At 41.1% G+C, this 71,270-nt stretch overlaps 3 protein-coding genes across 6 annotated transcripts; 2 read left to right on the forward strand and 1 right to left on the reverse strand.

Annotated features, from left to right (window-relative positions):
- Positions 1–3,264: 3,264 nt before the first annotated feature.
- DNAJB11 (DnaJ heat shock protein family (Hsp40) member B11) lies at positions 3,265–25,156 on the reverse strand. The gene is made up of 11 exons (XM_027538788.1): positions 24,999–25,156; positions 21,215–21,670; positions 17,272–17,428; positions 11,641–11,738; positions 9,200–9,332; positions 7,388–7,530; positions 6,553–6,635; positions 5,638–5,695; positions 4,549–4,660; positions 4,166–4,325; positions 3,265–3,709 (listed from the first exon to the last, which is right to left on the reverse strand). Exons 2-11 carry the CDS (start codon positions 21,280–21,282, stop codon positions 3,645–3,647), a joined length of 1,077 nt encoding a protein of 358 aa, XP_027394589.1. The 5' UTR covers positions 21,283–21,670; positions 24,999–25,156; the 3' UTR covers positions 3,265–3,644.
- On the forward strand, positions 21,891–48,611 carry TBCCD1 (TBCC domain containing 1). 3 transcript variants are annotated; one of them, XM_027538775.1, is made up of 8 exons: positions 21,891–22,082; positions 27,872–28,250; positions 32,941–33,096; positions 35,509–35,875; positions 37,650–37,836; positions 37,970–38,467; positions 44,398–44,548; positions 47,888–48,611. In XM_027538775.1, the coding sequence occupies exons 2-7, from the start codon at positions 27,915–27,917 to the stop codon at positions 44,525–44,527; spliced, it is 1,674 nt and encodes a 557-aa protein (XP_027394576.1). In that variant the 5' UTR covers positions 21,891–22,082; positions 27,872–27,914; the 3' UTR covers positions 44,528–44,548; positions 47,888–48,611. The 3 variants fall into 3 exon arrangements, with proteins under 3 accessions (XP_027394576.1, XP_027394558.1, XP_027394567.1); XM_027538757.1 differs by lacking the exon at positions 21,891–22,082 and adding an exon at positions 25,223–25,310 and having other exon boundaries at positions 47,888–48,498; XM_027538766.1 differs by lacking the exon at positions 21,891–22,082 and adding an exon at positions 25,916–26,051 and having other exon boundaries at positions 47,888–48,455.
- A 344-nt stretch (positions 48,612–48,955) lies between these two features.
- CRYGS (crystallin gamma S) lies at positions 48,956–56,052 on the forward strand. 2 transcript variants are annotated; one of them, XM_027538800.1, is made up of 3 exons: positions 48,956–50,316; positions 55,060–55,302; positions 55,706–56,052. In XM_027538800.1, the coding sequence occupies exons 1-3, from the start codon at positions 50,296–50,298 to the stop codon at positions 55,976–55,978; spliced, it is 537 nt and encodes a 178-aa protein (XP_027394601.1). In that variant the 5' UTR covers positions 48,956–50,295; the 3' UTR covers positions 55,979–56,052. The 2 variants fall into 2 exon arrangements, with proteins under 2 accessions (XP_027394601.1, XP_027394599.1); XM_027538798.1 differs by lacking the exon at positions 48,956–50,316 and adding an exon at positions 54,709–54,917.
- Positions 56,053–71,270: the final 15,218 nt, after the last annotated feature.

The following is a 71,270-nucleotide window of genomic DNA, read 5'->3' on the forward strand; positions in this document are numbered from 1 at the left end:
ATGCAAAACAGCTATTTTCATGGAGGCTGATATGACTATATGCTGATGTTTTGATGACAACCTGGAGCAAGGCTTTCAATGGCAAAATTCAAGAGCTGGCCTTCAATTCTTTTCTTCACTATTTGCATAAAAAATCTTGATGTCTCAGCCAATACAGAGGACAGATAACATCAAGTGGAGAAGCACAGAATATCGGATGACTGAGTTGAAATCCCAAAACATCTTAACCATCTGGACCACTGGACTGAATTGAATGAGATGTAATTGAATAACAGTGAACATGAGGCCCTTCATCCCAAAGTATTAAGTCAATTTGCCTCATATTGAGAAGTAACCTGGCAGCCTTGCTATCAGTAAAGTGAGCTACACACGTAATTTAAAATTTTCTAGAATCCACATTTTTAAAAGTAAAAAACCAAAACTAAGGTAAGGTGAATTTTATAATGTATTTTATTTATAATTTTAATAATATATTTTACCAAATATACCCAGAATACTATCATTTCAACATGTAACCAATATATAAAATTATTGCATTACTTTACATTCTTTTTTTGTACCAAGTCTTCAAAATCTACTGTGTACTTTACATGTATAGCATCTCTCAGTTTGCACCAGCCACATTTCAGGTGCTCAGAAGTGGACACATAGGACATATGTCCCATATTGGACTGAGCAGCTCTAGAGCGTTCTCACTGACACTTAGCTCTGTGATGACACTGCACTCTGATCATGGTGTTCTCAGGCTGGCTGCATCAGTAGAAATACCGCTGGCTGCATCAGTAGAGATACCATACTTAAAGTTGTACCACTCATAAGTATTGATTTCATTTAGTGGAAAGAGAAAGGGTCTGGGCTCTTTGACATAAATCATGGTGGAAGCTGTACCGGTGCCCACTATCTGTGACCTCTAGTCAACCCTTCATCATGAGTTCTGGTACCATGCCAGTGACTGGAAGTCTAGAATTTTAAAAAAGTAAACACTCCTCAAACTTTTTTCCTCTCTGCTTATCTCCTGGAGTCTTTGTTCAGGATAGATGTTTTTACTGAAGCTAATTGCAGCTTAACTTTTTTCAAAGACTACTGTAAAATCTTCCTTCCATTTTTAAGGCCAACCAATGCAACTTTTACAATTGGTTTTAAGTTTCCATATCCTGTTCCCTTTTCCAACAACAGTGATTTCTGAGCACTAACACCCATCTAGGATTCAGGAATCTGGCAATGTAACCAATAGTGAATGTAGCTGAAGAGCAGAAACTAAACTTACATAAATGTATAGCCAAAATATGTTAGAAATGTGCGAAAACTCTCCTTAAAATATATCACCCATCATCATTTCCAACTGGCTTGCCCAGTGTCACAGAACTGAGTCTGATCCCAGGCCAACCACCCTTTCTGCTGCAGGGACATTCTTCCCTGCAGGGCTGAAGACACTATTATTTATCCTCCCACCATCACTACCTAGAATATTTCTCCACACCACCTGTTTTGAGTGGAAATCATGAGTTCATGGTACTTGAAGATACATTGGAGCAGACTGCTTGGCTTCAAATGTTGGACCCATTGCTTGTAAGCTGTGAGATGTAATTCAATTTCCTCATCTGTAGGTTGAGGATAACAGTCTCTCTTCCATATAAACAACCTCATCCATAAAAACACTTGAACAGAAACTGGCCCATAGTAAGGACTCAATAAATATTTTCTACTCAATGAATAAGAGGACAAGTTTTCAGTTCTTCGCATGAAAACTCTGTAAGTCATAGAAACTTTTTTTTTTTGGTACACAGAAACTTTTGGCTTGAGGGGAGCTTACATATTGACCACTATGGCCTCCTAAGCTCATTTCGTAGGAAGCTTGCTGCCTTGGGGATTTCTGCTCCACTTCGGGGCAGCATTAACTTCTGGGAAGGCAGCTGTACCCTAGTGCAAAAAGCTTGTACTTTAAAGCCTGGTTTTACAATCTTCCTGTCATCTCCACCACATCATCCTGTTACTATGCTTTATTACAAGAAAACCTGTGGGGCTCTGATACAAGTCTTCCCATATTACATTGTGTTTCAGGGAAAGCACTTAAATAGTGACAAAGCCCCATGAACATTCTTATTTGCAGCAAAAGAATTATATCTGGGGTCTTCCTAGCTAAGAACAGTTCTAGATTAGTATGTGACTGATTCTTGCAAAAATCTTGGAAAAAATCAATAGGTACAAATCATGATCGAGAGCTCTCCTGGGCTAAGATACAGAAGATAAATGTTGATAATAATTTCTGAGGAATAAACTACAGAATCTTAGAACATAATGAATATTAAATGCACAAAAAGTCCATGAAACATACATATGTATCTATGTGGTGCATTTACTTTATAAGATTTTTAGCATTTTAAATATTCCTCAATTTTCTTTCTCTTTACAAGTAAATGCACAGTTGGATCACTCAAATCCAAATAGTGTCTGATCAAGGTTAAATGATGTGCTTGTTAACTGTTCTAAATGGATGAAATTTCTTCCCCTCTTCCCTTAATTTTTATAAAACAGGGCAAAATAAAAGAAAAGGCAACAGCAGCATTGGCTGTTATACAGACATAGACGGGAATGTTGCTGGAACCGTACTGATGGCTAGACAGCAGCTCCATAAACCCTCTGCAACAGTTGTTCAACATTGAAACATTCACTAGCTAAAGTAAAGAAGAGTAGAGTGTGATCCGACCATGTAATGAAGAAAAAGGAAAGAGGTTCCAAATTCATACACTGAAGTCACATACCACCTGAATTAGGTGCCACTGACAGAAGAAAATGTAAATTTGTTACTCTAGTACTTTAAATTTCATTTTCTAGGGACAACAACAATCCTAGTTCCCAACACAAGCCAAAGACTTGTTAAACACGTCAACTGAGATTGGACACATGAAAAGTGCTTTCTAAACAGTAAAGTTCCCATGTCAGATTTTACTATTCTCTAATTAAAATGAGAAGGAATATACTTTCTCAAGGATAATTAGGTCTTTGTTTCATCCACTCCCATCTCTAATTTCTTCAGGCTCCTCTCTAGGAAGTGCCATGCGTGTGTAACTGGGTATGGGGACTTGATCTTCACCACTCTCCCACAGGTTTGTGCGTTCATCTTGCTTCATGGGAGGAAAACCCAACTAGCACACAGGACCCAGGGAGGGAAATGAAGCTGATTAAGGAAAAACGACAAGGAAAAAAGATGGAGATGGGAGAGACAACAGGGGAGCTAAACCAACAAGAAACAAGAGTCAAGAAAAAAATTAACAACAGAATGTATTTAAAAACAGACTTCTCCAGTTGGCATTTCAAATGAAACAGCTAACAATTAACTCCAACCCTTTGTACAGTGTCTTCTGGAGTCCTCTTGCAGCTTTAATTCTTGAAACTTGGGCGGCAGCACCAGACATAAATCCCAAAGGGAGAGGTATTGTTAAACCTTTTGCTGGTCATTCTTTTCTCAACACAAATGGACAAATTCTTAAGCCTGCTTACTCATTTCATGACTGTCATTAGAAGAAAAAAAACCAAACTTGCATATTGAAAATGAAAACAAATACACACACAAAAAAAACCCCTGCAGATAATAAATATCGCTGATTCACTTATTTTAAAACAAAGTCCAATTTTATTCATTCTTAATATCCTTGCAGTCCATTGTAAACCTTCTGCACTGATCCTTGTTTCAGTAGCTGTTTGATACCTGGGGAAAGAATGAACAAATGACTCCATTAACAAAAATGCAGCTTAAAGAGCATGTTTCACAGAGAGGCTCCACAAAAGGCCCTAGGACAAGCAAGGATTGGAATTAAACAAGTAACTACCCTTGTCCAACTTCATCACATGTGGATACCCATACACGCACGTCCAAGGTGAGCCCTTGTCTTTGTGTCTCAGGCAGACACACAACACACACATCGCACAAAATCCCATGAGAAGAGGCAACTGGAATGGACAGAAAGTTCTTCAGCTGTCTTCCATCCCTTCTTCTTTGTCCTCTTTCCACTTTTGACCTCTTTCCTTTACCTTTTCCTTTTTACTTACAACCCACCACCTGGGCCCTCTTCTCAAGCAACCATTGCAGCCTTCACCCTCCAAGCCTCTGATCCTTCTAAAGCAGATCTCATCTTTCCCTGAACAGTAAACATTATACCCTCACCTTCTCTTGCTTCCTCTGACAACTGTTCTTTTGGAAAATCCACATCGAAAGTGATTATTAAAGAGCCCTTGATGTTGTTGTTGTCAAAGTTGGGGAGCCCTTCCCCTTTCTTCCATAGCTTGGCTCCGGGTCTGGTGATCTTATCGCGGGAAATATGTACCTGAAAAGCAAAAGGGGATGCTAGAGAAGGACTGTACTCTCGGAGCACAACACAGCTTCTGGTGAGCACTGATACCCAGAGCTCATGTCACAGCTCAGCAGAGCATCAGGATGAAGGGGCGAGCAAAACATGTCTCTGTGGCTGCAAAGGACTAAAGTAACCTCAACATCAGCCACAAGAAGGCTTTAAAAGGACAGACTTTTAAAAGAACTAGTTTGCTTACCTTGTGACCATCCAAGTGAGTAATGTCCATATCAAAGCCCACCAGGGACTCTACGAGGGAGATTGTCACATTTGTGTATAAGTCATCTCCTCGCCTTTCAAATATTGAGTGCCTGGAAGGGAACAAGGTAAACATCAGTAACTTTCAAAGCCTTTTTTTGGGAGAGTTCAAAAAGGTTTTAGACAAGTCATGGAAAAGGATGGATACCACTCTTTCAAACAATAAGCATCTCTTAAGACACTCCTTTGTGTACAGTATTAATAGAGACTATAAAGTTAGTAGGATTTATTAAACCCTCATCTTCAGGAGCTTATGATCAGCAACAGCAAAAGCATATAATTAAAATACAAGTAATCAGATTATGGAAAAAAGAGAAGGACAACTTCTGGCCGTGGAATTGGGGGAGAAGGGCATCAGAGATCAGCGGGAATCCCAGAGCTGGGTTTATAAGGCCCAGTCAGCTCTGAAGCTATAGATAAGGAGGGTGCATGGGAGGCTGGGGACAGGACAAGAGGGAATTCTGGCAGATATGGACTTGAGAAGGGACTAGGTTTATTCATGGAACAGAACATATCCCAGTTTCCCGGGAAGTGATCAGAAAGACAAGGCAGATGAAGAACACTGGGGAAAGATCACTGAGATTAAGGAGTGCTATGAGAGAGATAAAAGTCTTTGGCACTGGGGGCCCATTTCTCCATATTTGGGTGGGAATCCTGTTTCAATGAATCCTTAGAAGTAGAGGCATCACTGGTCTCCAAGATGGTAAACAAGAAAGCCTGAGTTCCAGGCAAAATTCTTATGTAAGGGGCACTGCATGTTGAAGAGAGGCAACCAGGGAAGCTGCCCAGCAGCTGCAGATGACGTCACAGTAGGTCGTTTCTATGGAAAAGTCTCCCATTATTGCATAGGGCGCATTTCCTCAGTTAATATCTCTGACCTCCTTGTCTGCTTCTCTTTCACAGCTCCTTACTTGTCTTGTCAATGCTCTCCTCCCAACATCTTTCAGAATCTTAAGTCCTGAGTAAATAAATATTTAGACTCAATAAGAGGCTCCAACCCAAAGAAGGCTTCCAAACTGAGATGACTTACTTGACAACTTTGATTCGGAACCGCAGGTCTCCTGGCTCTCCATCCACGTGAGGCTCACCTACTCAGAAGAGATTACCACACATTGTAAGCGGAACACTGCAAATCTGTTTGGTAGCTGAAAAAAGTTTTTAAAGCCACTAACTTGGGCTTTGACCGTTAAGCCTATCTGTGAGCGCAGTCTCTCTACCTGGTTATATCAAATTTCAGATTAGTGAGGCTCACCTGTGCCTCAGGCACAGAAGTAAATAAGTTGACCTATTTCCTAAACAAAGAATGATTCACTGATTTCTGAACCTTATAAAGCTATTTTTTCTTCTAGAGTTTTAAATTTAACCCCAAAATGAGGTCTGAGAGCATCTTATTAATGCCAATTAGAGTTACATCTCTTCTTTTATTGCAGAGTTCACATTACTCCATTAAGTTCTGAACATCTTAAACTTTGATATAATTCAGGCTGTGTGTGCATGCTAGGTCGCTCAGTCGTGTCTGATTCTTTGCAACCCCATGGACCATAGTCCTCCAGGCTCCTCTGTCCATGGGATTCTCTAGGCAAGAATACTGAAGGGGGTTGCTATGCGTTCCTCCAGGGGATCTTCCTGATCTAGGGATCAAACCCACGTTTCTTATGCCCCCTGCACTGGCAAGCAGGTTCTTTATCACCAGTGCCACCTGGGAAGCCCAATTTAGGCTACTGGACAGTAACTTTTGGCCATTGTATTCAGAGGATAAACAGTAATGCTAGAGCTTAAAGATGGTCACAAAAGGCTTCCTGTGTCCTAAAAAACGATGGAAGTGTGTTGGAAATGATGCATGCATTTACTATGTGGCCATGAAGTGTGGGGTGAGGTGGGAGGTTTCATAAGCAATCAGAGAGCAGAAAGTTACGGTAATAAAACATCAATGTCAATATTTCACCTTCTCCAATGAAGGGGTACTCCATGCCGTCTCTCACCCCAGGTTCAATTTCTACCTCCAGTGTTCGTTCTTCATTCACTAGTCTGAGACAAAGAGAATTTAAAAGGAAAAACAAATGAAAATATAAACCAAATCCCAGACACAGATAATTCAAATTTTATCTACTCAATCTACTTTTTCTTGGAAGACTAGTCTGTATCTCTAGATGACAAAGCCACTTGATATCCACTTACACCTTCCACCTGCCAAATGCCAGGGCAAAGCTTCTATATATCAAGTAATCACACAACCACTGGTTCCAAAAGGGCCTACAGTGGGCTGGCTGCTTTAACACGAGGATCAGTAGCAGAGAAAACCACTTACACTTACATAAATGTCCACCTGAAAGGACAGTGTCATGTTTATCAGAAAATCTAACAGGTGAGTTTATCCTATTTGATTTTTTCCCCTGATCCCACAAATAGCTAGATTTAATATATACAACTGAAGGTTCAATTATATAGTTGTGTTCATAATATAATCAGCAAACAGTATGTCTCTAATCTGAAATTTAGCTGGACATGTAAGATTGCTCTAAATATTCCAAGTAGAAAAAAATGGAATACCAACAGCCTTAAGAATATTCAGAAATAAAGCTGATTAGTTTATAGACATAAAAGAAGATATTCAGAAGAGATACTTTAAGAAGAAACAAAAATGTTAATTTCTTTCCTCTGGCAGGACATGAGGAAGAGAGGGAAGGAAAAAAATCTAGGTATGGACCATTGGCATTTTATTAGACCAATGAGATGATTAAAGTGTCCCTTGGCAGAGCAAACAAGGTGCTTCTACTCACTTGACATTCGGGCACTCGTCGCAGACCACCTCCTGGGTCATCTGGAAGCGCCCGGGGCCCAGCTGGGTGGTCCGCATCTCCTGCCTGCAGTTGCACTTCCGTTTGCCAGGGGCCTGCCTCGCCACGGGTTTGTTTCTAACCACCTAGGAAGTGCACACACAGCATAAGCTTCTCTTTTGCATCCCCCAGATTTCAGTTTCCTCACTGGATGTGGGCTGGAACCTTCCCTTCTCTCCCAAGCCATCCTTCAGAGAGACCCACAGCTGAGAGAAGTCCTGGAGGAGTTACAAGTCAGCCCCCACACAGGACTGTAGTAAATGGATCTTTAACGGACTCAAATAGGATCACTTTCTCCAAGCCACAAAGAAATACTACTGAGTTAACATAGTCCACAGAATTACTATTTCTTGAGAAATCTGAGCTGTGTAAAGCAGGAGCCCTGAAGAACAACCACAGCCTTCAAAAGCTGGCATGTGGCTCCCACTCCAAGATTAGCCATGATTAACCTCATGAAAACACTTCCTTGTTTCAGGCAACTCAATCTGGCAGTGTTTTCCAATGCTGCCTCAGTCTAGATACTCAGCCTGTAAGAAGAGACACAATGAGCATCTCCTTGTAGCTGACTGCAATCGAACATTCTGATCCCTCCAAATCAAAGGAAACTAAAATATATGAAGAAACGCATGTCTATGCCGCTGAATGAGGCAAATGCTTGGAGAAAAATCCCTCAAAGCCTACGAATGTATGAAGCCCAGTTCAACAGAATAAACAATAAAAGTAATTAGAGCTGACAGTTATGGCACTTACTGTGTGCCAAGCAAGGCCCTAATCACATATATTTACGAACTCTTTATGACATAGATGCCGCTATCGTCTCCATTTTACAGAGAATGGAATGAGAGTACAGCAAGGCTCAGTAATATGACCAAGGTCACACAACCAATGTACGGCAGAGCCAGGACTCTAAATCAGGCAGGCTAGCTCCAACGTCTGTACTTCTAACCACTATGCTCTTTTAGAGTAATTATTTTTCTTAAAAAGAATCGACCGTGGGGGCATTTAAATAGCAAGGTCACATACATATATTCTTTACAATAATTAGATTAACAAGGAATTTGTTTAGGAGCATGCTAACTACAAGAAAGTGATGTGTACTTTATGTATAGTCAATGACTACAGACAACAGGCCTGCAAGGGAACATGGGAAATTATTCTCTGTACTTGAACATAGGTATAAGGCTTCCTAAAAGCGCTGTTTGGAATTGGAAAAAAACTGGAAACAACCTACATGCTTATTGATCCAGTGTGGTCGCAGTGAAATTCTATTCAGTAGAATTATAGCTGTAAGCAACAACATGGGTGAATCCCGACAATATTAAGAGTAAGTAAAAAAAAGGGCAGTCTCACAAGATAATGTACAGTCTGATGATGTTTTCAGAAAGCCAGAAACAATGTGAGTGAACGAAATACTATTCAGGTATACATACACATATAATAGAACAAATAAACAAGGAGTGGCAACAGAGACGAAACTCAGGATACGACGTAGTCACCTTGGAAGGGAGGTGGGGGATGGGATAGGGAAGTAGCATGTAGGTAGATACAAGTCATGGTTTATTGTTTTATTAAGTTCTGGGGCTGAGAGATGAGTTCATAACAATTACAGCGTATCATGAACCAAGGATTATGATTAATTCAATTCTATGCACTGCCCCCCTTCCTAAAAGACAGAGAAGGTACCCAAAAACCTCTTAGTTTTAGTCATAAGAACACATTCTAGAGAATATGAAGAGCTGAATAATTTGGACTTACTTCTACAAAATTTCCTGCATACACTTCTTCCAAAGTGACTTCTAGATCTACAATAATATCACTTCCTCTTGGAATATTTCTGTCTTGCTGACGAGGGGTTCCTCCAAACATGAAACCAAAATCTCCAAAGAAGCTGTTGGTAAGTGTAAAATCATCAGGAAAAGAAATCAGAATTCACCTCTTACAATTTTAGTTTTCTTCACACTGATAAAATACTGTGACCTACCAATGAGCAAAACTGAAAGACATTTTTAATACATACACTGAAGTAATAACATCATCTATAACTTATATAGTATTTATAGTATAGATATACAGCACATATATATTGCCCCAACACAAAAAACTTTTTAATATTGTCTAGATTGCAGCCATGAAATTAAAAGACGCTTACTCCTTGGAAAGAAAGTTATGACCAACCTAGATCGCATATTCAAAAGCAGAGACATTACTTTGCCAACAAAGGTCCATCTAGTCAAGGCTATGATTTTTCCAGTGGTCATGTATGGATGTGAGAGTTGGACTGTGAAGAAGGCTGAGCGCCGAAGAATTGATGCTTTTGAACTGTGGTGTTGGAGAAGACTCTTGAGAGTCCCTTGGACTGCAAGGAGATCCAACCAGTCCATTCTAAAGGAGATCAGTCCTGGGATTTCTTTGGAAGGAATGATGCTAAAGCTGAAACTCCAGTACTTTGGCCATCTCATGAGAAGAGTTGACTCATTGGAAAAGACTCTGATGCTGGGAGGGCTTGGGGGCAGGAGGAGAAGGGGACGACAGAGGATGAGATGGTTGGATAGCATCACTGACTCGATGGATGTGAGTGTGAGTGAACTCCGGGAGTTGGGGATGGACAGGGAGGCCTGGCGTGCTGTGATTCATGGGGTCGCAGAGTCGGACACGACTGAGCGACTGAACTGAACTGAAGACATACAGTACAGTGTATAAAGTATGCCAGTGAATTCTTAATCAATGAAAAAAAATCTCTTTAATGCTGACAAATACCAGAATATAATGGAGATATTGAGAAAGGGTATAGTATATATAAGCCCATGTATTGCTGAACCCAGTAGTAATTTTGGACTCTTGTAGTGTTCACCTTTATATGCTTTTTAGATACTAACTTTGGTGAAAGAAGCTACTGCTTTGTACAAAAATCTTGGATACATAATTAAACTAAAAAAGCATCAGCCTCAGTAAAACTCTGGATCTGACAGAAAAGGAAGTTCTGGTCTCATACGATCAAAATTAACTTGTGTTAAATAACAGAAGCATCACTTTAAATATTTAAAGCATCACTTTAAGGTTAATATAAACAATGACCTTTAACTTCATAGGAGTTCTAATCATAATCTTAAATTTTGGTTAAGAAGTCTCAGATGTCAGCATAGTGATGACAACTATACAACCCCTCAACCCCTCCCTCCAGAAAAAAAAAAAGACAAAAAAAACCCCAGTCTCGGTGAATAGACTCCCTGAATCTTGAATAAAAGCAGAGGGGGAGGATTTTGGTGCAGGAGGGGCATGGGCAGAGCCTTTTCTCTTTCTGGCATCTCTGGCTATCACTTCTAACTGCCAAGAGGTTCGAACAGAACACTTCCCTGGTAGGCTAAAGCAGCCAAATCAATCCTGCGGAAGAGGAGGATTTCCTAACCGTATTACTCACACATCTTCACAGGTCCTAAAAATCTACCATCACCCCCAAACACTAAACATAGCAACTGTGATTCTTACTTTTTTTGAGTTCACAAAACTCTTTAAGAATCTGAAGAAAGCACTGCATCCTCCCCACAGAAATGCATATTCAAATATCTTTTTATTTATAATTTGACTCAAAACCCCCAATCAGGACCTCCTGTTTATGCATCATCAGAGCACATGAAAATTCAAATGTTCAATAAAGTGGGCCTCAAAGAGTGGGAAGGTAAGGTGTTTATCATCCAGCCACTCAGCCTCCTCAGAAAGCTGGGAGCAGCAAGAGACGGACAGTCTCTGCCCTGACTCCTTCCACCAATGCTGATGATCACAATCATCCCTTTCTTGCTGCCAGGATGAAGAGGCAGCTTTGGGTATAGCGGCAGGAATTTCTCTCTCTTACAAGAATCACCTTGCTCAGTAAGTGGTTTGCAGATTTGAAGACAGCGAGGAGACAAATGGAACTGGTTTCCAACATATATCACCCTCAACAGAGTCGGGATTGATTCAACTGATATGGTTGGCTAGGAGGACATCCCTGTAAGTACTACCTGTCTTTGCTTGAGCTTTGTGAAAATAGAGAAGTATATTCCCATACAAAGGATGATGAATGACCTTCTGGTCAAGGATCAGTTGAGTTGTACTCTTCATCAAAAGATTCTGAACAAGGGAGCAAGGATAATTCTTTAATAATCACTAAGTGATCCACTCTCAGACACTAATACCTTGCAGATGGATAAATTACTTACTGTGAAAAAATGTCTCCATGGGAGCTCTGATGCCCATCTTTCAAGCCCTCTTCACCATATGTATCATACTGTTTCCGTTTCTCACTATCCGATAGAACCTGGGGGCAAAAGCCAGTGGAGGAAACGATTATGAATTGGTAATGGTTTGATAAGGTGCATTCACATTTATGTTTTAAAATTTTTTAACTCTGATACTGTGTGTAAAATTTTAGTGGATTGTGGTTTTTATTATGTACGGTATTAAGGCATGTTTAAGAGTTAGTAAATTCTTTGATCAGCGTTCATTTTGTAACTTTTCACAATGCTCAACTCATGTTTTTAATTTAAATTGATCAGAACTCACCTAGCTGCATAAACATCATGCAGATTAGCACTAACAAGATTAGCGACATGGCTATGAATGTGAGGGCAGTAACAGGAAAGAGTGAGATGAATTCCTCAGGTTCACTTCCCATGTAGTTTGACTCCCATACTTAGGCTGCTAACCACTATGCTATATTATCTCTCTAAACTATAAACCCGCCAGACAAGACTGTCATTAGTCACAGAAGCAGTAAATAAGGACAGCCTTCAACTTTGCTCAGCCTCACGTATCTATACCATAAGCTCTACCCGACACTACCCCAGACAAATTAAGAGATTGGAAAGTCGAGGGAATCAAATGAAAGGTCTCCAGAAAGGTCTACACTGCGATATTTTCATATTCCCCTTTCATTCTTTTGATATATGTAGAAATCCATTTGTGGAAGAGTGCTGTCTGGCACATACAGCTCATAACGCCCTGAGTCTGAATTGCAAAGAGTGAAAAGGGACACTGCTCTACAAAGGATGCTCAAGCTCAATTTCACAACTTGAAAAAAGACTTTCTAAAGTTTTAATAAAAGATCTTCACGACCAAGATAATCACGATGGTGTGATCACTGACCTAGAGCCAGACATCCTGGAATGTGAAGTCAAGTGGGCCTTAGATAGCATCACTATGAACAAAGCTAGTGGAGGTGATGGAATTCCAGTTGAGCTCTTTCAAATCCTGAAAGATGATGCTCTGAAAGTGCTGCGCTCAATATGCCAGCAAATTTGGAAAACTCAGCAGTGGCCACAGGACTGGAAAAGGTCAGTTTTCATTCCAATCCCAAAGAAAGGCAATGCCAAAGAATGCTCAAACTACCACACAATTGCACTCATCTCACACACTAGTAAAGTAATGCTCAAAATTCTCCAAGCCAGGCTTCAGCAATACCTGAACCGTGAACTTCCAGATGTTCAAGCTGGTTTTAGAAAAGGCAGAGGAGCCAGAGATCAAATTGCCAACATCCACTGGATCATCGAAAAAGCAAGAGAGTTCCAGAAAAATACCTATCTCTGCTTTATTGACTATGCCAAAACCTTTGACTGTGTGGATCACAATAAACTGTGGAAAATTCTGAAAGAGATGGGAATACCAGACCACCTGACCTGCCTCTTGAGAAACTTATATGCAGGTCAGGAAACAACAGTTAGAACTGGACATGGAACAACAGACTGGTTCCAAATAGGAAAAGGAGTACGTCAAGGCTGTGTATTGTCACCCTGCTTATTTAACTTATATGCAGAATACATCATGAGAAATGCTGGGCTGGAGGAAGCACAAGCTGGAATCAAGATTGCCGGAGAAATATCAATAACCTCAGATATGCAGATGACACCACCCTTCTGGCAGAAAGTGAAGAGGAACTAAAAAGCCTCTTGATGAAAGTGAAAGAGGAAAGTGAAAAAGTTGGCTTAAAGCTCAACATTCAGAAAACGAAGATCATGACATCTGGTCCCATCACTTCATGGGAAATAGATGGGGAAACAGTGGAAACAGTGGCTGACTTTATTTTTTTGGGCTCCAAAATCACTGCAGATGGTGACTGCAGCCATGAAATTAAAAGACGCTTACTCCTTGGAAGGAAAGTTATGACCAACCTAGATAGCATATTCAAAAGCAGAGACATTACTTTGCCAACAAAGGTCTGTCTAGTCAAGGCTATGGTTTTTCCAGTAGTCATGTGTGGATGTGAGAGTTGGACTGTGAAGAAAGCTGAGCCCCGAAGAATTGATGCTTTTGAACTGTGGTGTTGGAGAAGACTCTTGAGAGTCTCTTGGACTGCAAGGAGATCAACCAGTCCATTCTGAAGGAGATCAGCCCTGGGATTTCTTTGGAAGGAATGATGCTAAAGCTGAAACTCCAGTACTTTGACCACCTCATGCAAAGAGTTGACTCATTGGAAAAGACTCTGATGCTGGGAGGACTGGGGGCAGGAGGAGAAGGGGACAACAGAGGATGAGATGGCTGGATGGTATCACTGACTTGATGGACATGAGTCTCAGTGAACTCTGTGAGTTGGTGATGGACAGGGAGGCCTGGCATGCTGCGATTCATGCGGTCACAAAGAGTTGGACGCGACTGAGTGACTGAACTGAACTGAACTGACTGAAGTTTTAATGGTTTTACAAAACTAGATGCTCAGTCATAAGTATATGCTTTCTCATGGGACCATTTCATATCTAGAATAAAGAATGTAAAACAAAATAAACTTCAGTGTTATTCAAAATCTGCCTTCCAAAAAAAGCCTCCCATTTATTGACAGCATTCTGAAATATATGCACTTTGAAGGGGCTTCCCTGGTAGCTCAGTGGTAAAGAATCCGCCTGCTAAGCAGGAGATGCGGGTTTGATCCCTGGATTGGGAAGACTCCCTGGAGAAGGAAATGGCAACCCTCTCCAGAATTCCTGTCTGGAGAATTCCATGGACAGAGGAGCCTGGAGGGCTACAGTCCCATGGCATCGCAAAGAGACTGACAGAACTTAGCAACTAAACAACAACATAACTTTGAAAATTAAACAACTTTATGTTCTTTGGTATTCTTACATTTCTATTTAGATAGCAGACTGAAGGAAAAAGTTCTTTGAAACTCATGCTTGTGTTGGCTCAGGAAAAAAAAAGGTTGGAAGTATATGGGGCTTGTTGACTCAGCAAAAGAAAGGGAAGATCTGATTGGCATATGTAAATAGGACACATTTTTGGCTCAGGGCCTGAATGATGTGTAAGGAACCACAGTAAAAAAATCTATTAACATTTAAGATACATTCAGAAGGATAAGAAGAAAGTCAGTGTATAAGAAAGTGAGCATTCTTAAAATCAAAGAGAAATGAGTTAGACTAGAAATGACTAGAGTACTCAACTAAAGCCACTATGATAGAGCAGGTGAAAAATAAAGGGTTTGATAAATATCCTTAAAAAAAAAAAAAGCTACTTTGGGGAAATAGAAATGGGCAGAGTTAACTTAAAAAACAAACAAAAAAAACCTCATTATTATGTGATCAGGATTTTCAATATTTTCACTTTCAAGTCCACTTCTCTGTTCTTGTCTTGGCAAAGAAATGAATTCCAGATTGGATCCATAAGAAATTCCATTTCAAACCCCTCCAAACAAAGACTATTTTTAAGTCAGCTTCTTTTTGGACATAGGAGGCTTCTGTAATAACTCATCCAAAACTACCCTCAAAGTTATCTATTATCATTCACTTACTCCTCACTTCTCTTCTATCTAAAGAATGCAGTTTTATTACAGTCTTGGAAACTTTTTTTTTTAAGAGAAAGAAAGGAATTTCTTAGTTGACTGGCCAATCAACCAGTCTCAACTAATTAAAATGCCTGCAGTAATCTCAGCTCAGTAGAGAAGACAGATGTATTCACAATAGACCCTTCAACTTTAGTGAGATTTTGATTTGTGGACACTAATTTATTCAAGGGCCAAAGATAGGCAATCAAGTGAAAGACGCAAAGAAGAAAGAAAATTTGAACTGGGGACTAGAAAGGTTCTGAGTTAAATTGCAATCTCATTGAATGATGCATGTATAGCCTGCCTAGGTCATGGTGAAACAACATGCAGAATCTATAAAGAGCACGGAAAATTCTTAGCAACAGTTCTCCCAGAAAATATTTTTTATTATTGGGTTTCTAGCAAGCAATGGGAGTATTCATGGTAAATAAAGTGCAAAACATGGAATCCATATTAACAAGAAACAAAATGTTACATACAGTAATTTAAGAGGGTCCACCAACCCTCTCAAGTTTATTTGTGAGCCTAAGGTTAAGAATTTTGGTCCTATAGGTGTTGAGAGAAGAAAGGGAAACCCCATTAGTTTTAAGTTTCATGAGCATATAAATCACTTTTACTTCATTCACTTCTTTAACCCAGGAGGCCTTGGAATCCCGTCTTTGTGGTTTTTTCCCACTAAAATATTTTTCAGACTTGTTTCCAATCTTCTCACTATACAGGGATTTAATCTGAATTCAGAAGCTGTAGCTCCCTGACTACTGGAGTCAAATTATTTTTTTCTGTGCCCTTTTAGGAAATGGGAATAAATGGTGACTAGAATTGATAACACTGTATTGTATAGCTGCAAGTTGTGAAGAAAGCAGAACTTAAATGTCCTCACTATAAAAAGAAATACATGATGTGATGGATTGAGCAAAATCCTTTCACAATGTATACACATATCAAATCACCACAAGGCACACTTTAAATATCTTACAATTTCATTTATCAATTATATCTCAACAAAGCTGAAAAAAAATAAAACCACAGATCTCTTATCCTATTTCTAGGAGAAAGGTGAATTGCAACACATGCAAAGCAGCTAACTCTTAAATTAATACACATGAAAGATTATCAGTTGCTTATTTGTAAAAATTTTTTCACCATTGTGTTCTGTAAAATGGTTCTGTGTGAAATGGTTTTTCAAATAGCAAAAAAGGTGATTAAGGATTCAGTAAATATTCCTCTGTGTTGTTAAAAATGAAAAAGAAAGAAAGAAAATGGGAATAAGAATATGCCCAGCTCTACTATATTTCATGTTGTCCTAATGAAGATTAAATGAAATGATACACATCAAAGTGTTTTAACCTCTAGATTAGAGGTTGCAAATTCAAACTATAGCTATGTTTTCTTTGATCTGCACATAAAAGAAAATTTTAAATTGAATTACTTCCCAACATGTTATAACCAGGAAAATTTACCAAAAAAATCAGGAATTCCACTCCTCTAGAAAAATTAAATGATCTGGCAACACAGTGCTTACTTCTATATATGGCAAAAACTGGTTGGGGTTGAACACCAGCTGCTCCCTTGAAATGAGTCAAGTCTTCAGTTTGTCACAGTCCTCTTCATTCCCTGTTGATTGCTAAAATGGCGGCAGAATATCCACTCTCCTGTTTTATCTTATACCTGCCATGCATATTATCTGCCTGGTCCATATAGGCAGGTGGATTTGCAATCCTCATTTAGATTTTGTTTCTGCTTCTGGCTCCAACTTCCAAACACACCGACCGAAGATCAATCTACTAATTAATCTACCAATTCTATCTGCTTTCATTCATCTTTGTTAACACTACTCTCCTTAATAAAACAAATGCTGATATGAAAAGGGGAAGGAAGTGTAGTACCTTCTAAAATACATGTACAATATAGCATTGAGTACTACTTTTATCTGTTGTCTATTTCTTTTAAAAAGTGACCTGAAAAATGGGAGTGTTACTCTGCGTTACACAGTCTTTTCTGTATCTGCAGGTTTTATTTATACTTTACCTTCTTCCTGACTCACCTCATAAGCAGCACCCAGATCCTGGAATTTCTCCTGTGCTCGTGGATCATCAGGATTCCGGTCAGGATGAAGCTGCAGGGCTAGTTTCCTGTAGGCCTTTTTAATATCCTTTATAGAGGCACTGCGAGGCACCCCCAAGATCTTATAGAAGTCTCGCCTGGGGATGCAGGAGAGGGAGAAGATACTTCATTAAAAGGTTATACATTACATTTTTAAAAGTGAATTTTTTTCCTTTACATTTAGGTTTGTGTATGAGCAAAGAGGTAGGAAAATGAAGGTACATGTGTGACACACAGAAAGAATAACTAAAAAAAAACACACCAGAATTTGTAATGAGTTTCATACATTGAAGCAATCATAATGAGAGGCTACGTACTTTTTGAACAATGCTAGGATTATTCAAAGTATCTGTGACATTCTTCTCCTACTAGTTTTAGTCAAGAAAATCATTTTCTTATTTTATGGTCACACATTATTTCCAAGCAAGAACTCTATAATCAAATTGAGTCTCTTTGTCATCCTCTATTACTGACTTCAAATGACTGCTTCCAAAGATCAAATAACCTCAAAGGATGATTTTCTTTACGCAAAAAGATTGTATCACATAAACGTTCTGACCAACAGTAGCACTCTTGGAATGTTAAAGATGAAGTGACTGAAATTAACTTCAGAGGTTAACATAGAAGTTAAGTCAAAGCCCAAACAAGAGAAGTCTGAAAAGAGAATAACATTCATTTGAATGTATGAGTTGTGGATTTTTGCGCCGAAAAAGAGAAAATATCAACTTTGCAGTCATTCAGTCAGTTCAGTCACTCAGTCGTGTCCGACTCTTTGCGACTCCATGGCTGTAGCACGCCAGGCCTCCCTGTCCATCACCAATTCCCGGAGCTTGCTCAAACTCATGTCCATCGAGTTAGTGATGCCATCCATCTATCTCATCCTCTGTCATCCACTTCTCCTCCTGCCTTCAATCTTTCCCAGCATCAGGGTCTTTTCCAATCAGTCAGTTCTTCACATCAGGTGGCCAAAGTATTGGAATTTCAGCTTCAGCATCAGTCCTGCCAATGAATATTCAGGACTGATTTCCTTTAGGATGGACTGGTTGGATGTCCTTGCTGTCTAAGGGACTCTCAAGGATCTTCTCCAACACCACAGTTCAAAAGCATCAATTCTTTGGCACTCAGTCCAACTCTCACATCCATATATGACTACTGGAAAAACCATAGCCTTGACTAAATGGACCTTTGTTGGCAAAGTAATGTTTCTGCTTTTTAATATGCTGTCTAGGTTGCTCATAGCTTTTCTTCCAAGGAGCAAGCATCTTTTAATTTCATGGCTGCAGTCACCATCTGCAGTGATTTTGGAGCCCCAAAAAATAAAGTCTCTCACTGTTTCCATTACTAGGAGTTATTCCAGTTTGTCTAGATCAAGTCTTAATCACAGCCAGCTGCTGGAACCCATATGCTGGTGCCTATAAGTCTCAGCAGCTGCAAATATGCACATGGCATAAGTTAGGAGACAAAGTGCAGAGCCACTGACCTCCTTGCCAGGAACTATGCTAGAACTAAATTAACTGGAGAGCGAATCTTTGCAGGAAAGGCCAATGGGAAGACAGAATCAGACTAATAAACTTTGAGGGCAGGGACCATATCCAGTCCATAGAAGACACCAATAAATATTCATTGAATGAAATGACTAAATAAGTATGCTCTCAAAAGTCTATCCCTTTAGCCAGCAGAAATTATTCTGAAAATACACTCTCTCAACCAAGGGATGGGAAAGTTATTCACAGTGGAGATAATGTAGGAGTGATGATAATTTTAAAATGTAGTGGGGGAAAAATGCATTGGGGTACCAAGATCCATGCAATATACCAGAGAACTTTAAAAAAAAATGATTTAATAAGCTCTAAGTCACACTTTAGGGAAATCATATAAACATTTTATGTGTAAGTTTTTAAAATTATCACTGATAAGGGGATGAAGATTATTCCATGAGGATTATTTAGGTGCTTTATCCCCCTCCCCCCAAATATACGAAAGCTGGCATCTCTTGAGACAAAACTAGATAAAGGTTCACTAATGTTAACAACAAAAGAGCTAACTATATAAAAAATGAGGCTTACTTAGGATATACTTAATATAAAAATGGTTAAGAAATAGCCAAGAAAAACACAGGGAGATGGTTGGCACAGCTCAGTATCAACATTACAGTTCCCAAGAGACTCCTTTATGAAAGACTTAAGTTTATAGTTGGGCTTCCCTGGTGGCTCAGATGGTAAAGAATCTGCTTGCAATGCAAGGGACCTAGGTTTGATTGCTGGGTCGGGAAGATCTCCTGGAGAAGGAAATGGCAACCCACTTCAATATTCTTGCCTGGAGAATTCCAAGGACACAGAAGCCTGGTGGGTTTCTAGGAACCATGGGGTTCCAAAGAGTTGGATAGAACTGAGTGATTAGCACTTTCACTTTTTCACTAACTTTATAGTTAAGAGTATTAACAGGATTTATACTGACATCTTGTTCCAACAATTTAAGGTACACATTGCTTTAAGTGCAAAAAGTGCTAACAAAAACATGTTAAAAATACAATAAAGTTTTACCCAGGAGAAGAAGATTTTTATTTTAGAAATATAAGATGTTTCACAAGAAAAAAAACAAAAACCCAACAAAGTTTAAGCATATATGCACACAGGGGTAAAAAAAACTTTTAAGAGAATAACAAGCACTTAAAGTGTCAAGTTCTTCTAGGTAGTGCTTTCTCCTTTCAGAGTAACCTACAAACTTGTCAGAAGCTAACTGCAAAGAGATCCAACCAGTCCATTCTGAAGGAGATCAGCCCTGGGATTTCTTTGGAAGGAATGATGCTAAAGCTGAAACTCCAGTACTTTGGCCACCTCATGCAAAGAGTTGACTCATTGGAAAAGACCCTGATGCTGGGAGGGATTGGGGGCAGGAGGAGAAGGGGATGACAGAGGATGAGAAGGATGGATGGCATCACTGACTCGATGGACGTGAGTCTGAGTGAACTCTGGGAGTTGGTGATGGACAGGGAGGCCTGGCGTGCTGTGATTCATGGGGTCGCAAAGAGTCGGACACGACTGAGCGACTGAACTGAACTGAAGGATTTACTATTTTCCACATTCTAAATATGAGCCTGGCATATCAAATTCAGTGGGCACCGGGCCTACAGGATAGTGGATCTTAAAGGCTGGAGAATGTCTAGAGTCCAGGAGGTCCTGCTTCCTTCAAACAGGTGGCACATTATCATCCTCATGTCAAAGATGGGAATTTAGGTTTTCTTTCAAAGTCACATAATTCATAAGTTGAGTGGGGCTAGAATTCCAATCTACTGTCTATTGGTAAAATGTTTCTCCCTTCTGCTTGTAATACTACTCAGCTCCCTAAGAATGCTCCCTGGAGAGACAGTGAGGCATGATAACAGCTTAGGCTCAGTATCTCACGAAGCTGCAAGGTACAAGGGCTCTTCAAAGGGTCTGCCTTGCTCCCTCAATCCAATTTCTTTCAGTCCCGGCATGGCTACCCTACCTATTCTCCCCACTTCTTCACTTTGCCTGGCATCACAACCCACCCACTTTAATGTCAGCCCAACGGCTCGTTGTAGACTTAACACTGTCTCGTCCCCCTTCTCCAACTCAGCAGACCCCCATCCCACGTTGCGTTTGGCACTGCATCCAACCCTCGCTTCTCTGGGCAAATCTAGCTCTAGGGCTTCTGGGTCTAAGCCCCTATCACCCGGGTCACCCACTGTCCTCCTCTCCATCCCACTAGCCTGGCCCACACTACCCACTCCTCTCCACCGCCTCACCACAGCAACGCCCCTTTCCACTCCCCCCGTCGGACAATGTCCCCTTCTCTCCCCAGCCTCCTTCCCAGCCAAGACTGACTTAATGGCCCAGTGCCCGCAGATTCCAATTCCTCACCCGGCGATCACGGTCCCGATGAGGTACAGCAGCAACAGGCAGAAGGTGCCCAGGTTCTGCGGGGCCATAGTCCCTCTGTGCCGGCCCCGGCCCCCCGCACTCCTCACAGCCCCCGCCGCCGCGTCGGTTCGCCAGCCCACCCAGCCCTGAGAGACCGCCTTACACCCAGGTCTCCGACTTAGTTAGGAGCGACAGCTAGCTTGCCCCCTCCTCTACCAGTCACTTCCCGGGAGTCCCGAGTCCCGGCGAGAGAAGCCCCTAGCGGGCCAGAGCCAATCGCTGCTCCGGACATCACACGCGGCCGGCGCCTCACAGCCAATCAGTGCAGTACACTTCACCTCCGAAGCGGCGCGGGCGGCCAGTTAGGCTTCGGAACTTCAGCCGCAGCTCCCGGCCAATTAGAAGGGGAAACGTCAGACAATCGCGCCGCCGCAGGAATCCGTCCGGCCCAGGCACCTGCCAGTCGGAGAAAATTACGTAAAGATTGGTGATGTAGGATGTGTTCCTAGAGCCGGCGTCCACGGTACCAGAAGTTTCCCTCCGCCCGCCTCCTTGGACTCTCTACCAATCACAAGGCTCTTCCTCCAGCACTGGCCAATTGCAGGAGGGAGGTTTTATCTCGGTTACAAGTCCAGGAATTTCATTCATACAGAGCTAGGCGCTGGACGCCCGGGAGGAGGTACGCGAGCGAGATGGGCGGGGACAATGACTGAAAGTCAACGGTACAACGGACGCGACGCTTAGGTCATGTTTTGCCTTCTCCTAACAAAACTCACGAGAAAACTGTCTTGGTTTCGCAAAGAAGAGGCCTGATGTCCGTGGAAGCAGACAGACTCAGGTTCGAATTCAGCTTCCACCACTTCTAGCGGTGAGAACATGCGCCTTGTCCCTAGTCTGAGTCTAAGCTTCTTTTCTACAAAACTGAGGCACAGCATTTACTGATAGTATTGTGAAATTTTAATCTGTAAGCCGTCTAGCGCAGCGTCTGGCACATAGTAAGCACGCAAAGAATAATAAATATTATTACACTTAAGAGAACCAAAAAAAAAAAAAAAAAGAAACGACCCTCTGACCCCTTCCACCCGCCCCTTTGCTCATTTCAGTAAATCACCACCTAGTTGTTCACTGCAAAGCTACAGGTATCTTCCTTGATTTCTCTCCTGTGTCCCCTATCCGAATCTTTACCTTTAAACCATTTCTTGAATCTGTCCACTATTATATATCTCCACCACCTCTTGGCCAAATCACATCATCTCCCACCAGGCAAGGGCTTCCTAACTGGTCTCCCTGCCTCCACTCCTAATATCTTAGGATCTCTTTCTCACCCCGACCCTTTTCCCTGCCATGATTTTTTACACACATGTCAGATCATATAATTTCTCTGCTTAAAAGCCTCGAATGACTTTCCATTGCACTTACAATAAGATCCCCAGCCTTTATACTAGCTGTTAGATAATATAATAATGTTTCCTTGTTTAGCCACTAAGTCGTGTCCAACTCTTTGTCACCCCATGGACTGTAGCCTGCCAGGCTCCTCTGTCCATGGGATTCTCCAGGCAAGAATACTGGAGTGGGTTGCTATTTCCTTCTCCAGGGGATCTTCCTGACCCAGGGATTAAAACCCATGTCTCCTGCATTGGCAGGTGGATTCTTTACCACTGAGTCACCAGGGAAGCCCCATAAGAAACGTCTAAAGAGATTTAAAATATATCAATTATATATATGTATATCACTTGGGTATCATACACATTAAAAATATTAATAGGCAGCAAAAGACAAATATACAACTTTAAATAAACCATCTGTCTAATTATTCTCTAAATGGGTAACTAGTGCCTAAAAAGTTTAAAGAGGAATACTGGCCTAGCTGAGTCAATGTTAAAACATTGATAATATAAAGAAATAGATTTGTTCAGTTGCTCAGTCATGTCTGTATCTGACTCTTTGCAACCCCATGGACAGCAGCAGACCAGGCTTTCCTGTCCTTCACTATCTCCAGTAGTTTGCTCAAACTCATGTCCATTCAATCGATGATACCATCCAACTATCTCATCCTCAGGAAGAGAATGGGTGACAGAAAGAAATTGAAGCAGTCACCCAAATTTTCAGAATAATGTTAATCCTAGAAAATATCTTAGTTCTAAAATCTAGTAACATCCCAAAGGCGAGAGTCTCTTCCTTTACAATCCTAAAAGTTTGTACTGTTACATCTCAAAAAATAAGGAATATGTATAAAGTCAGATTAAGATGATAATCAAAAATAAAATCTCTCAGTCTAGAATATAAAGAGCTGGGGAAGTAGGAGAATGATACTGTTCAAACATGCCAATGATCATCTGCAGAATAAATATAATGAAATAAAAATTTATGGGAACTTAAATAGAAAAAGCAAACCTCACAGATAAATATTTGAACCATGATTGGCAATGCAGCTTTGGTGATCAAGTGATCACGGCAGGCAGCAGGCAGAAGTCAGAATTAGGAAGCAGGACATGGGGAGGCATGTATTAATGAATGTGCCCTGACTCTCAGCATCATTCCAGTGTGCCACTAGCCAAGTTTCAAGTGCTCTATAGCCACATGTGGCCAGTAAGAAACATTATTTTTCAATAAAGCTGGGAAAAAAAGAACAAAAAACATATATGATCTGTACCTTCACCTAGTATACTCCTTACCACGTTTTCCAGCAAAACAGTTTCCTTTATCTTTTTTGACTACATCAAGCTCATTCCTGGTTAGGGCCTTTATTCTAGTTGGTTTCTGCCTGAAACACTCTTCCCTCAGATCCTAACAGGGGTGACTCCTTTTTAAACTCAGATAACAGCTTAAATTCACCACTTTATAGAAGACTTCCTTGACCGAGCAACCAAAATTAGCAACTATTGAATCTCTGTTCTTACACTGCCCTGTTTTATTTTATTATTTTCATCCCTGCCCTAACAGTCACACATACTGGAATGCCAGTTTCATGAGAGCATGAATCTGGACTGTTCTCTTAACAGCTGTTTAAGGCAGCAGCTTAGCACAGAGTCTGCCATGGCGTAAAAGTCGCTTCCACTGTGATCTTCGTGTGCTGGCTTCTTATTCTTCGGGCCTCAGCTCAGATTTGGCATACACCCCTTTCCCCAAATTTCGTAGCACTTACATATGAAATTATTATATTTTTTCCTAATGTATTATTTGTTCTCCCTATCAAAATATACACTCCAAGAAAGCAAGGGCTTTATGTTTTGTTCACTACTGTAATTCAAGTGGCTAACATTGTGCCAGACACAGTGCAGAGCTAAGAGGGAGACCAGGTTACTGCTTTCAGGAAGATGCCTACTAAGGGAGAGAGGCCACATGCAAGAGGAGCTAAATTGCATTTTATGGTCTTATTTACCTTTGTATCTCTCACACCTAGAGGCCATAAACGAACTAAGAAAGCAGAAAATGGCCAAAAATCATAAAATGAAAGTTTAGAGAAAGAAGTGATGTTCTTATACTAGGTGAAATCCAAAAAAACTTCTTAAAGGCAGTAACATGGAGGAAAAGCTAACAGTTAAGGAGCTCACCCTGGTCGCTCTTGCTTCAGATAGCCTGGGTTTGTATCTTTGCTCGGTCGCTGTGTTACTTTCACCTCTCTAAGCCCTAGTTTCTTCATCTGTAAAACAAGTGTACTTAGAGTGCTCTTAGGAAGACTGAGATAAGTTAAGGTGCTTTAATCAGTGCCGAGTTCATAGTATTCTATAAAAGTAAACTGTCACTTTCATTATTATTACTGATGAAAGCGTGCTGACCTTACCAGCAGCTAGTTGCTGACCACAGCTCTGTGGAGCAATAGAAAACTTCCTACTACCCTGAGTAGAAAAGCGCGACTCCAGAAAGCAGCCAGGTCTGGTTCCAGGTTCCAGCATCAAGTACTCTTGGCGCCAGCCAAGTGTTTCGCAGATCGAGAAAGAAGTACTGGTCCGCTCTAGCAATGTCGTGCGCCAGGTCTCGGTGGTGCGAGGCCTCGCGCTTGCGCAGAGGGTGGCGACGAGCGCTGGACCGGTCTGGCGCGCAAGGCACGGCCGCACCCAGAGAGGTCCGGTGGAACGGCCCGTTGCCTTTGCAGGTAACCGCTCGCGGGCCCGCGCCAGGGAGGGAGGAGAGGGACCATCTTGCTTCGGGCTCCGGCTGGGAAGGCAGCCTTTGCGCTCGCCAGGTCTTGGGTCCTCTACAGACCCTGTTAGCTGGGGCTTCTCTGTTCCCGAAGTCTGATCTGGGCGCTCTCGGGCTGCACATCCCGCCTCCTAACCTGGACCGCGTCCTACCCCGGACCGCGGATGAGGTGGCGGCGAAGCCTCGGGAGGACGGCCTTGGGCCTCACACTGGTCTCCCCTCCTAAAAAACCAGGATCCCAGGGAAGCTTTTGAAGCGGAAAGGAGCTTCCGTTTATGTTTATGAATTTAGCCGTCCCGAGTTTCGTGGTTAGAATAGAGGGTTCGTCTCCAGTGGGCTTTTGATTGCTCGCTTTAGAGACAGGTGGACTATACTGGAGCGGACCAAGATCTTCCTCACAGAACCTGCATCGTCTGATTTTACTCAGAAAATTCGAAGACAGCTGTCATCCACCCCCTCACACCCTTTCTGGGGTTCATGCTTCCATGATTCTTCACCTGGCCCTTACGTGGCCCTCCGTTTAAGACCACTCATTCTGGTAATTCTCTTCTAGATTCACTCCCACTTTCCAGATTCTCCTAAAACTGGGTTCCTAAAGTATTAATATATATGTGTGTAAGTAGCTCAGTTCTGAAGTCAGATTGACTTGAATTCTAATCCAGGTTTCTCTGCCAACTCAAGTATGTGACTCTAGGTAAGTAACTCACTTAACTTTTCTAAGCCCCAGTTTTCTCATCTGAAAATGGGGATAATATATGTATCTCTAGGTGATTGTAAGGATGAAAGAAGGTGAAAAGCATGAAATACTTAGAATGCTGCCTGGCACATAATAATCACTTAATTTATGTCCGTTATTTTTTGAACAGAGAATTCCCCAAAGAAGCACAGCTTTCTTAGAATCAAGTGCCAAACAAAAATAGCAGTAAAACTTTTTTTCATCCAGTCATAAAATGAAGGTTTTTAAAGTGAAGTTAATGCTGAGGCGTGCTCAATGAAAACCATTGGTTGGTCAACTGATGGAAAATTTTATATAATCATTTTGGAAAGCAGTGGACGTATGGTGGGAACTTGTGAAATGTCAATTACTTCATTTCACAAATGCACATTTGAAAATTTTCTCTGGGAATTAATCACAAGCCGGAATATATGCAGAAAGGTGGTAATTACAGCATTATTTATAAAAGTGAAAACATTAAACTTTATCATGGAAAAATTTCACATATATAAAAGTAGAATAGGTAAGTGAACCCCCACGTGCTCATCATCCAGCTTCAACAATGATCACTATTTTGTCTGTCTTGTTTTTGTGAAAAAATTTAAATTTACAAGGTGTCTGAAAATAGAACAGATGAATAAACGAGTATATTTTTTCAGCTTTTAAAATAATACAGAATTGTACTATACAATGCAGAATATACAGTATTATCACAACTATGAACATTCAAAAACCTGTGTAGAAAAAAGGAAGGAAGTACAGTAAAATATTAACCAGTTTCCCTTTGGTGGTAGGCCTGTGGATACTTTCCTCCCCTTCCATTTTTAGATATTTAATAAATATTCCATTAAAATAGTGTATTGTTGTTACAACAAGCAATGAACAAACAAAATCTAAAAATATTGCTCCTGAACTAAGGACAATAGAATATGCCAGAGCAGGTTCACTGTTACAGAAAATAAAGATGCTTTAATTTCCTTGATCAGTTTTTTCGGTTTGTGTTTACATGAGCGTTCTTGTCTGCCACCTCTGCTAGTGCTTGATGTTGCACTCATATGGGCAACTAACACATCCAAATCTTTAATCAATCTCATCCTCTATATGTAAGTGATTGGACTTTGAAATTTTATTCCCCTTATTTTGATTAGTGTTTGCCCTCAGGGTAGAGCAAGATTTCTGGTGATAGGATGGCTCTTTTTTTCCATTTCTTCTTTTCTTTATCCTGAGCAGGCATCTATCTCATACCTCACGCATTTATACTCTTCCTAGAACAACCACTTTGAACAAGTTAGATGGTTTTATCACATTTTTTTCTTGTTCAAATAGATTATGATGAGATCTGACCAAAAAATCTATTCTGCTTTTGTTTGATGAACTGGATTCACTTTTTAAACTGAATCTAGTACATGAAACTAATACATGTAAATGGAGAAGGCAATGGCACCCCACTCCAGCACTCTTGCTTGGAAAATCCCATGAACGGAGGAGCCTGGTGGGCCGCAGTCCATGGGGCCGCTTAGAGTTGGACACTACTGAGCGACTTCACTTTCACTTTTCACTTTCATGCATTGGAGAAGGAAATGGCAACCCACTCAGTGTTCTTGTCTGGTGAATCCCAGGGACCGGGGAGCCTGGTGGGCTGCCATCTATGGGGTGGCACAGAGTCAGACACGACTGAAGCGACTTAGCAGCAGCAGCAGCAGTACATTTAAAAGCAGTTAAGGAAAAGGTCACCTTACAAGAAAATGTGTAAATGCGTTTTGTTTCAAATTAGTTTGTAAAGAAACTTTGTTTCCTAGGTATGCAAAGAAGCCTTTTCACGCAGATGTCCTTAGAGATAATATGGATCAGTCCGGAGTTCTCCTCTGGGTGAAAGCAGAACCCTTCATAGTGGGTGCCTTGCAGATCCCCCCTCCGTCCAAGTTCAGTCTTCACTATCTCAGGAAGATATCTACCTATGTGCGAACACGGACCATAGAGGGAGGTTACCCACGCCTGTCTTGGTCTACATGGAGGCACATTGCATGTGGGAAGCTGCAGTTGGCTAAGGATCTGGCATGGCTTTACTTTGAAATGTTTGATAGTCTTGCAATGAAGACACCAGAGGAGCGCCTGGAATGGTCTGAGATTCTGTCCAACTGCATGTCTGAGGATGAAGTCGAAAAGCAAAGAAATCAGGTATGAATTTATATGTGTGTGTGTTTAGTTACTTTGGGAAATAAACTATTTAAAATTTTTGTACTAGCTGTAGAGTGTGCAAGTTTTAGATTTTATTTATTTTTTTAATATTTTAATGATGGTCAACTTTATTTTTTTGTATTTATTTTTTTAATATAAGTTTATTTATTTTAATTGGAGATTAATTACTTTACAATATTGTATAGGTTTTGCCATACATCAACATGAATCCGCCACAGGTATACACGTGTTCCCCATCCTGAACCCCCCCTCCCTTCTCCCGCCCCATACCATCCCTCTCGGTCGTCCCAGTGCACCAGCCCCAATCATCCAGTATAGTGCATCGAATCTGGACTGGCGATTCGTTTCATATATGATATTATACATGTTTAGATTTTAATGACCATGTGATCCCAAAGCACCATTTAAGTTTTAGCATTTCCAGTTTGGCAGTATTTAGTGAATTAGTCCTTACTTAGCAATCCATACTCATCTACTTTCAAAGTGATAATGATATAGAAACCCTGTAATTGGAAGAGGGAAATATTTTCATTGACATTAAAACTAGTATTGAGGTATGTGAGTGCTTACAAACTGTTGACTGTTATGGTAAGAGCACCTGCCTGCTTTGAAGTGTGCATCTGCTGTGTGCTGGGATTCAAAGATAATTAGACTAGCAGCTCTGCCCTCATGGAGCTCATAGACTAGTAGGGGAAGCTGGTAGGTGTAAAAAGGTGCTATTTAATAAACATTTCTTCAAAGAAGACATGCAGATGACCAACAATGCTAATTATTAGAGAAGTGCAAATCAAAAACCACATCGAATTCTACTCAGTACTCTGAAATGACCATTATGGGAAAAGAATCTAAAAAAGAGGGGATATATGTGTAACTGATTCACTTTGCTATGCACCTCAAACTAACAGACCTTGTAAATCAACTGTTATTGTATTAGTCACTCAGTCATGTCCAACTCTTTGTGACCCCATCGGCTGTAGCCCACCAGGCTCCTCTGTGCATGGGATTCTCCAGGCAAGAATACTGGAGTGGGTTGCCATTCCCTCCTCCAGGGGATCTTCCCAACATAGGCATCAAATCTGGGTCTCCAGCATTGCAGGCAGGTTCTTTTCCATCTGAGCCACTAGGGAAGCCCAAGTCAACTATACTCTAATAAAAATTGTTTAATAAAAACCACTCTGAGGTATTACCTCACACCATTCAGAATGGCTATCATCAAAAAATCTACAAATAACAAATGCTGGGGAGGGTGTGGAGAAAAGACTACCTTGCAAACTGTTGACGGGAATGTAAATTGGTACAGCCACTATGGAAAACAGTATAGAGGTTCCTTAAAATAAAAATAAAGCTACCATATGATCCAGCAATCCCACTCTTGGACCTATATCCAAAGAAAACTCTAATTTGAAAAGAGGCAAGTACCCCAGTGTTCATGGCAGCATGTTTACATTTGCTAACACTTGGAGGCAACCTAAGTGTCTGTCAACAGATGAATGGATAAGAAAGACATATATTAATTACTCATCATAGAAAAGAATGAAATCATGCCATTTGCAACAACATGGATGATCCTAGAGATTATCATACTAAATGAAGTAAGAGAAAAATAAATACGATACCACTTCTATGTGGATATAGAAAATAGTACAAATGAACTTATTTGCAAAACTGAAACAGACTCATAGCCATAGAAAACAAACTTGTGAAGTGGGGAGATAAATTAGGAGTATGGGGTTAACAGATGCACACTACCATATATAAAATAGATAAACAACAAGGATCTGCTATATGGCATAGGGAACTATATTCAATATCTCATAATACACTAATGGAAAAGAATCAAATGTATATATATAATGGAAAATAATCAAATTGTGTGTGTGTGTGTGTGTGTGTGTGTGTAACCGAATCACTTTGCTGTACACATGAAATTTAACAATATTGTAAATCAACTATACTTCAGTTTAAAAAGTACTATTTAATAGAATGGAATGAACAGTAAAAGTATGCATAGAGTACAGAAACAGAATAGAGAAGAGAATAGTTAATTCTGGTGATGAGGAAAGATTTCACAGGGAAAGTATATTAATCAGAGTAAGCTTATTACAGTAACAAGTGAGTCCAGCATTTCAGTGGCTTAGTGCAATAACATTTTATTTCTTATTCATGCGGCAGTCCAACATAAGGCGTCTGGTTGGATGAGTCTCTAGGCTGCTGTTGTCTAAGCAATGACTCAGGGATCTAGGCATCTTCTGTCTTTTAGAGCCACTATTGTACTAGTCTGCTTTGCTGCAGTTAAAAACAAACAAAAATGAAATTCCAGTGGCTTACAGTAACTGGAGTTTATTTCTTGCTTATTTGACTTTTAGTTTGCACCTTAGTGAAAGCTCTTTTCCAGGCTCTGGCTCTGTTTCTGCCCATTTGGGGACTCAGGCTGAAGGAACAGCTTCTGTGAAGGTCATGCCTGTCTTATGATAGAAGGGAAGAGCAAAAGAATAGGAGAAAAGTTTTGACACCTCTTAAAACTTTTGCTCAGATGTGACATAAACGGCAGCTACTTTTGTTCCACTGGCTAAAGCCTTGTCATGTGTCCATGCCTGATACTATTAAGATGGGAGGGAATCTGCCTCATAGGAAGTAGGGAAATCCTGTGGCCATAGATAGAGCCATGTAAGCCCCTTGGAAGATGAGGAAGTGAAAATTGCAAATAAAATACAGTTTGCTAAGGCCATGCCCACTAGGGCCTGAGTCCTTCACGTCTATTCTTTGGGAGGCTTGAAAGTATTATGTGTAAATCCACCCATATTCCATTGATTGTAACCCAGTTATGCCATATCCAGTTTCAAAGGAGGCTGGGAAATGCCATCTGATTGTGTGCTCAAGGAGGGAAAGGTATTTAATTAGCACCTAGTGAGACTCTACCACATGAAATAATATCTAAACAAGGTTTTGGAAATTGAAAAAAAGTTTGGCAAGCAACCAGGAGGAGAAGGGCATTATAATTAGTTGTTGTTCAGTCGCTAAATCATGTTCAACTGTTTGTGACCTCATGAACTTCAGCACTCCAGGCTTCCCTCTCCTTTGCTGTCTCTCAGAGTTTGCCCAGGTTCACGTCCATTGCATCAGTGGTGCCATCCAACCATCTCATCCTCTGTTGCCCCCTTCTCCTCCTGCCCTCAATCTTTCCCAGCATCAGGGTCTTTTCCAGGAGTCCGCTCTTGGCATCAATTGGCCAAGGTGTCAGAGCTTCAGCATCAGCCCTTAAACATTTATTGAGTGCCTACTATGTGCAGTGGTGAGTGTTGTGGATACAGAGATGAATAAAACCTTCAAGAAGCCCCAGTGTTTTTTGAGTGCTTACTATGTGTGCTAGTTATTAGGAACATAAAAATGAAAAAGAGATCTCATAGTCTCATGGAGAGGCGGGTATATGGAGAAGTAATGACAGTATAACACATAATTATTAAACGGAAGTACTAATATGTATAAAATCAGGAAGTTATGTTGAGTGAAAAAAGTCAGTCCCAAAAGATGACATACTGTGATTCTGTTTATGTAACATTCTTGAAATGACAAAATTATGGAAACAGAGAACAGAAAAGTGGCCAGGGGCTGAAGAAGGGGTGAGGGAAGGTGGGAAGTCGGTGTGGCTATAAAAGGGCAACATGAGGATCTGTGTGTGGATGGAAGTGTTCTTTACCTTGACTGCATCCATGTCAATACCCTGTCAATACTATGGCACAATAGTTTTGCAAGATGGGAAATTGAGTAAAGAGTACATCAGATCTTTGTTCTTGCAGCTGCATGTGAAACTACACTTACCTCAAAAGGTTCAGTTAAGAAAGTAACTTTAGTTAAGAAAAAAACCTAAAAAAAAAATACATAGATTCATGAGGTTCCATGTTGACTGCTGATCTGAATAGCTAGGTTTAGGTGGTTCTGAGAACCCATATTTTTAAGTTCCTTAGGCTTCATGATTTTGAGCTGTGTTGGCAATCAGGGTGAATATAGCTGTAGTCCTAGAGGTATTACTTCACTTTTTTGCCTCCATTGTATGTGTATGGGAATGGGTGTATGAGGATAATCATGAGCTTCAAACCATACCTTCTTCAAATAAATGATTTAGAAACATTTGTCAGGCCAGTAGTATTTTTTTTTTAATCAAGCACTTTTTAAAGAATTTGATGAAAACCTGAGGCCTACTCCTCCACAGAATACCATACACCAAAAAATTACATACAATTTCAGATGTTACCCTGATATCCTAAACTTTCTTGATTAGTTGATGATTATGTTTAACTTCTGTGTCTTGATTAAATTTGCTTCCTTTCTTTCTACTTTTTAATTCAAATTACCAAGGTTTATTAAATATAATTTTAAACTTCTGAAATAATATACTTCTAAAAAGAATGGGCTTCATGACTTTTTGGAGAGAATATCAGTGGCCATAGATGCTACATAGCTTTCTGAGAAGATAAGTGACTCCAGTTTAGTTTTAGACACTCGATCTGGGTGCCAGAGACACCTGCATCCAATGCTAGAAACATGTTTCATTTGCCCTTTTAGGGTCAGAACACTGTTGTGACTTCTTTTACTATACCTACTTAGTTGTAGACTAGTGGTTGATGTCATTTTAGGACATGGGTTCATCATTTATTTTCTTCTTGGACAGCTTTCCGTGGACACCCTGCAGTTTCTGCTCTTCTTACATATACAGCAGTTAAACAAGGTCTCCCTGAGGACATCTTTGATTGGGGAAGAGTGGCCTAGTCCCAGACACAGAGCTCAGTCTCCTGACCTGACTGAAAAATCCAGTTGTCATAATAAGGTACTGTTTAAATTATGGTCTCTTTCTCTGACAGGGACAATTTTCGAGGGAGATATATTGCCTTCATTAAAAATTACTTTGAATAACTTATATAAGCCAGAGATTTGCTGGCTTGTTTTGTTTTGATTTTTTTCCTATTTATAAAACAAAATCAACATGTGTAGTCTTAATCAACATAGAGAAGTGATTTCAGTTCCTTCAATGACACAAAAATCACTTAGATAATTTTCTGGCAAATCATTCACTTGACTCTTAATTAGTGTTCACATTTTTGCAAATGTTGATGAATTCGATTTCACATGATTGTAGGCAAGTCAGTTAACTTCTCTTGCTTCGCTTCTTTTCTCTGCTTGGGGATGATAATGCCTATTTCTGAGTGGCTGTGAGAATTCAGTAATATACAGCACATGACTTGTTGCACAGTAAGCACCAGTATATGGTGACTTTAATTTGTGTATGGCATCTCCCAGCAACTGACTGGATCAGGGATGGACACTTGACTAGAGTAACCCATTCCTTGGCATGAATTTGAAAGTGGTCTGGTTTGAAATGGTGACCATGGCCCAAACAATACCCCAAGGGGTTGAAGAAATTACCAATTGGTGATGGGTATTTGAGCTGGTAGCTCATGTGGCATTGAGACCAGCACAGCTAGCACATTTGTGAGTGACCTGGAGTTATGATGGATTAAACTCTGAGGGAATCAGAGAAAAAGAAGAGAATGGAACAGATATGCAGAGCGTCCTGGGAGAGGAAGAGGTTCAAACTGGCTTTCCGGTTCCAGTTCTGATGAGGCCTCTCTGTACTTCCATTTGGGAGATGACTATGTGTCCCTGCAGTAAATCTCCCTTCACTTAAATTAACTTGTATTCCCTGTGCCAGTGAAAGTTACTACCAGCCAGCCATCCATGCTCTCTTTATCACCACCCTTACCTACTTAGTTGTCAAGCCTTATTGATTCTGATTCCAAAATAACTTTAAAAATTTGTCTTTCTTCTTGTTCTTATATAGGTCCTAGTGTCTTTTTTTTTTTTTTTTTTGCTTTTATTTCTGGTATTAGATCCTACTTGATCATCCTGCTTTTAATCTATAGCCCACCTACTACACTGGAGTTTCCTAAATACAGATGAGTTGTATCCATCTCCTGTCAGAACTCCACCAGTGAATTCTCACTGTCATTGTTGTCTTCACCCTTGTACTCTTGGAGTCCTCTCCAGGCTGCTTACTACGGGGGAGGGAGATGCAGCAAGAAGGGGGAAGAGCAGGTGAGGTTGTGGGCAGCTCTGCTTTGAAGTGTTCCCTGGCATCCAAAAGAGAGTTTATTCAAAAGAGAAAATGGTATAGCTGTTTACAAAATAGTTTGAAAATCTCTGGCACACACAATGAAGCCCAGAGACCTTAGTATTTCATGCAAGGCTTTTGCTGAATGGACGCTACCTACCATTTTACCTTCCTCTGCCACTTCCCAGCATGCTCCCTACACCCCACCCAGAATTTTCTCTCAACATAGCATGTAATTTTACTCCTATGGGCCTTTGGATGCAGTTTACTAGGGCTAGAATGCCTTTTTTCCTGATCTGTTTGCAAAACTACCAATGTCAATCAAGAATCTATTCAAACAGCACTACACTAAGATTTGTTTTCCCCAAATGACGTTCTTGTTCCTCTCCTGCCCATAGAACATCTTTCAGATCTCTGCTATAGGTCTTATCTCATTGTGTTTTAGTTTATGTTGTCATTTCACTACACAGATGCTGAATTCCTTGAGGACAGGAACCATGTCTTACTCAGTTTGTATAATTCATCACATAACACTGGTCATATCACATAAGAGGTATTCAAAAAAATATGTCAAATGAATGAGCCAAGTTATTAGAATGTCTACCAACTCAAAGCTTATTCCCAAAGTAATAACTTCTTTTAAATCTGACTACTGTAAGATCAGTTGCCTTTTTTCATCAGATTTTGAAATTCTGTGATTTGAGAAGGTAAATTTAAAAAACCTAGTGCTTCATGAAATGTTTGATGTAAACTTTTAGAATATTTACTAGCTGTGTAACCTTGGGCAAATTTCTTTTTGTATCTCCATTTCTTCATCTGTGAAATGGGCATGGTAATGGCATCTAATTTAAGACTGTTGCTAGGACTAAATAATGATAAAGTTTCTTTAACAGTGCTTGGCACACACTGAAGCTTAGCTACTAGTGTTACTTTTGGATTATCTTAGGTAGGATAGAATCTCTTTATACCTATCACATGCACAGAAAATCTTTGTAAGTTTTGTATAGTCACCTTAAATGCTTTTGGGGGGATGAGGCAAAGTATAAACATAAAACAATTAAAATATGAAAGTTTCAGATCTCACTGAATCTTGTTGTTCTGTTAAGAGTGCTTTCTTTTGATATTTTTTAGAACTGGAATGATTACAGTCATCAGGCTTTTGTCTGTGATCATCTGTCAGATCTCCTTGAGCTGCTTTTAGACCCAGAGCAACTTACTGCATCATTTCATTCAACCCACAGTAGTCTAGTCTCTCGGGAAGCTGTTGTGGCGCTCAGCTTTCTTATCGAAGGTACAGTGAGTGGAGCTAGGAAGATATATCCGCTCTATGAACTTGCACTGTGGCATCCACTGCATGCGGAAACGGGCTTCTCAAAGGCCTCTAAGACTTTTTCTTTCTACAAGCTGGAAGCCTGGTTAAGGACCTGCTTGACTGGGAATCCATTTGGTACATCTGCTTGCCTCAAGTCTGGAAAGAAATTGGCTTGGGCTCACCAAGGTATTTATTAATATCTTAATCTATATTAAATTGAATGACAGGTTATGGAACCTAGTATTTTCTGGTGTATTAGTGATCACACATCTTTTGTGGAAGACCTCAAGAATATTGCTACAATAAAAGGGAAAAAAGGGAACATCTCTTTTGTAAATGACTTTTTCTCAAGGCAGCAACAATCTCAGTTGACTCATTAGTCCAACTTGCTTTGGTTGCAGCTAACAGAAACTCCAACTTCAGTTAGTTCTTTCTTTGCTTTACTTTTGTCTTTTCTGGCTCGTTTCCCCTCTCACTCTCATGCTGATTTGTTTGAAGCTTTCCCATTTTCTGTGCCATTTAGCAGAAATTGGCTATTCCACAGTTATACCCTCATAGAGTTGTTGCAAAAATGAAGTTCTTTTAGCTATACAGACACAGGCAGACTAGCTATTTCTGAATTAGAAATGTAAATTTATAGTAGAGAGAATTTGGCTTTGGTTGCAAAGGTATCTACTTCTGATCGTCCAGTGATGGCTAACGGGATAGGTTCAGGTACTGTATGACTTCTTGGAGCCCAGGTATAAGTTTTAAGAGAAGAGAGCCTCAGAAATAGGTGCTGCACTAAGGCAAATGCCAGGCAAAATTAATGGGAAAAGACTAGAATATACTTCCAAAATCTTTGAGTTTCAGAGATAAAGAGAAAATAGTTTCCATGCAAATGTAAAAAAAAAAAAAATCACTTTTGTATCAAATTTTTGTAATGCTAAAATTCAGAAAACAGTTGAGCAACATCTACAATGATCCAAGTATTTTATATGCAACCAAGTTATTGCTTTAGCATGAGGTCAGACTCTCAGGTATGTATGGCTCCTATAAACAGGAGATACTATATAATTATTGATGTTGATAAAAGAAATATAAGTGCAAGTAAGTTTTTAAACATTGTTAGGTTAAGTACTAGGAGGAAAAAGGACATCTGACCTCTTAGGATTACAAAATGTGTTAGATAGTAGGATTACAAATAATTTTTATCTTGTTTTACTTATAGTATTTAAAAGTTTTCTGCAGTAGCCGTATATTAGTTTTCTAATAAAAGAAAACAAGAATTGTTTTAAAAGAAGAATAGCATACTACGTGACCTCTCCACATTTGGCAGTTTTCTTTACAAGAGTGGTCCTGGTGGCTTGCAGGGAAGTACAGTCTGAGAAAGCAATGACGTCATGGGGAGACTGTGTTAGGAGGGCAGCCTGCACAGAGTTTTTGAGTGTGAGTTTGTGCAAGGCACCATGTCTGAGAGGAAGATGTACTCTCAGTAATGATCCCGGGAGTAAAGACATGAACCTAAATAGAATGCATGGAATGATGTGGTAAGTAACTTGGGAGGAGTTCAGAATTTGTATTATGGCAATTTAAAAAGAATATTTCAGAGTTGGGATGATAAATTAAGGTGAGTTGGGGAAGATACTTGAATCGCGTCAACTCTACCACTTACTAGCCATATGGCCTTAGGCACATTACTTAACTTGAAGAGTAGACATGAAAAAAATCTTAGATCTATAGGCAATCTTGAATGGATTGTAGATTTAACCTTTTTTTAAAAAGACAATTTAAAATTTGGCAACATACAGAAAAGCACAGAGAGTAGTATAGCATACAGCTCTTTACCTGACACTCAGATCTAACACTTTTTAAACCTGTTATGTATCTAATTTTAGACATATGGACATGTAGATATGTATGAGCTCATTTGGATGATGGGTTTCCTTTGAAACTATCTTTATGTATTTTTCTTAAATAGTTGAAGGGACAACCAAGAGAGCGAAGATTGCCTGTAATACTCACGTGGCCCCAAGGATGCACCGCATGGTGGTGATGAGCCAGGTTTACAAGCAGACGTTGGCCAAGAGCTCAGATACTCTGGTGGGGGCACATGTAAAGATCCATCGTTGCAACGAGTCTTTTATATATCTGCTCTCCCCCTTACGGTAAGCAGTCTTCATAGTGTCCTGACGTTGTTACATCTTCTTTAGAATGGGGTCCTTTTATTTGTCATCACAGAGTAATATTGTAGCCAAACGTTTTTTAATCTTATTCAAAGGAATTTACCTCATTTTTCAGATCCGTGACAATTGAGAAGTGCAGAAATAGCACCTTTGTCCTGGGCCCTGTACAGACTGCTCTTCACCTCCACAGCTGTGACAACGTTAAAGTCATTGCTGTTTGCCATCGTCTGTCCATCTCATCGACGACAGGTTGCATCTTTCACATTCTGACACCTACACGCCCCCTTATTCTCTCTGGGAACCAGAGAGTAACTTTTGCCCCTTTTCATACCCATTACCCAATGCTGGAGGACCACATGGCTAGGACCGGCCTTGCTACAGTGCCTAACTATTGGGATAATCCCATGATTGTGTGCAGAGAGTACAGCAGCCCAAGTGTCTTCCGACTCCTACCACCATGTGAATTCTATGTGTTTATTATTCCATTTGAAATGGAAGGGGACACAACAGAGATACCTGGGGGTCTTCCATCTGCATATCAGAAAGCACTGAGCCAAAGGGAAAAAAAGATACAGGTCTGGCAGAAAACTGTGAAGGAAGCTCGTTTAACAAAGTGAGTATTTTCTAGAAGTAAGTAGTAACTTGTCTTATGTAAAACTCCACGGGAAAGCAAATTAATCTGCATGCATCCTCAGTCTCTCAGTCGTGTTTGGCTCTTTTGTGACCCCATAGACTGAAGCCCGCCAGGCTCCTCTGTCCATGGAATTCTCCAGGCAAGACTACTGGAGTGGGTTGCCTTTTCCTACTCCAGGGGATCTTCCCAATCCCCAAACCTGCGTCTCCTGCATTGGCAAGTAGATTCTTTACGACTGCGCCATCTGGGAAGCCCCCCAAATTAATCTGCACATGTTTATAATTGTGCTAAACAAACAAAATAGACAAAGTGTGTCTTTTGTTAAGGTCAGTATTCCAGGTACTGTTTGGTTGGGGGATGGGAGCAAGTGGATACTCAAGTATTAGACTCCCTCCTTTTTTTTTTGGCATAGTAAATTTTATTTTTTTTATACACAAAAAACCACTTTGTATTGGGGTATAGCCAGTTAACAATGTTGTGATAGTTCCAGGGGAACAGTGAAGGGACTTAGCCATACATAATCCATGTATCCATTTTCCCCTAAAATTCCCTCCTACCCAGGCTGCCACATAACACTGAGCAGAGTTCCATGTGCTATACAATAGGTTTTTGTTAGTTATCCATTTTAAATATAGCAGTATGTACATGACCTTCCCAAATAGACTCTCTCCTTTTAAGAAGCTTCAGTTTAACTGGCAGATAATAAGACTTAAATGAAGGACCATATATAAGGTCAATCATAAATGGATTACTTTTAGTTTTTAATTTTCTCCTCTGCACTATATTGGTGGTTCTCAAATGGTTGTGTGTCAGGATCATCTAAAGAGCTTGTTAAAAATACAGGTCCTGGCTCCTCTACTCTACAGATAGACTTCCGAGAAGTCGATTCCTAATGCTGGTCCATGGACTAGTGCCAGTTTTTGTCAAAGTTCCTAATTCATAGTAAAATGTGAAAAATAAGTACAGTGTTTTTAAGTAGTGCTAAATTTAGTCAACTTAGAATACTGTCTTTTATTCTGAAATTGTTTTTTTCTTACTTTGTAGGTACTGAAGTATCTTGTTTTTAATAACATGCTTGATATAATAGATGCTTATGGTTTATTATGTCCACCACAAAATTTTATTTCCAGGGTACTTGTCTTTAAACTCTAAGCCAGGGACACGCTATATATAAAGCATATATAAAGATTCAGAAAACATGAGTGTGGGTAGTTGGAGAAGATTGATGGAGGAAAAAGAATTTGTGTTGGACATTGAAAATGAGCAGAGTTTGGATAGGAATTGAGGGTTAGGCAGAATACTTGAAACAGCACTAGAGGAACAGATGTGGAAACAGAAGCAGACTTAAGGTGTCCTGGAAATCAGTTGCTTAAACAAGATTCAGGGTGTGGATAATGATATTTAAACTTGTATGAGTAGATCAAGCCAGATTATGTAGAATCTTGCGTATCAGTCAATAAGAGTTAGATTTATGTGGAATTAAATAATAGAAGGCATAAAAACGTTTTAACAATGGAATGAAGTTCAGAAATCTATTTCATTTATTCAGGAACATTTATAGAATGCCTATAATGTGCAAACCACCTTATTAGATGGTATGGCAGATAAAGAAATGTGATTGGCACATATGAAGATCCTTTGATTAGATCTGAAAGAGGGAAGTCAGGGTGATATTACAGTATTCTAGACTAAAAAACTGGACTAGAGTGGAGATAAAGGGTGTGGAAACCAGAAATACTTTGACAGAAGGCTGAACTTGGTACAAGATTTTCTAAAAAAGACAAAGATGACTTCAAAAATTGGACTCCAGTTTAGACACCTTTGATCACTTTTCTTCTGGACAGAATAGCATGTACAACTTAAAAAGTAGTGGGTGCTCAGAATAATTATTAAGTAATTATTTAATAATTAAGTAATTATTGTCTGTACAATATTTTGGTATTTAATTTTGTTAGAGATGTTAGGAAAGATAACTAAGAAACATAGTACCACAGGATGAAGGGGTGCTTCTCCTACAACAATGTCCATTTGGGAGCTGGAGTTCGTTTAAGAAGAGGGTATCAAGTTCTTTTGGAGGCTGTTTACATGAAATGTCCTATATCCTAATAATGTCTTGATCCTTAAGACTTAGAAAAACTCTTACTTTAATAATTGGATTCCATTTGCTTGGTATTCGTTTTTTGTTTGTTATTATTTTTCCTGATTATCATTATCTTGGAAAATAGCAGCCATTCTAAAAATGTTTCTATTTCTCATGATCCAGAGCTGTGATTTGACGTGTAAGTAGGAGTGCCTATTTTAATTAGCCCTCTTGATTTTATTGGATGTTAAAATTAGTGTTGTTCTTTGGACAGCTGTGTCTGTATTGTAGTGGAAAGTACTCTGACTCAGGAATTAGTACAGACCATGCCACTTACTGTGCGACACTGAAGGTGTCATCTGATCTATCGCTTGGCTATATCACATATATATAATGTATTTTCTACCTGATAAGATTGATATAAAGGTTCATTAATAAAGATAACTTACAGTAATGATGCAGGTATAAGACACTGTAGTGGTGTGTCCTGTACCATGTGTAGTAGTGTGAGTGTAAGGCACCCTGCTTAGTGATGAGTTTGAAAGACATATCTTCTAGGTGAGATTGTTTACTCAATATCTGAGACATGACCTGTTAGAATTAACTTCATTCTAAGAGAAACTGTTGAAAAAAGACTCGATCCAACCATCTAATTTTCTGGATGCATTTTTGTGGCATATGGATTAAGGAAGGAAGTATATAAGATATACTTACACACTTGCATTTAGATTCTTTAATTAAAACCCTTTTTGTTTTGTATTGAGGTATAGCAAATTAACACTGTTGTGATAGTTTCAGATGGACAGCAAAGGGACTTAGTCATACATATACATGTATCTATTCTCCTCCAAACTACTTGGTTTGTATCTCATGGATTGAGCCACCAGGATATTAATAATACGGATCAGTCATGTTCAGCTTAGCAAAACAATGCTATGACCATAAAAGTAAGTAAGACGTACTGAGCACTTACTATGTGCCCTGTACTGTTGTTCTAAGCACCTTCTATGTATTAACTCATTTTTTCTTCCTAACGTCAAGGCTGTATATTGTCACCCTACTTATTTAACTTATATGCAGAGTACATCATGAGAAACGCTGGGCTGGATGAAGCACAAACTGGAATCAAGACTGCCAGGAGAAATATCAATAACCTCAGATATGCAGATGACACCACCCTTATGGCAGAAGGAGAAGAAGAATTAAAGAGCCTCTTGATGAAAGTGAGAGAGGAGAGTGAAAAAGTTGGCTTAAAGCTCAACATTCAGAAAACTAAGATCATGGCATCTGGTCCCATCACTTCATGGGAAATAGATGGGGAAACAGTGGAAACAGTGGCTGACTTTTTTGGGGGGCTCCCAAATCACTGAAGATGGTGATTGCAGCCATGAAATTAAAAGACGCTTACTCCTTGGAAGGAAAGTTATGACCAACCTAGACAGCATATTAAAAAGCAGAGATATTACTTTGTCAACAAAGGTCCATCTAGTCAAGGCTATGGTTTTTCCAGTAGTCATGTGTGGATGTGAGAGTTGGACTATAAAGAAAGCTGAGCATAGAAGAATTGATGCTTTTGAACTGTGGTGTTGGAGAAGACTCTTTGAGAGTCCCTTGGACTGCAAGGAGATCCAACCAGTCCATCCTAAAGGAAATCAGTCCTGGGTGTTCATTGGAAGGAATGATGCTGAAGCTGAAACTCCAATATTTTGGCCACCTGATGTGAAGAGCTGACTCGTGTGAAAAGACCCTGATATTGGGAAAGATTGAAGGCAGGAGAAGGGAACGACAGAAGATGAGATGGTTAGATGGCATCACCAACTCAATGGACATGAGTTTGGGTAAACTCTGGGAGTTGGTGATGGACAGGGAGGCCTGGTTCATGGGGTTGCAAAGAGTCAGACACGACTGAGTGACTGAGCTGAACTGAACAATTCCTTATCATGGATGAGGAAATTAAGGAACAGAGAAATTTAAGTAATTTACCCAAAGTCATACAGGAGTCAGGATTTGCATCTAGTCAGCCTGGTTCCAGAACCTAGGTTCTTAGTGTCTCTACTGTTTTCTATGAACTATTATCATATGTAATATAATCATTATAATGATGCGATATAAAAGTGGATCATTGGAAAAACATTCTTTTAAAGCAATGCTGTTGTTTGGATGCTGCTGGTATTTAGATGCCTAGATCTTCCCACACGTACAGAAAGCTTATACACATGTGCAGAATCTGGAATGTAGTAAGGCACTTAATACATGTTAACTGTGAGTTATAGTGTCTTCAAGTGGTAAGATCCTTGATAACACTAGAAACAAGGAAAAGCACACAATTTCACCTTGGGAACATGGAAAGACAGGAATTGTTTGCTAATTTGAAAGGAAACTCCCAACATCATCCTTTTAAAGTGTGATTAGGTTATATAATTTCCTTACTGTGGTCCCTGTCATGAGTCCCCGTCATACTTGAAATAAAATGCAATATAAAACCTTCGTGGTACCTACCAGGCCCTTTCTGCCTCATTTTTCTCCCATTCTTTTCCTTATTCACTGTCCTCCCACCATACTATGATCTTACTTACTCATTGCCATCCAGCCATACTCCACCAGGAATGTATCTGTAGAATAAAGTTGGATATCATTACTTATTGCAAGGAGGGAGATAATTAGTTACATCTCCATAAAAGCATGTTTAAAAGAACTGATCATTGCATTTTGGGTGTGATAGATGATTTGAGGGAGGGTCTTGTTGTGAGTTGGATGCAATCTGGAAGTGAGGGTGATTCTGTGATTTGGTATTATAACAATTTTTATATTAAAGAAAGGAATAAAAGGGATAAAAATGTAATTGTAAAGAAACAGCAGTCACTCATTAGCCAGGAAAGGGTAATGCTCAGTCATTTTTGTGGTTTGGATCACAAAATGTTTTTGTTTTTCACCCAGACCTGAGATATGATTTTGGAGTGGTTTTGTTTTTGTGTTGATCTAGCATCATCCCACAATGATCTTGTCTGCTATTGGTGTGCTGTGGGATTATTTATATTTAACGGAAGAGCACCACAGCCAGGCCAGATCCAGACTACACCTAGGCCTAGCTAAGCCTAGGTGCTAAGCCAACTCCTGGCTGTCAGGAGCGTCTCTTCTCTTGCTTATCCTGAACGTGTTAAATATTCTTTCACTTTTGAGCCTTTGCAGTTTTTGTGCCCTCTGCCTGGAATGTTCTTCTCCAGATATTTATTTTGCTTAATCCACCACTTCATTCAGATTTCTGCCTAAGTGTGATCTTAGGTGTCTCCTATCCCTCCTTTCTAAATTAGCATTCCCAATACTCTCAATTTCCCTACTCTGCTCTGTTTTTCTAACTACTTAAGTTCATACACACACACACACACATGTTATTTATTACCTATATTCCCTACTAGAATATGCAGTTCACAAGGAGCTACAGACTACATAGATCACAATGGGAACCACTCCCTCTGGCGTCTTGTGGTGCAGAGCTGCCTGGACAGAGGCCATTTCTCTTTCCTTTACACGTCTTATCAGTCAGAACACTACCCAGCATCACTGGTCCTCAGTAAATATCTGTTGAGTGAATAATCACAGTAGAACAAAATATATAATGACTGACAAGTTTTTACAAAGAATTGTATTTGACCAATTTTTTTTTTTTTTTTGGTGGTGGTGGTGGTGATGTAGTATGTAGCACTGAACAAAGCAGTCATTCAGAGAGAACAAATGAATAACTAGAAATAATTTAAAATTTATCTGATTAAAGCATTTTATAACCACTTGGTATAAAATTAATGGGAGTGCATTGTTTTTGCCGTTTTAGGGATCAAAGGAAGCAGTTTCAGGTACTTGTGGAAAACAAGTTTTATGAGTGGTTGATTAATACAGGACACCGTCAGCAGCTGGACAGCCTTGTGCCTCCTGCAGCAGGCTCCAAACAAGCAGCAGGATAAGGCTTCCTCATCGAAACACTGGTGGGTATTTACAATGGCGACCACGTAAATTATTTGGAGGAAATCTTATGTGTGCCCCCCCCAAAAAAAAACCACACAGACGTTACGTTACCAACCATTGCTATTTTTTTCCACTGCTCCCACCAGCATATACAGAATTTTAAATGCCCATATTTATGACATTTTATACTGAGAAGACCAACCAGAATATTCAAACAGAACCTATAGCGTTATCAGCAAATAGAATAGCCAAATTTGTCTTTTTTGTCTCTTGCCTGGCACAGTCCAAAGCTGTTCGGTACTTCCCTGTATATGGCTTTAAGGTTTACTCTTTCTAACACATTTCACCTCTGTCCTGTAAACCCACATACTAGTCATTTAATTTAGCTAGTCTTTGTTAATTGTGCATTAATAAATAACTAGAATTAATCCAAATGAAGGTTTGAATACTAAACTCTAGGAAACCTGCAGATTCAATAGAAGAGGACATAGATACAGAACATTTACTGGAAGTTGTTTAATCCAAATACATAGTATTTTTTTCTAATAGAAATTAGCTTATTTTGCTATTTGAAAGTATCTTTAAAGACTCACAATAGAAAAACACAAAGGACATAAGTAGGTAGTTCACAGAAAGATACTTATAAAGATGCTAACTTTCACCTAAAATTAGAAATGTAAGATACTATTTTTCATCTGTCACCTTGGCAGAGGTCAAAAACGTAATTTACAACACTAAGACATTTCACTTACCACTGAGCAAAGTAAATTTGTGCAACCTTTTTGGAGGATAGTTTGACAAAATCAGAATTAAAAATGCACACATTCTTTGACTTTGTAATTTCACATCTTAGATTTAGCTTACAGATATGTAAAGATCTGTTTAAAAGAAATGTTCATTGTAGCATTATTTGAAATAGCTGTAGGCTGGAAACAAGCCAAATGTTTCTCAGTAGAGGGCTGGTGCCTATGAACCAGTTCGTTCATGCTTGGAGTGCATCTTTAAGAAGAGTGGAGTATGTCTACAGGGGTTCACCTTGAACGATCTGTGGTGGAGTGAAAGTAAAAGGGGAGAAGGGGAGTAAAATGTTGCCTTGTGTGTTTGAGAAAAAAAAGGAGGGATAATCCCACATATTTATATACTAATTATATGCTTTTAAAATTTCTGAAAAGTTATAAAGAAATTGTTAAGAGTGTTTGAGGAATGAGACTGGATGTCTAGGGTAGGAGAAAACTTATTCTTAATTTTTATTGAGATATAATTCACATACCATAAAACTCACTTTTTAAAGTGAAGAATTCACCAGCTTTGATTATATTCACAAGTTTGTACAACCATCACCATGAACAAATCCAGAACATTTTCATCACCCTAGAAATAAAGCCCATATACATTGATAGTCAGGCCCAAATCCTCCAACTCTGGTATCTCCTCTGCCCCGTGTTCCCGGGCAATCTCTAACCTGCTGTTTGTCACTTGCCTTGTCAGTTTTGGATATTTCAGGTATTGATAAGTGGAATCATGCAACATGTGGCGTTTGTGTCTGGCTTCTTTCACTTAGCATAATGTTTTTAAGGTTTATCTGTGTTATAGCATGTGACAGTATTCCTTTTTATGGTTGGATACTGTTTTGTTCAGAGAAGGCAATGGCACCCCACTCCAGTACTCTTGCCTGGAAAATCCCATGGATGGAGGAGCCTGGTGGGCTGCAGTCCATGGGGTCACGAAGAGTCGGACACAACTGACCGACTTCACTTTCACTTTTCATATTCATGCATTGGAGAAGGAAATGGCAACCCACTCCAGTGTTCTTGCCTGGAGTATCCCAGGGACGGGGGAGCCTGGTGGGCTGCCATCTCTGGGGTCGCACAGAGTCGGACACGACTGAAGCGACTTAGCAGCAGCAGCAGCACTCTTCCATTGGGGCTTCCCTGGTGGCTCAGTGGCAAAGAAACCACCTGCTGTGCAGGAGACATGGGAGACATGGGTGTGATCCCTGGGTCAGAAAGATCCCCTAGAGAAGGAAATGGCAACCCACTCCATTATTCTTGCCTGGGAAATCCCATGGACAGAGGAGCCTGGTGGGCTACAGTCCATGGGATTGCAAAAGAGTCAGACACGACTTAGCAACTAAACAACAACTATTAATATTCCATTATATGGATATACCACACTTTATCTGTTCATCAGTTGATAGACATTTGAGTTGCTTCCACTTGTTAGCTGTTGTGAATAATGCTGCTATATGTACTTTCTTGTATAAATTTTTGTGTAGAGATATGTTTTTATTTATCTTCAGTATACAATATAGAGGAGTAGAATTGAAAGGCCATATGTTTAATTTTTTGAGGAACTGCTGAACTGTTTTCCAAAGCTGGGTAGCATATTCTTTACTGTTTATACATTGTTTATATTTTCAGTGTGTATTACTTTTTATGAAAAAAGAATTTTACAATACTTCAGTCGCTCAGTCATGTCTGACTCTTTGCAACCCCATGGACTGCAGCACGCCAGGCTTCCCTGTCCATCACCAACTCCCAGAGCTTGCTCAAACTCACATCCATTGAGTCAGTGATGCCATCCAACCATCTCATCCTCTGTTGTCCCCTTCTCCTCCTGCCTTCAATCTTTCCCAGCATCAGGTTCTTTTCCAGTGAGTCAGTTCTTTGCATCAGGTGGCCAAAGTATTGGAGCTTCAGCTTCAGCATCAGTCTTTCCAATGAATATTCAGGACTGATTTCCTTTAGGATTGACTGGTTAGATCTCCTTGCAGTCCAAGAGACTCTCAAGAGTCTTTATGCTCAGCTTTCTTTATAGTCCAACTCTCACATCCATACATGACCACTGGAAAAACCATACCTTTGACTAGATGGACCTTTGTCAGCAAAGTAATGTCTCTGCTTTTTAATATTCTGTCTAGGTTTGTCATAGTTTTTCTTCCAAGGACCAAACGTCTTTTAATTTCATGGCTGCAGTCACCATCTGCAGTGATTTTGGAACCCAAGAAAATAAAGTCTGTCACTTACAATAGTCAATAAATAGTGAAGTTAAGAATTGAAAATCTGATGAAGATTAAACAAAGGAAATGGGAACTATAAGAGGATAAAATTTTACTTTAGACTAATCCCCACTGCCTACTACTTTGTCTATATGTGAGTTTCTTTTCTTTATGTCTATATGTGAACCTAAGAAAACAGGAATGTAGTTAACTTTTAACTCACACTAAAAATTTAGAGTTTTATCACTCTAAATTATTATCTGATTGATTTATGTGATGTTGTGAAAAGGGTTTTTTCCTATTTTTCCTTGAAGGTGACAGAAAATTGTGATTATAGTTTTGTTTTCTTTTTTTTTTCCAGTCATTTTCAGGGTCCTGGCAACATGTGGATGAACAGAAGATTGTGCACACGTTGAAACTAAACTGGGAAGGTGCTCTTGCTGCTCTCAACTTTGGAGATTTTTCTTCCTATTTAAGACCTTTATGTTTCCTTCCAATTTCACTTGTTATTGTTTACATTGAATTTTAGTCTAAACTTCTATTATATAAACATATTGTTTATAGAATATCAGAAGGCTCACTTTATGATACTAAAATGAAAAAGTTGATGAAGACATTATGTTAATATTAAAATGACTTGAGTATTGATTTAGTAAACCTTACATTTTGAGTTGTGTAATGAAAGGGTTTCATCCTTTCTAGAGTTAAATAAGAGTTTTATAGTTCTTTGTAAGTATTTAAATTGAAATTGCTACGCCTTTTAAAAAAGAATTGAAATGAAAGTATGACTTGTTGGAGTATAAATATAAATATAGCAGAAAAGCTTTTATACAAAGATTTTAGTCCTTAAAGTATACAACAATGAAATTGTGTAGACTTTTTATTTTTCATTTTCTGCTTCAAATTTTCAATGAAACTCTAAAAAGTAATTTTCTCCTTTTGATTAAAAAATAAAGTTTTAACTTTAGGAAAGGTTTCCAAAGTCATTCTGTGATGTTATATCAAAATAAAGTTTACATTTGATAGGAGAGTTGTGTTCTTTAAGATAAAGGAAAAGTTTAATAAATAATCTGATTGCTGATAAATGTTGTTTCATATGCTCTTTGGTCAGTTAATTAGTAATTATATCAAAATTAAATCTCTTGTGAAGAGATAAGAAATATCTCTTATTTCTAAAGTGAAAATTAACTCTCAGAATGTTTTAATTGGAGTTATTACGGTTTTTAAGATGAAATTTAACCAAGCAGAGCATTATCAAATAAAGAAACACTGGAGTAGTAGGAGTGTGTTTTGGAAATTGCTATTGGTTAATAAAGTTAATGGTATTAATTAGATACTTTCTTTAAAGAATACTAAGCACATAACTTAATACTTTATAACCCAACAAGCTTCATATCAAGGCACATTTGTCATTTTCTGAACTAACCATAATATATCTGGGGGCATCCCATTTATAAAAATATTTGCTGGAGTCTTTATTAGTGTAAAGATGAGGAAGTAGAACTTTTAAGAAGAGTATATTTGACCAGGAAAATTAAAATGGAGAAGACTTGATTTGTTGTTTGAGTTTACGTGAGATGTAATCTTATTCATAAAATCAGAGGTATATTAAATGCCAAAAACTGTTCTCTACACGGGTTCTAAGATGATAGAATGGCAGAGAAATGCCACCTAGCAGGCGGCAGGTCAGGCTTAGCTAAACCTTTGTGATGCAGGATTTCCACAGTAACTTTCTACTTCTTGGGCTATATACCGTAGCACCCTTTGTTGTGGACTAGAACTTTTGTATGTATGTGTGTGTGTGGGAAAAAATGTCAGACTTAAAGGACAGTTGGCAGGAGTGTGAATTCCCACATGCCCTTTGTCTGGGTTGACCAATTGTTAACATTTTGCTACATTCACTTTTGGAGAAGGAAATAGCAATCCACTCCAGGATTCTTGCCTTATGGACAGAGGAGTCCATGGGGTCACAAAGAATCGGACACGACCGAGTGACTAACACACACACGTATTCACTTAACCACCCTCTACGTAGTGTTACTATTCTATTTTTGCTCAACAGTTTAAGGATAGGTTCCCCACATCTGGGACCTTAACTCCTAAATACGTTAGTATGTATTTCCTAAAACCAGACATTCTTTTACATAATCATGGTACATATAATTAAATTCAGGAAGTTTTAACAATGGCGCAATAGTAGTACCTAATATACAGTGTATATTACAGTTTTTCTAGTCATGCCTAAAACGTCACTTGTGTTGACTTTCCCTCCAAACACAGTACCACGCCCTGCCATTAGTTGACATGTCAGTTTCATTGCTTTGGAACATGTTTTACTTCCGTTCAGAATTAGAGTGTGGTTTTTCAACTCATCTCCTACAAGCTCTGTTGAAGTAAAAAAAAAAAAGATATTGGGGGTTTCAAGGTGGCTGCTTGCTAAAAAACCAAATTGCCCAGGTAAGAGGATCTTCTTTGTTTTTAATTTTGAAAAATTTGGCTGGGTTTTGGTGTCTTGACTCAGCAGTCTATAATACAGCAAGGCTTGGTAAGCATTAAGAGGGTACTGAAGCTTTCCTTTATTTCATAATCCCGATTGTTTTTCTAGAAACCATCAATAGCCTCTAAATGACTGACTCAATTTTTGGATCCTATTCTCATGACTAAGCAAATGTTTGATTTGAAACCAGCCCAGTATAAATGTCTCTGTGCCTGTAACTCTCTAGCCATTCCTGGATTTCAGCACTGGGGAAACCAGTCTATGCACCAAACATGTCTAAAGCTGGAACCAAAGTAAGTAAATGGTCACGCTGATTTCTAGCCTACCCAGTTTCTTTTCACGTAATGATACATTGAAAGAAACATTTTTGCTTCTTTACCTGGAGGTGAGTGTGATAGTTAGAAGGCTGGGATGGTTGAAGAAAAGATGAAGGAATTCTTATTATATTTTCAATTCCAGCAATTACCAAATAATTTATTAAGGGTTTTATCTTCATGTGTGGTGCTATGTTGAATACTGTACAGGTAGGTAATGTGTAAGTATCATCATGGTTTCTGCCTTCTAGCAACTGATCTTTGAATTTCCACAGGAATAAGATGTGCAGATAAGAGGATTATGTGGAGTAGAAAACTTTCAGTATTCAATTAAAATTTTGTCTTGTGAAATTTAGCCTCAACCATTAATATTCTAAGTAGCCAAAGTGGGTGGACCAATCAGGTGAATTAAATCCTACATCTCCCCTTCATTCAGCAGCTACTCTTATCCTGTTCCCTAAATAAATTGCTGACTTAGATCAGGAAAATTGCCTCTAAAATATTTGATTCATAATTGTTGGACTGGAAATTGATTCTCTTTGTGAATGAGGGAATATATCTTCCTTCTCTTTTTAATTCTTCACTGACTATAGGTCTAAAGAAAGCCTCTGGTGCCTGGTTTTCCCCCAATGTTTTACTTTGAAAATGTTCAAACCCACTGAATCTTAATAAGAAATGGTGAAAGAATACTTGTCTGTCCTTTACTTAAATTTCCAATTGTTTACACTTTGCCATATCTAGTTTCTCTGTCTCTCTTTTTACTAAATGATTTGAAAATAAATAGCAGACTTCATTATACTTTGCCTTAAGTGTTTAGGCATATCCTAAAAACAAGGGCATTCCCTGTATAAACATGATATCCTTAGCAAAACATAATACCTAATATTCAGACTATATTCACATTTTCTCCAAGTGCTCCCCGCAAAAATACTTCATGGCTGGCTGATGTGCGATCCAGTCAAGGACCATGCATTTCATTTGGTTGTCAAGTTTCTTTAACATTTTTTAGCCTCTTTAATATAGAACAGTCTCCCCTATTTTTATTGTTGTTCTTTGAGATATTGACATTTTTCAAACTCCAAACCCAGATGTCTTACAAAAAGTACTGAAATCAGAATCTTTCTAATTGTTTTCTCATGTTTAGATTTAGACTAGCGCCTTGGCATGAAAGCTACATCGGCCATGTCAGGCACTTCCCATTGTATTTTTTCAGGAGGCACCTGTTAACTTGTTCCATAATTGGTTAGTGCCTGATTTTTTTTTTCCCCCAATTTGGAAAATAGAACGAATAGTCATAGTTGCATCCAGAAGGTTTGGGGAGGAAAAATGAGACAATGTCTTTAGTGCTCTGAGATTTTTGAAAAATATGCCATGAAAATCCACTAAAGAGAATCTGAAGTCTTTAGTGGGCTATCCACATGCGTGGAAGGAAGGCTATTATAGAATAACTCCCACTTTCAATGATTTCCAGCGTGGGAGTACTCTTATTCCTCGTAGCTGGTTTATTCACTTAGTCAAAACTTACTTGCTAGGTCAAAGGGGATAGTAATTTGTCTCTTACTCTTATTGCTTCTTCCTTTCTCACTATCTTACTAGCAGTTTAATCCGAGGAGTTATGGGCTGGGCAAAAGCAATTTTTCTGTTTGTTTTTGTTATCTGTAGAATACTCAAGACATTTTCCCCTCTTCTGTATTGGATTAGCAGGCTGTTTGTTTTTTTAATTGACAATTGGAGGGATTTTGTAATAACTTTTAGGAAAATCTGCACATTTCTTGCCTTCTCAACATCTTTTTTTGTCCAACCTCTCAGCTGACTATAAAGTGGATTTATATATTTATAAAGTAGATGGTCCTTCTACAAACTGAAATTGAGTAGAGGTGCACCATTCTCTAGGTCCTAAGATTCGGAAGGTCTCCAACTAAAAGAACAGCTTGGCCCTGGAGCTCAGTAATGGCACTATGGCAATACTCGTGCTTTGTTTCAACCTTGGGGTGGTTGGCTGGTCTGCTGGGAAGGTGAACAGCAAGCAAAAAATTATACAGGTTTCTACTGTTCATATACTGAAGTCAGCCACGTAAGTGTGCAGAAGGTAGTAAGTGTGAGAAACAAGGAAGAAAGATTAATTTCCCATGGCATATCCCTTGTAGAACATCTTACTTGGTGAATAGTTGGCCAAAAACCAAAGGTCAGTTGAATTAAGGAGTTCAGAAGCTATCCATTCTTAGGTTACCTTGATTTTCCTAAAGATCTCACCACAGGTTTTGGGAAAATCCTGTCAGATTCAGGATCAGTCTTGCTCCATTTCTAAGAGTAAATGGCATATGTTGAACAGAGCCAGCTGGGCAAGTAGAAAGACAACAGAGGGAGAAGTAACCACTGACTACTGGCCAGAAGTTTGCGCTGCTGTCCACAACCAACTTGTAACTAGCTAGTGACCGTAGGCAAGTCATTTAACTTCTTTATCTGTCACCAATGTAGAAAAACTTTATTGGCAGTCATGAGGCAGCTATTAAAACTGCTTTACTGGCACTGTTGCCATCAGACCCTCAGAACAACTCTGCAGTGGACAGTGTTACCTAGATTTAACGAGTGGTGTTGCAATTTTGTTTTCTCATCTGTAAACTGGGGTACCACATATCTCTAAACCTGTCTTATGCTAAAATGGAAAAGGGAGCAGGAAGAGATGAATGTGGGAAGGGGCAAAAGGGGGTGGAGTATATGATTTAGGGGTGGGAAGGGTAAGGAAGCTTTTAGGGAACAGGAAAGAGAAGAGAGAAACGGAAGGGGTGGGAGGGGACAGTTTACAGTGGAAGGAAAAAACTATTAGTAGGTTCCCATCCAGAAAGACTCACTTGGGGTAGAAAAGAATGCGGTGTTACGCCCAGCTGCAAGTCATTCTTGGTTTCTTCCTCTCCTTCAGCCCCTGCATCTGGCTAGTCACCAGATCCTCGTTTCTGTGACTGTCTCCTCAGTGTCATTCATGTCGCTATTGCCTTTGGTTGGTCCTCAGCAGCTCTCAACTCCACCATAGCAGTCAGCTATTTGTAGGCACAAGCTGCTACATTATTCTAGCATGGCTTCTGGGTCACTTCTGGCTTTATTTCCTAAGTCTTCACCACGTGCTCAGTCTGCACCAGGCTTAGTGAAGTACTTGTCCCTACTCTATGGTGGGCCATGTTCTTTCACTGCTTTATTCCTTTAAACGAGCTGTCCTTTTCCCTCTGCCTCTAGAAAACCCTTCCTTATCCTTCAACCCTCACCCCAGAGATCCTCTCTTCAAAAGTCCTCTCCAGACTCTTAACTGGCTCTGCTGCGGTCATCTAAAATGGCTGACCTGGTTTTTCCTCCTTCTAAACTGATAAAGCATGTTAGCCACCAGGTGGCAGCACAGCATCAGGGAATGACACCTGTGATTTCAGTTGGCGTATAACCTGGCAATGATCATGGGTGTGGAATCATAGAATCAGAAGGGACAAACTCTGTGGTCCATTTGGTCTAGTGGTTTTCAGAAACTGCGTCATGAAGCCCTGGGACTTCCTGGGAACTCGACTGCCTAATTCAAAGAGAGAAGTTTTATTTTACAGCCAGGGCTTCAACTCCAGTCCAATCCTTTTATTTGACCAATGAGAAGCTGCAGCCTGGAGCGATGGCTTGATTAAAATAGCAGGGCTGATTGTAGAGCTGCAGCTCTCCACCCAGGCATAGTATTTCCCTGTTTCCCAGGGCTGCATATTTCCCAGTGCTGTCACAGGCCTTGGAGGATTACCCTGAGGATTGTGGTGCAACTTGATAAGAGCTTGAAGCAAAGAACATTCTTGCCTTGTCGTTTTGTTACTTTGCAATGACTCTATTGGCAACAACATAATAGTACAAAACTTATATCTTCATATCTGTATATTCTATATTATCTAAAGTTCTTAAGCTAAAGTTTATGTTTTGTTTTTCTTTTTATATTTCTTATCATCTAAAATGAATTTCTATATATGGAACTCACTCATCTTCTTCCAGCCTTTGTTGAGGGTTTTGTCCAGTTCTGGGCATAGGAATCCATAGCTTAAATAAGGCTTGATCCTTGGCCTTGAAAGAAGTCTCGGTGGGAGAGACAGATAAAAAAGTGAAAAATGTATTACATAATGTGGTAAGTAGAGTGAGGAAGCAGAGAAGGCAATGGCACCCCACTCCAGTACTCTTGCCTGGAAAATCCCGTGGACGGAGGAGCCTGGTAGGCTGCAGTCCATGGGGTCGCTAAGAGTTGGCTACGACTGAGTGACTTCTTTCACTTTTCACTTTCATGCATTGGAGAAGGAAATGGCAACCCACTCCAGTGTTCTTGCCTGGAGAATCCCAGGGATGGGGGAGCCTGGTGGGCTGCCATCTGTGGGGTCGCACGGGGTCGCACAGAGTCGGACACGACTGAAGCGACTTAGCAGCAGCAGCAGAGTGAGGAAGAAGCCATGAACCTGAGTCTGAAAATAATGGCTTATAGTAGAGCACTCTTGTTTGGCTTCATCTTAAGCCCTCATAAAGTCCTCATTCCTATTGCTGACAACCAAAGTTGTCTGCCAGAAGGCAGATGTGAGGTACAGTAGAACTATATATTTCTCTCCTCAAAATGGAGGGAAAAGGAATTCTTAAAGTGGGAAATATGCCCTTAATTTTCATTTTTCTGTAAGCGCAGCCACCTCACCCCTCAGTCCTTTCTTCGTTTGCCCTGTACTCCAGATTACTTTCTTTGAAGACAAAAACTTTCAAGGCCGCCACTATGACAGCGATTGCGACTGTGCAGATTTCCACATGTACCTGAGCCGCTGCAACTCCATCAGAGTGGAAGGAGGCACCTGGGCTGTGTATGAAAGGCCCAATTTTGCTGGGTACATGTACATCCTACCCCGGGGCGAGTATCCTGAGTACCAGCACTGGATGGGCCTCAACGACCGCCTCAGCTCCTGCAGGGCTGTTCACCTGGTGAGTCTGGAGGTGGTGGACTCTCTCTCTCTCCTTCCCCTTCCACCCCTTTAGGCTTTTATGTAAAGGAGTTTTCTTAAGATTTTCCTACCTCTTAATGGGTGGTTGTCTCTTGTTGGCTGCTGAGACTTCAGTCAAGTGTTAGATCAGTTCATCATAAGACCACACGATTTATTTCCACTTTCTTTACCCCTTATATATTTTAAGGAATAAAGTTTTCCTTACTGAACGTCAGCTGTTTTAGTCAGTACACAGTTGGGATGGGAGTTCAGATCATCTCGCTTTCAAGATGGTGGGTCCTGAACTGCTCTCTTCTCTGAGTTCCTAGCCTGCTGTTCATTTCCGTAACAGTTGCTGTTCTTTTCCCCTTGTTTTCTGTGTTTTTTTGTTTTTTGTTTTTCAGTCTAGTGGAGGCCAGTATAAGCTTCAGATCTTTGAGAAAGGGGATTTTAATGGTCAGATGCATGAGACCACGGAAGACTGCCCTTCCATCATGGAGCAGTTCCACATGCGGGAGGTCCACTCCTGTAAGGTGCTGGAGGGCGCCTGGATCTTCTATGAGCTGCCCAACTACCGAGGCAGGCAGTACCTGCTGGACAAGAAGGAGTACCGGAAGCCCGTCGACTGGGGTGCAGCTTCCCCAGCTGTCCAGTCTTTCCGCCGCATTGTGGAGTGATGATACAGATGCGGCCAAACGCTGGCTGGCCTTGTCATCCAAATAAGCATTATAAATAAAACAATTGGCATGCATTCCGCTGTTTACTGTGACGCCTCTCTTTAAACACCTTAAACAGGGACCAGTCAAGTAGTGCCCTCCACAGCACGCAGTCACATAAAGCAACTCCCTCTTCAGGTTACCGTTCTGTGTCTTTGTGCCAACCAAAATAGGATTGCATTGAAAGGATAGACAATCTTACTGCCACATGGTGGCCCTTGTTGCTTAAGGTCTATGTTAATTCACCAGGTACAGTCATCATAGCTGCCGGTTATTGTGTGCCTTCATTTTCCCATTTCTCTTCACAACAGCCCTATAAGTGAGGGGGTAGGGGGCAGTGTCTAATTGCATTTCACAAATAAATAAATTGAGGCCTAGAGAAGTTCAAAAGTTGCGCAAATATACCATCTGGTGAATGGAGGAACCTGGGTTTGGTACAGGACATTTATATTTCCAAAGCCCTTGTGCTTTTTATTTCTAACTCTTTCATTCAACACATTGGCTGGGGATCTCTGTGCATAATGTAAGACCATGAGAAACTGAAAAGCTAGGAAGGACAGGGCCTCCCAAAGTTCTGCTTGAGCTAGCACACCTATCAAAAATAGGCAGTGAAAACAGGGCTGTTACTTGAAAATAATAGAACTCTGTGTGTGTGTGTGTGTCAGTCACTCAGTCATGTCCAACTCTTTGCGACCCTATGGACAATAGCCCACCAGACTCCTCTTGTCCATGGCAAGAATACTGGAGTGGGTTGCTATTTCCTCCTCCAGGGGATATTCCTGACCCAGGAATCAAACCTGCATCTCCTATGTCTCCTGCATTAGCCCGCAGGTTCTTTACCACTGAGCCACTTGGGAAGCCCTGTGTGGTAATTCTCTCAAAAAGTATTCATTTTGTTAACTTCCCCTGCCTTTTGTAATTTTGTCTGTTTTGAGTGAGGGGTTTTGATAAACCGGGGTAGAGGAATGGGAGGATGAGCACTGAGCTGCAGAGAGCTCTGGGGCCTCCCAACCTGAAGCTAACTTTTCTGATCTCCAAAACCAGCTAGCTGAACCAAATGTTCGCTCCGGTTTGTCAAACATCAACATTCTCTGGAGGCTGAGGACTAGCTGATGACTAAGGACCACTGACACTCATTTTTAGAGGTATACTTTCAGGAAGTGGTTCAGAGATACTGCTCCTCCTTTTCTGCCCAGGAAACTGGAGTGGTGGTAACAGTGAGTTAGGGCCAGTCTCTCCTCTCATATCAACTGCTGCCACGTTCCATTCCATGGCGAGTCGGCCGCAGTCTGTTCAAAACAGCCAGAAAAGCAGCTCTGGCAGCAGCATAGGAAAACAAGTGTCAGGATGACTAACCACAGCCTCAGAGAAGAAGAAGATGGCTTTTGACAGATGAAACTGAATTATCATTTCTAGATGTTAGATGCCTTTTGGTTCATGCCCTAATCCAGAAAGCAATTGCAACCATTCTCCCCAGCTGTAGAGACATCAATCAACTTGCACTTAAATGGAATTTTACTAGCAATTGATATTAGAGGTCAAGAACACGTTACGTTCTTATCAATCATTCTCAGTTCTGGTACAATATTTTGGCATTAGAGTGAGAAGCTAGCGTCTCCCTTCCCCCCCAACCCCCTACCCCCACCCACCCCGGTTCAAGCACACCCAGAAGAGCACCGATATTATTTAGAATTATTATCTCCCTCTACCTTTTATTATTTTGTTGCTCTGAAATGGGGGATTTCAAGAAAGCTGGACAAGAGCACTCTTAGACTATTTCAGCTCTGCTTCCATCCTGAACATTCCTCAGTGACAATTCCTTTCCTCACGGAAGAGTCAGAACGGATTCCAGTCCTTCCGCTTGCACGTGTTAACTGTAAGTCACACAGTCTAATATGCATAACCTCAATTTCCTTATTTGTAAGATATAACAGTTTGTGGGCATTAAAATGAGATAATATATGAAAAGTACGTAGCATCCATTATTTATAGTAGCTGTATTCTATAAAGAGTGTAAACACTGAATAGCAAACACTGAACTACTTTTTCCTAAAGGAAATACAGGGTTGGGTTCCTGTGAGCCTCTGGTCACAACATTCTTGTCAATTAATCAATGTATAACCTTTTAAAATATGTGTTTCTTGTAATATATATTATTGATTCATTATTTTCTCTGTAAGGCACATCACAGCTTTCTTAGGCTTGGGAACACTGGACAGGACCTTAGCACTGTCTTTGGGGTGGTTCCATACAGCAAAATCATGAATCAAGAAGGAAATAATGCAAAAACATAGAAACACTGCAAAAAGAACTCCTGTTTACAGTACAAGAGCTGGAACAAGAAGGCAGAGCATTTATTCCACCTCCACTGGGAATGCACGCCCAGGGTGACAAAGTTTTTGCTGCCGTGCTCATGTCTGAGAATGACCTCAAAAGCACCATGAGCCATGATTTGGGAATTACACATGCGCTGAAGTGAGTGGGCAAATTCACGAGTACAGAATCTGTGAATGACGAAGACTGAGTACCCTTCCCACCTTGGTGCTTGACCTGGTACCTTTCCCCAAGACATTAAGTGTTAGATCTCTGTTGTCAAGTTTCTCTGTTTTCTGGGTTTTGTTATTTTACTTGTTTAGCTTTTTCATAACTCTAATACCCCAGTTGTTTTCAGAAAAGTATCTCGGCATTTTGGCAGATGCTTCCTAGTTGGGAAGAAACATATCAGAATCATCCAACCCATGCTGTTGCCTTGAAAAAGAGCCACCTTCCACAGGAGTCTGGCTGTCCCTTCGTTCTCACGCCCACCTCCCTTCTGGTTCTGAGTCCCACCAGTCCCCAGGGCCAGCAGGGTCGTCCAGAGAGCTCTCTCACACACACACACACATTCTGTTTTCTCACTTTCTCCTCAGTCTGTCTTGTTTGGGGTCTCTTAGGCAACAGAGAACAGTGAATCACCAAGCTTTCTTTCCAGCCCTTTGCCTGACTAGCCCTTAGTATCCGGAGAGAAGGATCCCTCTATGCAGGGGAAGCCACTGTGTCCATGGGCACCTCCTCCCTCTGCCTCTTCACTCAAACCTCAAACTTCAGAATCAGAGAACTGTGTGCCCGGAGGGGCTGGGGGCCTTGCATACACTATAACAAGGGAGAGATAGGCTTTTTAACCCCAGTTTACAGACAAGGAACTCGGGCTCAGAGAGAATGAACAACTTGTCCAAGGTTACTGGTTCCCAAGTTCTGGTTCTTTACGCTGCACCATGCAACTTCTGCCTCTCAACCTTCACAACATAGAAGCAGGGTACCTTTCCAGTCACAACATGAGCTATTTCTTTTTAAATAGCTTTATAGAGATAGAATCCACACACCATACAATTCACCTGTTGAAAATGTACAGCTCAGTGGTTTTCAGTGTATTCACAGCCATAAGCAACCATCTCCACAGTCAATTTTAGGGCATTTTTGTCACCTCAGAAAGAAACCTGCACTCTTTAGGGATCACTGCCCTTGCCCACCCCCACCCCTCAGCCCTGGCAATCACCACTGCTGTCTCTATTTATGTATTTGCCTATTTTGGACATTTTACAAAAACAAACTCATATAATAAATGGTCTTTTGTGACTGACTTCTCTTGCTTAACCAAATGTTTTCAGAAGTCATTCATGTTGTATCATGCTTCATTCTTTTTATGACCAAATAATATTCCATTGTGTGGATATCCCACACGTTGTTGATCCATTCACCAGCTGATGAACATTTGAATCCTGTTGCTATAAACCTTCCTGCACAAATTTATATGTGGACACATAGTTTCATTTTGCCTGAGTATACACCCAAAGGGCAAATAGCTCAGGGAGCCTAAGCTATTTCTTCTTAAATGCTAGAAGCCTGTGGGGACTTGAAGCCATACAGACCTCAGTTCAAAACTCTCCTACTTTCTAGCTATAGGATTTCAGGCAAAAACAAATCTCTTAGTCTCTGTTTTCTTGTATGTAAAATAGAGATAATTACACCCACTTCCCAGGGGTTTTGCTGGCACTAGAAGTGATCATAAAAGGAAATTCTTAATTCAGTGAATGATCCAAAGGAGCAGGTACTCAGTAAGGGCAGTTATTCTAAAATCCTCCCAAATACGGAATCCCTGCAGGAGCAGACGTAAGAGGAGTGGTTGGTGCTGAAAAGCTTGGAGCCCGTGGGCTGGTGGTCTCTTCAGTCCCTCCCCACTTTAATGATCCGTGAGTGTCTAAGAGATGGTGTCTGGTGAACAGGTACAGAGGATGGAGGAAGGGGGCGGGGGTGCGGTTTATGGAGGCAGGGGAGGATTACAGGAGAGCAGAGAACTCCTGCCCTTGAGGGGAGCAACTACTTGCACAGAAAGGGGAAGGTGATCTCTCTCACTCCATTTCTTCCCTGCCTTGTGATGCCCCCTTGGTTTTCTCTTACCTCTGTAAACTATCTCATTTCCTTTCTCTTTGGTGAAATGGCTTCCTGTTTCCCCAGCACCCCAGTGGCCCTTTGTGAGTCAGCAGCCTCCGGGGCTCAGCAACCTGGTTGAATGGTTCTGGAATTGATGAGCTCCAAGGGAAAGCCTGCCAGCACTTTGTCCCCTCGGAGAGCACTGGGCAGAGATTTGTTCCCATTGTTCATGCCCCACCTCCCTGAACAGGCCACATTAGCCCGTGCGCTGACCCGTGGGCCTGGACAATGGGGGTCTGTCTGGGGTGCTGACCTCCGCGCTTCTCCGCACACACTGCGTGCTGCGCGGAGCTCATGGGGAACTTGATGACCCTGACTAGGCTAGTTCTGCAGGGTCCAGCACTCAGGACAGCAAGAGAAATCTTTAGACCGTGTGTTCCGGTAACGGGCAGGGGGCTTCCTGCAGGTTGGTTATAAACTAGAAACAAAAGCATCTTAACCACTAACAAGCTTTGGAGGCCTCCTCTAAAAGCCAGGGGTCTTTGCCATGGAGAGGGAGCTGGCTGTGTCTCAGGCTGAGTCATATAGATGCTGTTCCAGAGTTGATAGGGCCCTTTCATATGCAACTCCACATGTACCCCTCATCACAGTTATGAGAAAAAAGACAGTATTTTATTTTCACTTTACATGTGAATACACAGAGTCACTGAAGTGACTGTAGGGGTCGTTATAGACCTCTTGGGTCCCCACGGTCAGCAGCAGCCCTTTGGTATAATAGGTGCTCACGCCAAAAGTCTCTCCCGTGATATGACAACTTTGTAAAGATCATCTTAAGAAGGATGCATACTTTCAGAGTAGGTGGCTTCTGTGATTGAGTGAAATCGGGTGAGCAGAGGGCTGCTGGGCTGGGGAGGGATGTGTGAGTGTCAGTGAGCATGCATCAGAAAGACACATAGAGATGCTTTCTGTTCAGGCCTTGTTTTGTGTTATCTTCTTCCTTTTTGCCTTTCATTTTGCTGGTTCCTGATTGGGCCCTGCCACAACAGGACAGTCTGACAGATCTGTCAAGCAAAGTGGATTTGATGGGTTATCCTTCAGGCTTATTTATTCTTTTAAGCAAAGCCAGTTCATGAAAAGTTTCAAATGTACAAAACAAGTAAATTAGGGGGAGAATATTAACTTTAAAGTGGCTACTTACAGGGGTCTTTTAAAAGTTTACATTTAAAATTTCAGCAAAATGCAATGCTCATGGAAGGCTTACTATCAGAGAGTTGTGTGTTGAGTGAGAATCTATCACATGGTACATGAAGCTGAGGTACCCAGACTTATCAAAGAAGATACTCTGTCTGAGTCTGTGACGGTGTCTTCCTGTTCTTACACCCTGAAAAGAGGACCCTTCTCTGCCTTAGGGCCCACACTTTAGAGTATCCTGTGCTGTGTGTGCTAAGTCGTTCCAGCTGTGTCCGATCCTGTGTGACCCCATGGACTGTAGCCCACCAGGTTCCTCTGTCCATGGAATTCTCCAGGCAAAAATAGTGGAGTGGGTTGCTATGCCCTTCTCCAAGGAATCTTCCTGACCCAGAGATTAAACCTGTGTCTCTTATGTCTCCTGCATTAGCTGGAGGGTTCTTTACCACTAGCACCACCTGGGAAGCCCCAGAAGGATCCTACATATCACAAACTCCAAAATACAAACTGTTTTCTGCATTTCTGTCTAAATCTCTGTCTCTGTGTGTCTTTCTCTGGTTTGGTAACCAACTGGATAATGGTAATTACAGGAGAGGGTCACTTAGGCTGAAATGGATACACTAGACCAGGGAAGAGGGAGAAAATCACAGTCTCTGTCCTGGGAAACCAGAGAAACAGGGTCTGATTCATGTTTTTATTTACTTGTTTGGGAAGGGTAGCTTCATTAAGGGCTTCCCTGATGGCTCAGATGGTAAAGAATCTGCCTGCAATGTGGGAGATGCAGATTTGATCCCTGAGTCAGGAATACCCCCCTGGAGAAAGGAATGGTTACCCACTCCAGTATTCTTGCCTGGAGAGATGGTTAGATAGCATCACTGATGCAAAGGACATGAATTTGAGCAAACTCCGGGAGATGGTGACAGACAGGGTAGCCTGGCACGCTGCAGTCCATGGAGTCACAGAGAGCACAGAGTCAGACACAACTTAGAAACAACATGCTTCATTAAATTCACCCTTTTAAAGTATTTGCCTTGATGAGTTTTGATAAGTGTCTACAGTTGTGTAACCACCTGCACGATCAAGGTCTAGACCACTTTCATCACCCAGTTAAATTCCCCTCTGCCCCCTTGCAGCCAATCCTCTCCACCCTTCTTGCTCTGGAACCACTGATCTGTCTTATCTCCCCATAGCCCCCTTCTAGAAAGTCATGAAGGTGGATCATGCAGCCTGGAGCCTTCTGTGCCTGGATTCTTCTCTTAACATGATGCTTCTGTGATATATCTGACATGTTGCATATTAGTAGTCTATCTTTTTAAGTTACTGAGTGGTGTTCTACTGTATGGATATACCACATTTTGCTTTATCACTTACCAGCTGAAGGAAATTGAGTTGCTTCCAGAAGGCCTGCTTTGTTGACAGTCACTTCCTATCACACAAAGAAGGCATTTAGCCAAAGCAGTTTCTATAAGATAACTCTTTCTCTTCTCTGTACTTGGGTGATGTGGTTTAGGGAGGTACTTAGAATTGCCTGGAATTCCTGGTTTGGCAAAATGACAGTCAGACTCAGAGAGAGGAACCTGCTTACCTCAGCTCCCTGGGGACCTTGACTAGGTCTGTCCCTATCGGTTCTGAGTGTCTAGTCACCAACTGGTAGTCCTGGGCCCAGGTCCAGCTAATGCCGTATCCTGGTCACAGGTTCACAGGTGGTGAGGCTGACCCAGGGGAGAGCTTACCACTTTTAGTCTCTGGGAGGCAAGGGTGGTGCTGGGGAATAGGCTGCGAGGCCCAGGCCCGTTGAGGGAGTAGCTTTGTTCACTGTCTCCATGTTTAGCCATCTGGGTGTATGGGCCTCTGTTTTCACTCTTGCTCTGGGCCTGCTCCTGCTGGTAGCTGGGGAGGCCGGCCTGGGGCCTCCTCATCAGCAAATGTTGCCTCTGCACTGGTGGCCCTCTAGTGGCACAGAGGACACAATTCTGTGTCTAAAAGCACCTGCTCTGCCTCCAGAGCATAGCTCCTGTGCCGGGAGGATCTTAGCTCATTGTTCCATCTGGTCCCCCGACTGCTGGCAGCTGTCCGGCCAGGAGAAAACAACCCGTGCTTGGCAATCCTCCCCGGCGTCCTGATCGGCTGCCTTGCTCACCCCCCACAGCAGCTGTTTCCTCCTCACCACCCTCCAGGCTCCCCACACACCCTGTCTCTCCAGATACCTCCACCTCCTACTCAGTGGGAACAAGAAAGACCACAGGGCCAGGCTTACTCAGCCCCCTCCCCACTTCCCACAGGATTCTTCCTGTCTCCACAACATCAGGGGTCCCTGACATTTTGTTCTGGTCAAGGGTGGATTCACCTTTCTCTCTCTCCACATAAAGACTCCCGTATCTATGTCTCCTGGGCCACAGGCTCCAGCTTTCATCTTGTCCTTGTCTCCTCCCATTTCTGCTCGATCACAAAATCCTAACTTCCGTGGATTCCTCCAAGGCTCCCCTTCTGACCCTCTTCCCCCCCCACCCGCCCCCGCCCCCGACACACACACACCTGTGCCTCTGCTCATCATCCCCTCTCCCGACCCCAGGCCTCCAGGCTTCTCTCGCTCCTCGCCCGTCCATCAGCCTTCCTGTGTTCAGAGTGTTCTTTCAAAACCACCGTTGTGATTGTGTCACTTTCTCGATTGAAACCCTTCTGGTGAATTTCTCAGGTTTGGAGTGTTCTGAACCAAATCAATGCAAAGAAATAGAGGAAAACAACAGAATGGGAAAGCATAGAGATCTCTTAATTAGAGATACCAAGGGAATATTTCATGCAAAGATGGGTTCGATAAAGGACAGAAATGGTAGGGACCTAACAGAAGCAGAAGATATTAAGAAGGGGTGGCAAGAATACACAGAAAAACTGTACAAAAAAGATCTTCACGACCAAGATAATCACAATGGTGTGATCACTCACCTAGAGCCAGACATTCTGGAATGTGAAGTCAAGTGGGCCTTAGAAAGCATCACTACGAACAAAGCTAGTGGAGGTGATGGAATTCCAGTTGAGCTCTTTCAGATCCTGAAAGATGATGCTGAAATATAATGCTGATAATCCTGAGAGATAATGTGAAAGTGCTGCACTCAATATGCCAGCAAATCTGGAAAACTCAGCAGTGGCCACAGGACTGGAAAAGGTCAGTTTTTATTCCAATCCCAAAGAAAGGCAATGCCAAAGAATGCTCAAACTACCACACAATTGTACTCACCTCACACGCTAGTAAAGTAATGCTCAAAATTCTCCAACCCAGGCTTCAGCAATATGTGAACCGTGAACTTCTAGATGTTCAAGATGGTTTTAGAAAAAGGCAGAGGAACCAGAGATCAAATTGCCAACATCTGCTGGATCATGGAAAAAGCAAGAGAGTTCCAGAAAAATATCTATTTCTGCTTTATTAACTATGCCAAAGACTTTGACTGTGTAGATCACAATAAACTGTGGAAAATTCTGAAAGAGATGGGAATACCAGACCACCTGACCTGCCTCTTGAGAAATCTGTATGCAGGTCAGGAAGCAACAGTTAGAACTGGACATGGAACAACAGACTGGTTCCAAATAGGAAAAGGAATACGTCAAGGCTGTGTATTGTCACCCTGCTTATTTAACTTATATGCAGAGTACATTATGAGAAACACTGGGCTGGAAGAAGCACAAACTGGAATCAAGATTGCCGGGAGAAATATCAATAACCTCAGATATGCAGATGATACCACCCTTCTGGCAGAAAGTGAAGAGGAACTAAAAAGCCTCTTGATGAAAGTGAAAGAGGAGAGTGAAAAGTTGGCTTAAAGCTAAACATTCAGAAAACGAAAATCGTGGCATGGATGGAAATAGATGGGGAAATGGAAATAGATGGGGAAACAGTGGAAACAGTGTCAGACTTTATTTTTGGGGGCTCCAAAATCACTGCAGATGGTGATTGCAGCCATGAAATTAAAAGACGCTTACTCCTTGGAAGGAAAGTTATGACCAACCTACACAGCATATTCAAAAGCAGAGACATTACTATGTCAAAAAAGGTCCATCTAGTCAAGGCTATGGTTTTTCCAGTGGTCATGTATGGATGTGAGAGTTGGACTGTGAAGAAAGCTGAGCGCCGAAGAACTGATGCTTTTGAACTGTGGTGTTAGAGAAGACTCTTGAGAGTCCCTTGGACTGCAAGGAGATCCAACCAGTCCATTCTGAAGGAGATCAGCCCTGGGATTTCTTTGGAAGGAATGATGCTAAAGCTGAAACTCCAGTACTTTGGCCACCTCATGCGAAGAGTTGACTCATTGGAAAAGACTCTGATGCTGGGAGGGATTGGGGGCAGGAGGAGAAGGGGACGACAGGGGATGAGATGGCTGGATGGCATCACTGACTCGATGGACGTGAGTTTGAGTGAACTCCGGGAGTTGGTGATGGACAGGGAGGCCTGGCGTGCTGCGATTCATGGGGTCGCAAAGAGTCGTACACGACTGAGTGACTGAACTGAACTGAACTGAACCAAATCCAGACTTCCCAGGCCATGCCCCACACCCCCATGAGGCAGCACCCTCTGCCACTGGCCTGGGGTGCTGTTGTGCAGTGACTGTGCAGGGCCTTCCAGCCATGTGGAGAAAGGGGCTTGGGGAAACCCCAGGCCCACAGAGGGGCTCACAGGCCTCATCTCTTTCCACTCTCCCAGGCTCCCTCACCCCCACCTCCAACCCACAGCACTCACGGTGAATCGGTGAATCACTGATAATCCTCAAAGGCAGCCTGCTGTTTCCTTCCAGGAATCACCCTCCCTACCTCACCTGGGAAAGGAATCCTTGCTATCAGCTCAGATGTTTCCTGGGGTAGGGGTAGGGGTGGGAATGAGCTGGGGGAGGGCGGGGAGGGTCTCCTCTGCTGACGTCACCTCTTCCCATTTGGTTACACGCTCTCATCTGAGCTCCTGCCATTCTCCACCCTCACCACTACCCCAGTCCTCGGTATCCTCAGTCACAGTTGTCTCTCCACATTTCTCTCCTCCTTAGACCATGAACTCCTTGAGGTCGGAGGCTGTATCTTGTCCATATATCACCAGGGTAGATGTCTGTTGTTATATGGACATTTACTGTGCACCTACTATGTGTCAGGTGTTTTGTGTACATTGCCTGTACTGCTAGGCTAGGAAGAAAGATTTCTCCTGAAGACCTAAACTTAGGCATAATTTACCAAGCATAACAGCAGAGATGTTCAAAGCCATCTTTGGACAACAGAAAGACTCCTCACCCTCTGAGTTTTATTGTATCCTAATGGAAATAATTGCAGGTGTGCATGCTAAGTTGCTTCACTTAGCATGTCCTGCTCTTTGCAACCCTAAGGGCTATAGCCCATCAGGCTCCTCTGTCCATGGGATTCTCCAGGCAAGTATACTGGAGTGGGTTGCCATGCTCTCCTCCAGGGGATTTTCCCAACCCAGGGATCCAACCCACATTTCTTATGTCTCCTGCGTCAGCAGGCGGGTTCTTTACCACTAGTGTCACCTGGGAAGCCCCTTCATGAGCAGGGATGAGTTAATAAACAGGAGGGGTTTGGTGAGCCATGGAATCCAAGAAAAGTCGAGTGTCAGGGACAATGTTGGGTGAGTAGGTGAGAATGTCCTAGCACTGACTTTGGAAGAGGAAGCCTGGGGGTACCTTCCCAAGGACAGGAGGTGGAGGAGGCGGGTTTTTGATGGCTGGATTCTCTAGCTGACAGCTGTCAGACAAGAGGCCTGCAGCTATCCTCATCTGAATCCATGTTTTGCAAACTCGACTCTGATTCTGACCTGGCTTCTGACTAATGTGACTGTTGGTTGGGCATAAGGGCTAAGAGTTCTGTGTCCTCCAGTTGTTATTACTCATAAATTACTGTCCCATCTTTATTGCACTGATACAAGTTGGTTTCCGGACTTACAATGCTGAAGGCCAAATCTTGCACCAGGACAACCTTACCAAAGTGATGAAAGGTATTCTGTGAAAAAAACCTTAGGACACAGCAGCATTCCCAGGAGGTGACATGTCAGTGGAGCTATGTAGCTATGAATGAGAACATTTTGAATTTAGACATATGGCTATAATGGCTAACTGTAGGCTCTAGGGATAGACACAGATTCAAATTCTGGTAAATTATTTACTCTTTCTGTGCCTCAATTTCCTCATCTACTAAATGGGAAAAGTGAAACTGCCTACCTAGCTGTCATCATTTTCTCTACATCTTAGGCCTGTTCCACCATTGCTTTTCTCTACATTTTAAGCCTGTTCCATCACTGCAGTGATTCTCAGCCAGAAATGCTAAATGAGAAGTTACAGATGAGCAAGCTAAAGCTCAGAGGGTTGAAGTAACTGCTCCAGGCTCACAGAGCCACAAGCGATGGAACCCAGATTCAAACCCAGGCTGTCCATTCCCTTTCTGTCCTACCCATTTTCTTACCAGGCAAGACACCATAGCTTCCAGTTTTGAACCACAGAAAGGGGCCCCAGGCCTCTACTTGCACTGGTTCCACCTGCTGCTTTAACTGAGCACTGACCTGCCACTGCTGCTGGCAATACCCTCTAGCAAAGGGAAGCCTCAGGCAGACAGGCAGAGGTGGGTTTTCCAGATGTTTTTATCTGCTCAGTGGAGCTGTGGGCTGGCTTCTTTCAGGTGGACAGGATTTTTTTTTCCTGCTCTTATATAAACACTGGCATAGACTTCCCTGTTTCTAACTGGGGGAAAAAAAAAGTTGATATTTTAATAAACTTAAATATGATAAAAAAAATTATCTAAAGCGATGATAGCATGTGATTCAAAGCCCCCAGGGTGCTGTTAGCAATTTGGCATTTCCAATTCTGATGGGAATACTAATGGCAGGCTAGAAGCAGTGTCGTTATGAGTAAGACATTGCAACTGTAGAAACTTAGAAGTGTGAACTGCAGCATAGGAACAAACGCCAACATCCCACCAGAGCCAGCTGTGTATGTCAGTTTTGGTTGGCTCCCCCTTCGCAACTCAAGTTCTAATTTCTTCACAAGGAACACCAAGAGGTTTCCTGGGATCAAAGACTATCTGAGCTGCTGCAGATGCTAGAGCATCTAGTCCATCGCCCTGCCTGGCAGAGGAGGAAACTGTGGGCCAGAGAGGATGCATGCCTTGCCCAAGGTCACCAAGTTCAACAGGGCACAGCTGGGAGTAGGATCTAGGTCTTTTTCCCCAGACCAGCACTCTCTGTCTTATACCACACCACTTCTGTATTCCCCTCTCTAAGCTTCGTTTTTTCGCTCTGTAAAATGGTGTTCTAGTCAGTTGGGGCTGCTGTAACAAATAACCATAGACTGGATGGCTTAAGTAGCAGACATTTATTTCTCACAGTTCTGGAAGCTGGGAAGTCCAAGGTCGAGGCATGGGCAGATTTGGTGTCTGGTGAGAGCTTGCTTCCTGGGATGCAGATGGCCGTCTTGTGTCCTCATAGGCAGAGAGCAGAGAGGAAGTCTGCAATCCTGTTCCTGAGGGCTGTACCCTCACAACCTAATTTTGTGCTTTATAGTTTGTCCTGACAGATCATTTTAATAATATCTTAAGTCTTGACTCAATTGAAATCTAAGTAATTTGTATAAGCCACAGGTAATTAAACATTTCTAGGTTGGGATTCCCAGGTGGTGCTAGTGGTAAAGAACTCACCTGCCAATGCAGGAGACATAAGAGATACAGATTGAATCCACGGGTCGGGAAGATTCCCTGGAGGAGGGCATGGCAACCTACTCCAGTATTCTTGCTGGGATAATCCCATGCACAGAGGAGCCTGGCAGGCTATGGTCCAAGGGTCGCAAACAGCGAGACACAAATGAAGTGACTTAGCTTGCAGATTTTAACAAGACTTTGTGTAATTCTTGGAAAAAGAACCTGGTGTCTTTGGAGACACAGGGAAGAGAAACTTTCTTTTTTTCAGTTATATATATAATGGTTATATATATATATATAGGTCATTCTGACCAATGTGAAGTGATAACTGATTGTGGTTTTGATTTGCATTTCTCTAATGATTAGTAACTTGGAGCTTCTGTATGTCTTCTTTGGAGAAATGTCTACTTAGGTCTTCTGTTCATTTTTGGATTGGGTTGTTTTTTTTTGATATTGAACTCTCACAACCTAAATATATCCCAAAGGCCGTACCTTCAAATACCACCACATTGGGATTAGGCTTCAATATATGAATTTACAGGGGACACACAGACGTTCAGTCCAAAGCAAGTGGAAATTTAAAATAATTCTTGGGTTGTTGTGAGAATTAAATGGGATAGTTTCTGAGAGTTGCTCTGTAAATTGCAGGTACTATACAGGTGTGGGGAGGCAGCGACGAGGAGCACATGTGTGTTTTAGAGACTGGCCTGATTAGAACCCTTGCTTCCCACTTGCTTCTCTAAACCCCAATTTCTATAAAATGGGGTGATCCCATCTTCTGCATAAAGCTGTTATTTATTTAATTTTTATAATTGACTTTTTTTTTTACCTTCAAAGATGCATGTTTGTTCCCCTTTTTAGGATGTTTTCATTGACTTTTTTTTTCAGGTTAAAATTTATGAAGTATCTGAGAGACATTTTCTGTAGGCCAATGTTTTTATTATTATTATTATTGTGTCAAAAGTCACTTGATATGAAACATATTATTTTAACCATGTTTAACTGCACAGTTTAGTGGCACTAAGGATATTCACATTGTTGTACAACTCTCACCTTCATCCATCTCTTGAATTTTTCACCTTTCTAAGCTGAAATAAGATTTAAATGAGATGGTTTATGTAAATGTATACTTCTCTGTCAAAATATTAACTACTAAATTCTCCATCAAAGATAAAGGATATTAATTCTGTCTTTCATATGCTGCCCACCTTTCGGAGGGAGCCCTGAAATCAAACTTTTGGGAATATTCTTCTAGAAATAGAAGAAATGTTGATTGTAATAGGAATTGGCCCAAATTAAACACAGAAAGCTTTTCCTTATCCAAGAGTGCCTACTGTTTCCAAAGGTGTCAGTAAGACCAGCTTAGCGGAGAACAGGCAGCCATGACTTCCCATGAGGTTGACAAGATGTCAAGGGCTGGCTGTCAAAATGAAGGGCTGTTGCCTCGGTGTTCAAAGGACTTGGCTGTGCTATTTATGGGAGCCTAATTTGCTTATGTAAGAGAACACTCAAGGCTGCCATCTTTATAGCCAGTGCAGATCAGCCCCACAGGGCTGCTGTGGGGAGAGAGTGGACTGCTAATCCCCCAGTTGGCTTTTTTCCTCTGCTGTCATAGAGGACAGTAAGAGATGTTCATCCAGATTTCACGTTTTTTCCAGTCTGCTTTTAGCTCCACAGTGTCCTGCCTTCCTGGTCTTACCCCCTTTAAGTTTACTGTTTAAGGTAGTCCACATGGGTAAAAGCTGTACACAGTACAGAAGAGTGTTCTGTCTCCTTCACAGCCCTCCTCTATCCTGACACCCCTGCTCTCCCCACCAACGGCAACCACCCACTCCATGCTCTCATCTCTCCCCTCAGGGATATTCCTTTCATTTTGTCCTACTTGCTCAATTAAGATATACTCATCGAGAGCCTGTTCTAGGTATTGGGGATAGAGCAGTGACTAAGAAGTCGAAAATTCCTGTCCTTACAGAGCTTACGT

The sequence above is a fragment of the Bos indicus x Bos taurus genome, chromosome 1, assembly GCF_003369695.1.
Source record: "Bos indicus x Bos taurus breed Angus x Brahman F1 hybrid chromosome 1, Bos_hybrid_MaternalHap_v2.0, whole genome shotgun sequence".
Taxonomy (NCBI): domain Eukaryota; kingdom Metazoa; phylum Chordata; class Mammalia; order Artiodactyla; family Bovidae; genus Bos; species Bos indicus x Bos taurus.

What these genes read in the sequence shown, in the direction of transcription:
- DNAJB11 (XM_027538788.1), bottom strand. Translation starts at nt 21,282, where the DNA reads ATGGCCCCGCAGAACCTGGGCACCTTCTGCCTGTTGCTGCTGTACCTC. An exon ending in ATGCAGGAAATTTTGTAGAA is followed by an intron (nt 7,531 to 9,199) that starts GTAAGTCCAAAT and finishes TGCACTTCCTAG; the next exon opens with GTGGTTAGAAACAAACCCGT. An exon ending in GACGAGTGCCCGAATGTCAA is followed by an intron (nt 6,636 to 7,387) that starts GTGAGTAGAAGC and finishes TCTTTGTCTCAG; the next exon opens with ACTAGTGAATGAAGAACGAA.
- TBCCD1 (XM_027538775.1), top strand. Translation starts at nt 27,915, where the DNA reads ATGGATCAGTCCGGAGTTCTCCTCTGGGTGAAAGCAGAACCCTTCATA. An exon ending in AATCCAGTTGTCATAATAAG is followed by an intron (nt 33,097 to 35,508) that starts GTACTGTTTAAA and finishes GATATTTTTTAG; the next exon opens with AACTGGAATGATTACAGTCA. An exon ending in AAGGAAGCTCGTTTAACAAA is followed by an intron (nt 38,468 to 44,397) that starts GTGAGTATTTTC and finishes TTGCCGTTTTAG; the next exon opens with GGATCAAAGGAAGCAGTTTC.
- CRYGS (XM_027538798.1), top strand. Translation starts at nt 54,792, where the DNA reads ATGAACCTGAGTCTGAAAATAATGGCTTATAGTAGAGCACTCTTGTTT. An exon ending in TGCCAGAAGGCAGATGTGAG is followed by an intron (nt 54,918 to 55,059) that starts GTACAGTAGAAC and finishes CCTGTACTCCAG; the next exon opens with ATTACTTTCTTTGAAGACAA. An exon ending in CCTGCAGGGCTGTTCACCTG is followed by an intron (nt 55,303 to 55,705) that starts GTGAGTCTGGAG and finishes TTTGTTTTTCAG; the next exon opens with TCTAGTGGAGGCCAGTATAA.